General features: G+C 49.7%; 1 protein-coding gene, 1 long non-coding RNA gene and 1 pseudogene across 3 annotated transcripts in view; 1 reads left to right on the top strand and 2 right to left on the bottom strand.

The window, feature by feature from the left end:
* Positions 1 to 22,219: 22,219 nt before the first annotated feature.
* LOC139239109 (uncharacterized) lies at positions 22,220 to 37,669 on the bottom strand. Its single transcript, XR_011588604.1, has 3 exons — positions 37,641 to 37,669; positions 23,688 to 23,783; positions 22,220 to 22,252 (listed from the first exon to the last, which is right to left on the bottom strand). It is a non-coding gene; the product is annotated as an uncharacterized lncRNA (long non-coding RNA).
* On the top strand, positions 23,963 to 24,163 carry LOC139239267 (U2 spliceosomal RNA; annotated as a pseudogene).
* A 6,823-nt stretch (positions 37,670 to 44,492) lies between the features above and the next one.
* Positions 44,493 to 69,926, bottom strand: part of LOC139239216 (tyrosine-protein kinase receptor UFO) — a 187,489-nt gene continuing 162,055 nt past the window's right edge. The window contains exons 16-21 of one of the 2 annotated variants that reach the window (XR_011588615.1): positions 67,035 to 67,156; positions 62,697 to 62,806; positions 60,267 to 60,426; positions 58,915 to 59,051; positions 46,764 to 53,441; positions 44,493 to 46,621 (exon numbers count right to left, since the gene is read on the bottom strand). Coding sequence is in view for 1 of the 2 variants with exons in the window: in XM_070867893.1 (XP_070723994.1) it covers positions 53,030 to 53,441; positions 58,915 to 59,051; positions 60,267 to 60,426; positions 62,697 to 62,806; positions 67,035 to 67,156 (941 nt within the window). In the remaining variant the exon portion in view is untranslated. Of the gene's footprint in view, positions 53,442 to 58,914; positions 59,052 to 60,266; positions 60,427 to 62,696; positions 62,807 to 67,034; positions 67,157 to 69,926 lie in introns of both variants that reach the window. The other variant, XM_070867893.1, reaches the window with a different exon arrangement.

The raw sequence follows: 69,926 nt of genomic DNA, 5'->3' as shown, positions 1-69,926 counted from the left end.
TCATTCTAATACTGACCCTCACTCGAATACAGAACCCTCACTCTAATACCGACCCTCACTCTAATACTGAACCTCACTCGAATACAGAACCCTCACTCTAATACCGACCCTCACTCTAATACTGACCCTCACTCTAATACCGATCCCTCACTTTAATACTGACCCTCACTCTTATACCGACCCTCACTCTAATACTGATCCTGACTCTAATACTGACCCTCACTCTAATACCGATCCCTCACTCTAATCCTGATCCCTCACTCTAATCCTGATCCCTCACTCTAATCCTGATCCCTCACTCTAATCCTGATCCCTCACTCTAATACTGACCCCTCACTCTAATACTGATCCCTCACTCTAATACTGACCCTCACTCAAATACTGATTCTCACTCTAATAATGATCCTCACTCTAATACTGATCGCTCACTCTAATACTGGTCCCTCACTTTAATACTGACCCTCACTCTAATACTTTCCCTCACTCTCATACCGATCACTCACTCTAATATTGACCCTCACTCTAATACTGACCCTCACTCTAATACTGACCTTCACTCTAATACTGGTCCCTCACTTGAATACTGACCCTCACTCTAACACTGACCTCTCACTCGAATTCCAAACCTCACTCTAATACTGACCCTCACGCTAATACTGACGCCTCACTCTAACACTGACCTCTCACTCTAATACCGGCCCTCACTCTAATACTGACCCTCACTCGAATACTGACCTAACATTCTAATACTGACCCCCACTCCAATACTGATCCTCACTCTAATACTGACCCTCACTCTAATACTGATCCTCACTCTAGTACTGAACCTCACTCTAGTACTGACCCGCTCCCTAATACTGACCAGCGCTCGAATACTGACCCGTGCTCTAATACTGACCCGCTCTCTAATACTGACCCGCGCTCTAATACTGACCCGCGCTCTAATACTGACTCGCGCTCTAATACTGACCCGCGCTCTAATACTGACCCTCTCTCTAATACTGACCCGCGCTCTAATACTGACCCGTGCTCTAATACTGACGCCTCACATTAATACTGACCCTCACTCTAACACTGACATCTCACTCTAATACCAACCGGCACTCGAATACTGAGCCTCACTCTAATACTGATCCCTCACTCTAATACTGACCCCCACTCTAATACTGACCCTCACTCTAATACTGACCCCTCACTCCAATACTGATCCTCACTCCAATACTGATCCTCACTCCAATACTGATCGCTTACTCTAATACTGGTCCCTCACTTTAATACTGACCCTCACTCTAATACTTATCCTCATTCCAATACTGACCCTCACTCTAATACCGATCACTCACTCTAATACTGACCCTCACTCGAATACTAACCCTCACTCTAATACCGACCCTCACTCTAATACTGACCCTCACTCTAATACTGATCCCTCACTCTAATACTGACCCTCACTCTAATACTGACCCGCACTCTAATACTGACCCTCACTCTAATACTGATCCCTCACTCTAATACTTACCCTCACTCTAATACTTACCCTCACTCTAATACTTGCCCTCACTCTAATATTGACCCTCACTCGAATACTGACCCCTCACTCTAATACCGACCCTCACTCTAATACTGTCAACCACTCTAATACCAATCCCTCACTTTAATACTGACCCTCACTCTAATACTGATCCCTCACTCTAATACTGACCCTCACTCTAATACTGATCCTTACTCTAATACTGACCTTCACTCTAATACTGATCCTCACTATAGTACTGACCCTCACTCTAGTACTGACCCACTCTCTAGTACTGACCGTCACTCTAATACAGACCCGCACTCTAATACTGATCCCTCACTCTAATACTGATCCCTCACTCTAATATTGACCCTCACTCTTATACTGACCCCTCACTGATCCTCACTTTAATACTGACCCTCACTCTAATACTGATCCTTACCCTAATACTGACCCTTACTCTAACATCGATCTCTCACTCGAATACTGACCCTCACTCTAATACTTATCCTCACTCTAATACTGATCCCTCACTTGAATACTGATCGCTCAATCAAATACTGGTCCCTCAATTTAATACTGACCCTCACTCTAATACTGTCCCTCAATCTAATACTGGTCCCTCACTCTAACACTGACGTCTCACTCTAATACCGACCCTCACTCTAATACTGACGCCTCACTTTAATACTGACCTTCACACTAACACTGAGCCCCACTCTAATACTGACCTCCACTCTAATACTGACCCCCACTTAAATACTGACCCTCACTCTAATACTGACCCGCATTCTAATACTGACACTCACTCTAACACTGATCCTCACTCGAATACTGATCCTCACTCGAATACTGACCCTCACTCGAATACTGACCATAATTCTAATACTGACCCTCACTGTAATACTGACCCCTTACTCTAATACCGATCCCTCCCTCTAATGCAATCCCCACACTCTAATACCGACCCTCACTCGAATACTGACCCTCACTCTAATACTGACCCATCATTGTAATACAGACCAGCACTCCAATACTGACCCCTCACTCCAATACTGATCCTCACTCTAATGCTGATCGCTCACTCTAATACTGGTCCCTCACTTTAATACTGACCCTCACTCTAATACTGTCACTCACTCTAAAAGTGGTCCCTCACTCTAATACTGACCCTCACTCTAACACTGACTCTCACTCTAATACTGGTCCCTCACTCTAATACTTATCCTCATTCCAATCCTGACCCTCACTCTAATACCGATCACTCACTCTAATACTGGCCCTCACTCTAATACTTATCCTCATTCCAATACTGACCCTCACTCTTATACTGACCCCTCACTGATCCGCACTCTAATTCCGACCCGCACTCTAATTCCGACCCGCACTCTAATTCCGACCCGCACTCTAATTCCGACCCGCACTCTAATTCCGACCCGCACTCTAATTCCGACCCGCACTCTAATTCCGACCCGCACTCTAATTACGACCCGCACTCTAATTACGACCCGCACTCTAATTACGACCCGCACTCTAATTCTGACCCGCACTCTAATTCTGACCTCTGACTCTAATACCGACCCACACTCTAATACTGACCCTCACTCTTAAACTCACCCTCACTCTAGTACTGATCCCCACTCTAATACTGAACTCTCACTCTAATCCTGATCCCTCACTCTAATACTGAGCCTCCCTCTAATACTGATTCTCACTCGAATAATAATCCTCACTCTTATACTGATCGCTCACTCTAATACTAGTCCCTCACTTTAATACTGTCCCTCACTCTCATACTGGTCGCTCACTCAAATACTAACCCTCACTCCAACACTGATCTTCACTCTAATACTGCTCCCTCACTCTAATACTGGTCCCTCACTCTAATACTTGTCCCTCACTCTAATACTTGTCCCCATTCCAATACTGACTCTCACTCTTATACTGACCCGTCACTGATCCTCACTTTAATACTGACCCTCACTCTAATACTGATCCTTACTCTAATACTGACCCTCACTCGAATACCGATCCCTCACTCGAATACTGACCCCCACTTTAATACTGACCCTCACTCTAATACTGATCCCTCACTCTAATATTGACCCTCACTCTTATACTGACCCCTCACTGATCCTCACTTTAATACCGACCCTCACTCTAATACTGATCCTTACTCTAATACTGACCCCTCACTCTAACACCGATCTCTCACTCGAATAATGACCCCACACTCTAATACTGATCCCTCACTTGAATACTGATCGCTCAATCAAATACTGGTCCCTCAATTTAATACTGACCCTCACTCTAATACTATCCCTCAATCTAATACTGGTCCCTCACTCTAATACTGACCTCTCACTCTAATACCGACCCTCACTCTAATACTGATGCCTCACTCTAATACTGACCGTCACACTAACACTGAGCCCCACTCTAATACTGACCCCCACTTCTATACTGACCCTCACTCTAATGCTGAACCGCATTCTAATACTTACCCTCGCTCTAATACTGGCCATAATTCTAATACTGACCCTCACTGTAATACTGACCCCTTACTCTAATACCGATCCCTCCCTCTAATGCAATCCCCTCACTCTAATACCGACCCTCACTCAAATACTGACCTTCACTCTAATACTGAACCATCATTGTAATACAGACCCGCACTCCAATACTGATCCTCACTCTAATACTGACCGCCACTCTAATACTGACCCTCATTCTAATACTGATCCTCACTCTAGTACTGACCCTCGCTCTAGTGCTGACCCACACTCTAATACTGATCCCTCACTCTAATACTGACCCCCACTCTAATACTGACCCTCACTCTAATACTGACCTCTCACTCCAATACTGATCCTCACTCCAATACTGATCCTCACTCCAATACTGATCGCTTACTCTAATACTGGTCCCTCACTTTAATACTGACCCTCACTCTAATACTTATCCTCATTCCAATACTGACCCTCACTCTAATACCGATCACTCACTCTAATACTGACCCTCACTCGAATACTAACCCTCACTCTAATACCGACCCTCACTCTAATACTGACCCTCACTCTAATACTGATCCCTCACTCTAATACTGACCCTCACTCTAATACTGATCCCTCACTCTAATACTTACCCTCACTCTAATACTTGCCCTCACTCTAATATTGACCCTCACTCTAATACTGATCCTTACTCTAATACTGACCCTCACTCTAATACCGAACCCTCACTCTAATACTGACCCTCACTCGAATACTAACCCTCACTCTAATACCGACCCTCACTCTAATACTGACCCTCACTCTAATACTGATCCCTCACTCTAATACTGACCCTCACTCTAATACTGACCCTCACTCTAATACTGACCCTCACTCTAATACTGATCCCTCACTCTAATACTTACCCTCACTCTAATACTTGCCCTCACTCTAATATTGACCCTCACTCTAATACTGATCCTTACTCTAATACTGACCCTCACTCTAATACCGAACCCTCACTCGAATACTGACCCCTCACTCTAATACCGACCCTCACTCTAATACTGTCACCCACTCTAATACCAATCCCTCACTTTAATACTGACCCTCACTCTAATACTGATCCCTCACTCTAATACTGACCCTCACTCTAATACTGATCCTTACTCTAATACTGACCTTCACTCTAATACTGATCCTCACTATAGTACTGACCCTCACTCTAGTACTGACCCACTCTCTAGTACTGACCGTCACTCTAATACTGACCCGCACTCTAATACTGATCCCTCACTCTAATACTGACCCTCACACTAATACTGATCCTTACTATAGTACTGACCCTCACTCTAGTACTGACCCACTCTCTAGTACTGACCCTCACTCTAATACTGACACGCACTCTAATACTGACCCCTCACTCTAATACTGAGCCTCACTCTAATACTGGTCCCTCACTCTAATACTGACGCTCACTCTAATACTGATTCTTACTCTAATAATGATCCTCACTCTTATACTGATCGCTCACTCTAATACTGGTCCCTCACTCTAATACTTGTCACTCACTCTAATACTTATCCTCATTCCAATACTGACTCTCACTGTTATACTGACCCGTCACTGATCCTCACTTTAATACTGACCCCCACTCTAATATTGACCCTCACTCTAATACTGACCCTCACTCTAATACTGATCCCTCACTCTAATACTGATCCCTCACTCTAATACTGACCCTCACTCTAATACTGACCTTCACTCTAATACTGATCCTCACTATAGTACTGACCCTCACTCTAGTACTGACCCACTCTCTAGTACTGACCGTCACTCTAATACTGACCCGCACTCTAATACTGACCCCTCACTCGAATACTGAGCCTCACTCTAATACTGGTCCCTCACTCTAATACTGACGCTCACTCTAATACTGATTCTCACTCTAATAATGATCCTCACTCTTATACTGATCGCTCACTCTAATACTAGTCCCTCAGTCTAATACTTATCCTCATTCCAATACTGACACTCACTCTTATACTGACCCGTCACTGATCCTCACTTTAATACTGACCGTCACTCTAATACTGATCCTGACTCTAATACTGACCCTCACTCTAATACCGATCCCTCACTCTAATACTGACCCTCACTCTAATACTGACCCCTCACTCTAATACTGACCCCTCACTCTAATACTGATCCCTCACACTAATACTGACCCTCACTCTAATACTGATTCTCACTCTAATAATAATCCTCACTCTTATACTGATCGCTCACTCTAATACTAGTCCCTCACTTTAATACTGTCCCTCACTCTCATACTGGTCGCTCACTCAAATACTAACCCTCACTCCAACACTGATCTTCACTCTAATACTGCTCCCTCACTCTAATACTGGTCCCTCACTCTAATACTTGTCCCTCACTCTAATACTTATCCTCATTCCAATACTGACTCTCACTGTTATACTGACCCGTCACTGATCCTCACTTTAATACTGACCCCCACTCTAATATTGACCCTCACTCTAATACTGACCCTCACTCTAATACTGATCCCTCACTCTAATACTGATCCTTACTCTAATACTGACCTTCACTCTAATACTGATCCTCACTATAGTACTGACCCTCACTCTAGTACTGACCCACTCTCTAGTACTGACCGTCACTCTAATACTGACCCGCACTCTAATACTGACCCCTCACTCGAATACTGATCGCTCACTCTAATACTAGTCCCTCACTCTAATACTTATCCTCATTCCAATAATGACCCTCACTCTTATACTGACCCGTCACTGATCCTCACTTTAATACTGACCCTCACTCTAATACTGATCCTGACTCTAATACTGACCCTCACTCTAATACCGATCCCTCACTCTAATACTGACCCTCACTCTAATACTGACCCCTCACACTAATACTGATCCCTCACACTAATACTGACCCTCACTCTAATACTGATCGCTCACTCTAATACTGGTCCCTCACTTTAATACTGACCCTCACTCTAATACAGTCCCTCACTCTAAAACTTAACTTCACTCTAATACCGATCCCTCATTCTAATACTGACCCTCACTCGAATACAGAACCCTCACTCTAATACCGACCCTCACTCTAATACTGACCCTCACTCTAATACCGATCCCTCACTTTAATACTGACCCTCACTCTTATACCGACCCTCACTCTAATACTGACCCTCACTCTAATACTGACCCATCATTCTAGACTGACCCCCACTCCAATACTGACCCCCACTCCAATACTGACCCCCACTCTAATACTGACCCTCACTCTAATACTGATCCTCACTCTAGTACTGACCCTCACTCTAGTACTGACCCTCACTCGAATACTGACCCTCACTCGAATACTGACACCCACTCTCATACTGATCCTCACTCTTTTACTGATCCCTCACTCTAATACTGACCCTCACTCTAATACTGACCCTCACTCTAGGACTGAATCTCACTCTAGTACTGATCCTCACTCTAATACCGAACCCTCACTCTAATCCTGATCCCTCACTCTAATCCTGATCCCTCACTCTAATCCTGATCCCTCACTCTAATACTGACCCCTCACTCTAATACTGATCCCTCACTCTAATACTGACCCTCACTCAAATACTGATTCTCACTCTAATAATGATCCTCACTCTAATACTGATCGCTCACTCTACTACTGGTCCCTCACTTTAATACTGACCCTCACTCTAATACTTTCCCTCACTCTCATACTGATCCCTCACTCTAATACTGACCCTCACTCAAATACTGACCCTCACGCTAATACTGACGCCTCACTCTAACACTGACCTCTCACTCTAATACCGGCCCTCACTCTAATACTGACCCTCACTCTAATACTGACCTAACATTCTAATACTGACCCCCACTCCAATACTGATCCTCACTCTAATACTGACCCTCACTCTAATACTGATCCTCACTCTAGTACTGAACCTCACTATAGTACTGACCCGCTCCCTAATACTGACCAGCGCTCGAATACTGACCCGTGCTCTAATACTGACCCGCTCTCTAATACTGACCCGCTCTCTAATACTGACCCGCGCTCTAATACTGACCCGCGCTCTAATACTGACCCGCGCTCTAATCCTGACCCGCGCTCTAATACTGACCCTCTCTCTAATACTGACCCGCGCTCTAATACTGACCCGCGCTTTAATACCGACCCTCACTCTAATACTGACCCTCACTCTAATACTGACGCCTCACATTAATACTGACCCTCACTCTAACACTGACATCTCACTCTAATACCAACCGGCACTCGAATACTGAGCCTCACTCTAATACTGGTCCCTCACTCTAATACTGACCCTCACTCTAATACTGATTCTCACGCTAATAATGATCCTCACTCAAATACTAACCCTCACTCCAACACTGATCCTCACTCTAATACTGATCCCTCACTCTAATACTGGTCCCTCACTCTAATACTTATCCTCATTCCAATATTGACCCTCACTCTTATACTGACCCGTCACTGATCCTCACTTTAATACTGAACCTCACTCTAATACCGATCCCTCACTCGAATACTGACCACTGACTCTAATACTGATCCCTCACTCTAATACTGTCCCTCACTCTAATACTGACCCCTCACTCTAATACTGACCCCTCACTCTAATACTGACCCTCACTCTAATACTGACCCCTACTCTAATACTGATCCCTACTCTAATACTGATCCCTCACTCTAATACCGATCCCTCACTCTCATACTGACCCCTCATTCTAATACTGACCCTCACTCTAATACTGACCCCTACTCTAATACTGATCCCTCACTCTAATACCGATCCCTCACTCTCATACTGACCCCTCATTCTAATACTGACCCTCACTCTAATACTGACCCCTACTCTAATACTGATCCCTCACTCTAATACCGATCCCTCACTCTCATACTGACACTCACTCTAATATTGACCCGCGCTCTTATACAGACCCGTCACTGATCCTCACTTTAATACTGATCCTCACTTGAATACTGTCCCTCACTCGAATACTGAACCCTCATTCTAATACTGACCCCTCATTCTAATACTGACCCCCCACTCTAATATTGACACCTACTCTAAGACTGATCCCTCACTCTAATACCGATCCCTCACTGATCCTCACTTTAATACTGATCCTCACTTTAATACTGATCCTCACTTGAATACTGTCCCTCACTCGAATACTGACCCCTCATTCTAGTACTGACCCCCCACTCTAGTACCGACCCCGCACTCTAGTACCGACCCCGCACTCGAGTACCGACCCCGCACTCGAGTACCGACCCCGCATTCTAGTTCTGACCCGCACTCTAGTTCTGACCCGCACTCTAGTTCTGACCCGCACTCTAGTTCTGACCCGCACTCTAACACTGACCTCTGACTCTAATACTGACCCGCACTCTAACACTGACCTCTGACTCTAATACTGACCCGCACTCTAGTCCTGACCCGCACTCTAACACTGACCTCTGACTCTAATACTGACCCGCACTCTAGTTCTGACCCGCACTCTAACACTGACCCATCACTCTAATACTGACCCGCACTCTAATACTGATTCTCACTCTAATAATAATCCTCACTCTTATACTGATCGCTCACTCTAATACTAGTCCCTCACTTTAATACTGACCCTCACTTTAATACTGTCCCTCACTCTCATACTGGTCGCTCACTGAAATACTAATCCTCACTCCAACACTGATCTTCACTCTAATAGTGATCCCTCACTCTAATACTGGTCCCTCACTCTAATACTTATCCTCATTCCAATACTGACCCTCACTCTTATACTGACCCGTCACTGATCCTCACTTTAATACTGACCCTCACTCTAATACTGATCCTTACCCTAATACTGACCCTTACTCTAACACCGATCTCTCACTCGAATACTGACCCTCACTCTAATACTTATCCTCACTCTAATACTGATCCCTCACTTGAATACTGATCGCTCAATCAAATACTGGTCCCTCAATTTAATACTGACCCTCACTCTAATACTGTCCCTCAATCTAATACTGGTCCCTCACTCTAATACTGACCTCTCACTCTAATACCGACCCTCACTCTAATACTGACGCCTCACTCTAATACTGACCTTCACACTAACACTGAGCCCCACTCTAATACTGAACCCCACTCTAATACTGAACCCCACTCTAATACTGACCCCCACTTAAATACTGACCCTCACTCTAATACTGACCCGCATTCTAATACTGACACTCACTCTAACACTGATCCTCACTCGAATACTGATCCTCACTCGAATACTGACCATAATTCTAATACTGACCCTCACTGTAATACTGACCCCTTACTCTAATACCGATGCCTCCCTCTAATGCAATCCCCTCACTCTAATACCGACCCTCACTCGAATACTGACCCTCACTCAAATACTGACCCATCATTGTAATACAGACCAGCACTCCAATACTGACCCCCACTCTAATACTGATCCTCACTCTAATACTGACCGCCACTCTAATACTGATCCTCGCTCTAGTGCTGACCCACACTCTAATACTGATCCCTCACTCTAATACTGACCCCCACTCTAATACTGACCCTCACTCTAATACTGACCCCTCACTCTAATACTGACCCCTCACTCCAATACTGATCCTCACTCTAATACTGATCGCTCACTCTAATACTGGTCCCTCACTTTAATACTGACCCTCACTCTAATACTGTCACTCACTCTAATACTGGTCCCTCACTCTAATACTAACCCTAATTCTAATACTGCCCCCTCACTCAAATACTGATCCTCACTCTAATACTGACCCTCACTCTAATACTGACCCCTCACTCTAATACGGACCCACACTGTAATACTGATCCTCACTCTAATACTGACATCACTCTAATACTGACCCATCATTGTAATACAGACCCGCACTCCAATACTGACCCCCACCCTAATACTGATCCTCACTCTAATACTGACCGCCACTCTGATACTGATCCTCACTCTAATACTGGCCCTCACTCTAATACTTATCCTCATTCCAATACTGACCTTCACTCAAATTCCGATACCTCACTCTCATACTGACCCCCACTCTAGCACTGATCCTCACTCTAATACTAATCCTTAACTCTAATACTGGTCCCTCACTCTAATACTTATCCTCATTCCAATACTGTCCCTCACTCTAATACTGACCCATCATTGTAATACAGACCTGCACTCCAATACTGACCCCCACTCTAATACTGATCCTCACTCTAATACTGACCGCCACTCTAATACTGACCCTCACTCTGATACTGATCCTCACTCTAATACTGGCCCTCACTCTAATACTTATCCTCATTCCAATACTGACCCTCACTTTAATGCCGATCCCTCACTCTCATACTGACCCCCACTCTAACACTGATCCTCACTCTAATACTGGTCCCTCACTCTAATACTGGTCCCTCACTCTAATACCGATCCCTCACTCTAATACTGACCCTCACTCTAATACTGACCCCTCACACTAATACTGACCCCTCACACTAATACTGATCCGTCACTCTAATACTGACCCTCACTCTAATACCGATCCCTTACTCTAATACCGGCCCTCACTCTAATACTGGCCCTCACTCTAATACTGACGCCTCACTCTAATACTGACCCCCACTCTAATACTGACCCTCACTCTAATACTGACCCCTCACTCTAATACTGACCCACACTCTAATACTGATCCCTCACTCTAATACTGATCCTCACTCTCGTACTGACCCTCACTCTCATACTGACCCCCACTCTAATTCTGACCGTCACTCTAATACTGAACCCCACTCTAATACTGACCCTCACTCGAATACTCACCCTCACTCGAATACTGATCCCCACTCTAATACTGACCCTCACTCTAAGACTGATCCCTCACTCTAATATTGACCCTCACTCTTATACTGACCCCTCACTGATCCTCACTTTAATACTGACCCTCACTCTAATACTGACCCTCACTCTAATACTGATCCTCACTCTAATACTGATCCCTCACTCTAATACTGACCCTCACTCTAATGGTGACCCCTCACTCTAATACTGACCCCCACTCTAATACTGACCTTCACTCTAATACTGACCCTCACTCTAATACTGGCCTGTCACTCTAATACTGATCCCTCACTCTAATACTGACCCTCACTCTAGTCCTGACCCCCACTCTAATTCTGACCGTCACTCTAATACTGACCCCCACTCTAATACTGACCCTCACTCGAATACTCAACTTCACTCGAATACTGACCCCCACTCTAATACTGACCCTCACTCTAAGACTGATCCCTCACTCTAATATTGACCCTCACTCTTATACTGACCCCTCACTGATCCTCACTTTAATACTGACCCTCACTCTAATACTGACCCTTACTCTAATACCGATCTCTCACTTGAATACTGATGCCACACTCTAATACTGAACCCTCACTCGAATACTGACCCTCACTCGAATACTGACCCTCACTCTAATACTGATCGCTCACTCTAATACTGATCCCTCATTCTAATACTGACCCTCATTCTAATACTGACCTGCACTCGAATACTGACCCTCACTCTAATACGGACACCCACTCTAATACTGATCCTCACTCTAATACAGATCCCTCACACTAATACTGACCCTCACTCAATACTGATCCTCACTCTGATACTAATCCTCACTCTGATACTGATCCTCACTCTGATACTGATCCTCACTCTGATACTGATTCTCACTCTGATACTGACCCCCACTCTAATACTGACTCTCACTCCAATACTGATCCCTCACTCTAATACTGATCCCTCTCTCTAATACTGACCTCTCACTCTAATACCGACACTCACTCTAATACTGACGCCTCACTCTAATACTGACCCCCACTCTAATACTAACCCCCACTCTAATACTGATCCCTCACTCTAATACTGATCCCTCACTCTAATACTGAACCCACTCTAATACTGACCCTCACTCTAATACTGAACCAACTCTAATACTGACCCTCAAGCTAATACTAACCCTCACTCTAATACTGACCCTCACTCAAATACCGATACCTCACTCTCATACTGACCCCCACTCTAACACTGATCCTCACTCTAATACTAATCCTTAACTCTAATACTGGTCCCTCACTCTAATAATTATCCTCATTCCAATACTGTCCCTCACTCTAATACTGACCCATCATTGTAATACAGACCCGCACTCCAATACTGACCCCCACTCTAATACTGATCCTCACTCTAATACTGACCGCCACTCTAATACTGACCCTCACTCTGATACTGATCCTCACTCTAATACTGGCCCTCACTCTAATACTTATCCTCATTTCAATACTGACCCTCACTTTAATACCGATCCCTCACTCTCATACTGACCCCCACTCTAACACTGATCCTCACTCTAATACTGGTCCCTCACTCTAATACTGGTCCCTCACTCTAATACCGATCCCTCACTCTAATACTGACCCTCACTCTAATACTGACCCCTCACACTAATACTGACCCCTCACACTAATACTGATCCGTCACTCTAATACTGACCCTCACTCTAATACCGATCCCTCACTCTAATACCGGCCCTCACTCTGATACTGGCCCTCACTCTAATACTGACGCCTCACTCTAATACTGACCCCCACTCTAATACTGACCCTCACTCTAATACTGACCCCTCACTCTAATACTGACCCACACTCTAATACTGATCCCTCACTCTAATACTGATCCTTACTCTCGTACTGACCCTCACTCTCGTACTGACCCCCACTCTAATTCTGAGTCACTCTAATACTGAACCCCACTCTAATACTGACCCTCACTCGAATACTCAACCTCACTCGAATACTGATCCCCACTCTAATACTGACCCTCACTCTAAGACTGATCCCTCACTCTAATATTGACCCTCACTCTTATACTGACCCCTCACTGATCCTCACTTTAATACTGACCCTCACTCTAATACTGATCCTTACTCTAATACTGACCCTTACTCTAATACCGATCTCTCACTCGAATACTGATGCCTCACTCTAATACTGACCCTCACTCGAATACTGAACCCTCACTCGAATACTGACCCTCACTCGAATACTGACCCTCACTCTAATACTGACCCTCACTCTAATACTGACCCTCACTCTAATACTGACCCTCACTCTAATAATGACCCTCACTCTAATAATGACCCTCACTCTAATGCTGACACCCACTCTAATACTGATCCTCACTCTAATACAGATCCCTCACACTAATACTGATCCTCACTCGAATACTGGTCCTCAGTCTAATACTGGTCCCTCACTCTAATACTTATCCTCATTCCAATACTGACCCTCACTCTAATACCGATCCCTCACTCTAATGCTGACCCTCACTCTAATACTGACCCCTCACTCTAATACTGACCCCTCACTCTAATACTGATCCCTCACTCTAATACTGACCCCCACTCGAATACTGACCCTCACTCGAATACTGACCCTCACTCGAATACTGACCCTGACTCGAATACTGACCCTCACTCTAATGGTGACCCCTCACTCTAATACTGACCCCCACTCTAATACTGACCTTCACTCTAATACTGACCCTCACTCTAATACTGGCCCGTCACTCTAATACTGATCCCTCACTCTAATACTGATCCTCACTCTCGTACTGACCCTCACTCTAGTCCTGACCCCCACTCTAAATCTGACCGTCACTCTAATACTGACCCCCACTCTAATACTGACCCTCACTCGAATACTCAACCTCACTCGAATACTGACCCCCACTCTAATACTGACCCTCACTCTAAGACTGATCCCTCACTCTAATATTGACCCTCACTCTTATACTGACCCCTCACTGATCCTCACTTTAATACTGACCCTCACTCTAATACTGATCCTTACTCTAATACTGACCCTTACTCTAATACCGATCTCTCACTCGAATACTAATGCCACACTCTAATACTGAAACCTCACTCGAATACTGACCCTCACTCTGGTCCTGACCCCCACTCTAATTCTGACCGTCACCCTAATACTGACCCCCACTCTAATACTGACCCTCACTCGAATACTCAACCTCACTCGAATACTGACCCCCACTCTAATACTGACCCTCACTCTAAGACTGATCCCTCACTCTAATATTGACCCTCACTCTTATACTGACCCCTCACTGATCCTCACTTTAATACTGACCCTTACTCTAATACTGATCCTTACTCTAATACTGACCCTTACTCTAATACCGATCTCTCACTCGAATACTGATGCCACACTCTAATACTGAAACCTCACTCGAATACTGACCCTCACTCGAATATTGACCCTCACTCTAATACTGATCGCTCACTCTAATACTGGTCCCTCATTCTAATACTGACCCTCATTCTAATACTGATCCTCACTCCAATACTGATCCCTCACTCTAATACTGATCCCTCACTCTAATACTGATCCCTCTCTCTAATACTGACCTCTCACTCTAATACCGACACTCACTCTAATACTGACCCTCACTCTAATACTGAACCCACTCTAATACTGACCCTCAAGCTAATACTGACCCTCACTCTAATACTGACCCCCACTCTAATACTGACCCCCCACTCTAATACTGATTCCTCACTCTAATACTGATCCCTCTCTCTAATACTGACCTCTCACTCTAATACCGACACTCACTCTAATACTGATGCCTCACTCTAATACTGACCCCTCACTCTAATACTGAACCCACTCTAATACTGACCCTCACTCTAATACTGAACCCACTCTAATACTGACCATCAAGCTAATACTGACCCTCACTCTAATACTGACCCCCACTCTAATACTGACCCCCCACTCTAATACTGATTCCTCACTCTAATACTGACCCATAAGAACATAAGAACATAAGAATTAGGAACAGGAGTAGGCCATCTAGTCCCTCGAGCCTGCTCCGCCATTCAACAAGATCATGGCTGATCTGGCCGTGGACTCAGCTCCAATTACCCGCCCGCGCCCCATAACCTTAATTCCCTTATTGGTTAAAAATCTATCTATCTGTGACTTGAATACATTCAATGAGCTTCCTCGTGCAGAGAATTTCACAGAATCACAATCCTCTGGGAGAGGAAATTCCTTTTCAACTGGTTTTAAATTGGCTCCCCTGTATTTTGAGGCTGTGCCCCTTAGTTCTAGTCTCCCCGACCAGTGGAAACAACCTCTCTGCCTCTATCTTGACTATCCCTTTCATTATTTTAAATGTTACTATAAGATCACCCCTCATCCTTCTGAACTCCAACGAGTAAAGACCCAGTCTACTCAATCTATCATCATAAGGTAACCCCCTCATCTCCGGAATCAGTCCAGTGAATTGTCTCTGTACCCCCTCCAAAGCTACTATATCCTTCCTTAAGTAAGGTGACTAAAACTGCACGCAGTACTCCAGGTGCGGCCTCACCAATATCCTATACAGTTGCAGAAGGACCTCCCTGCTTTTGTACTCCATCCCTCTCGCAATGAAGGCCAACATTCCATTCGCCTTCCCGATTACCTGCTGCACCTGCAAACTAACTTTTTGGGATTCATGCACAATGACCCCCAGGTCCCTTTGCACCGCAGCTTGTTGTAATTTCTCCTCATTCAAGTAATATTCCCTTTTACTGTTTTTTTTCCCAAAGTGGATGATCTCACACTTTCCGACATTGTATTCCATCTGCCAAACCTTAGCCCATTCGCTTATCCTATCTAAATCTCTTTGCAGCCTCTCTGTGTTCTCTACACAACCCACTTTCCCACTAATCTTTGTGTCATCTGCAAATTTTGTTACACTACACTCTGTCCCCTCTTCCAGGTCATCGATGTATATTGTAAACAGTTGTAGTCCCAGCACTGATCCCTGTGGCACACCACTAACCACCGATTTCCAACCCGAAAAGGACCCATTTATCCTGACTCTCTGCTTTCTGTTAGCCAGCCAATTCTCTATCCATGCTAATACATTTCCTCTGACTCCGCGTACCTTTATCTTCTGCAGTAACCTTTTGTGTGGCACCTTATCAAATGCCTTTTGAAAATCTAAATACACCACATCCATCGGGACACCTCTATCCACCATGCTTGTTATATCCTCAAAGAATTCCAGGAAATTAGTTAAACATGATTTCCCCTTCATGAATCCATGTTGCGTCTGCTTGATTGCACTATTCCAATCTAGATGTCCTGCTATTTCTTCCTTAACGATCGTTTCAAACATTTTCCCTACTACAGATGTTAAACTAACCGGCCTATAGTTACTTGCCTTTTGTCTGCCCCCTTTTTTAAACAGAGGCGTTACATTAGCTGCTTTCCAATCTGCTGGTACCTCCCCAGAGTCCAGAGAATTTTGGTAGATTATAACGAATGCATCTGCTATAACTTCCGCCATCTCTTTTAATACCCTGGGATGCATTTCATCAGGACCAGGGGACTTGTCTACCTTGAGTCCCATTAGCCTGTCCAGCACTACACCCCGAGTGATCGTGATTGTCTCAAGATCCTCCCTTCCCACATTCGTGTGATCAGCAATTTTTGGCATGGTTTTTGTGTCTTCCACTGTGAAGACGGAAGCAAAATAATTGTTTAAGGTCTCAGCCATTTCCACATTTCCCATTATTAAATCCCCCTTCTCATCTTCTAAGGGATCAACATTTACTTTAGTCACACTTTTCCGTTTTATATATCTGTACAAGCTTTTACGATCTGTTTTTATGTTTTGCGCAAGTTTACCTTCGTAATTTATCTTTCCTTTCTTTATTGCTTTCTTAGTCATTCTTTGCTGTCGTTTAAAATTTTTCCAATCCTCTAGTTTCCCACTAATCTTGGCCACCTTATACGCATTGGTTTTTAATTTGATACTCTCCTTTATTTCCTTGGTTATCCACGGCTGGTTATCCCTTCTCTTACCGCCCTTCTTTTTCACTGGAATATATTTTTGTTGAGCACTATGAAAGAGCTCCTTAAAAGTCCTCCACTGTTCCTCAATTGTGCCACCGTTTAGTCTGTGTTTCCAGTCTACTTTAGCCAACTCTGTCCTCATCCCACTGTAGTCCCCTTTGTTTAAGCATAGTACGCTCGTTTGAGACACTACTTCCTCACCCTCAATCTGTATTACAAATTCAACCATACTGTGATCACTCATTCCGAGAGGATCTTTTACTAGGAGATCGTTTATTATTCCTGTCTCATTTCCCAGGACAGGATCAAAGATGGCTTGCTCCCTTGTAAGTTCTGTAACATACTGTTCTGAGAAACAATCCCATATACATTCGATGAATTCCTCCTCCAGGCTACCCCGTGCGATTTGATTTGACCAATTGATATGTAGGTTAAAATCCCCCATGATTACTGCCATTCCTTTTTCACATGCCTCCATTATTCCCTTGATTATTGCCCGCCCCACCGTGAAGTTATTATTTGGGGGCCTATAAACTACGACCACCAGTGACTTTTTCCCTTTACTATCTCTAATCTCCACCCACAATGAGTCAACATTTTGTTCATTAGAGCCAATATCATCTCTCACAACTGCCCTGATATCATCCTTTATTAACAGAGCTACCCCACCACCTTTCCCTTCTTGTCTATCTTTCCGAATCGTCAGATACCCCTGTATGTTTAATTCCCAGTCTAAGTCACCCTGCAACCACATTTCTGTAATGGCCACCAAATCATACCCATTTGTAATGATTTGAGCCGTCAACTCATTTACTTTATTTCGAATGTCCACACTCTAATACTGACCCCCACTCTAATACTGACCCCCACTCTAATACTGACCCTCACTCTAATACTGATCCTCACTCTAATACTGATCCCTCAATCTAATACTGACCCCCACTCTAATACTGAACCCCACTCTAATACTGAACCCCACTCTAATACTGACCCTCACTCTAATACTGACCCCCACTCTAATACTGACCCCCACTCTAATACTGACCCTCACGCTAATACTGACCCTCACGCTAATACTGATCCCTCACTCTAATACTGACCCCTCACTCTAATACGGACCCCTCACTCTAATACGGACCCTCACTCTAATACTGACCCCCACTCTAATACTGATCCCCCACTCTAATACTGACCCTCACTCTAATACTGATCCCCCAATCTAATACTGATCCCTCACTCTAATACTGACCCTCACTCTAATACTGGTCTCTCACTCTAATACTGATCCCTCACTCTAATACTGGTCCCTCACTCTAATACTGGGGTCCCTCACTCTAATACTGACCCTCACTCTGATACTGACCCTCACTCTGATACTGGTCCCTCCTCTAATATTGACCATCACTCTAATACCGACCCTCACTCTAATACTGATCCCTCACTCTAACCCTGACCCTCACTCTAATACTGATCCCTCAATCTAATACTGACCCTCACGCTAATACTGATCCCTCACTCTAATACTGACCCCTCACTCTAATACGGACCCCTCACTCTAATACGGACCCTCACTCTAATACTGACCCCCACTCTAATACTGATCCGCCACTCTAATACTGATCCCCCAATCTAATACTGACCCCTCCCTCTAATACTGACCCTCACTCTTATACTGACCCCTCACTCTTATACTGACCCCTCACTCTAATACTGATCCCTCACTCTAATACTGATCCCTCACTCTAATACTGGTCCCTCACTCTAATACTGACCCTCACTCTGATACTGACCCTCACTCTAATACTGATCCCTCACTCTAATACTGGTCCCTCACTCTAATACTGGTCCCTCACTCTAATACCGACCCTCACTCTGATACTGACCCTCACTCTGATACTGATCCCTCACTCTAATACTGGTCCCTCACTCTAATACTGATCTCTCACTCTAATACTGATCCCTCACTCTAATACTGGTCCCTCACTCTAATACTGGGGTCCCTCACTCTAATACTGACCCTCACTCTGATACTGACCCTCACTCTGATACTGGTCCCTCCTCTAATATTGACCATCACTCTAATACCGACCCTCACTCTAATACTGACCCCCACTCTAATACTGACCCTCACGCTAATACTAACCCCCACTCTAATACTGACCCCCACTCTAATACTGACCCTCACTCGAATACTGACCCTCACTCGAATACTGATCCTCACTCTAACACTGATCCCTCTCTCTAATACTGACCCCCCTCTAATATTGACCCCTGACTCTAATACTCATCCCTCACTCTAATACTGACCCCCCTCTAATATTGACCCCTGACTCTAATACTCATCCCTCACTCTAATACTGACCCTCACTCGAATACTGACCCCCACTCGAATACTGACCCCCACTGTAATACTGACCCCCACTGTAATACTGACCCCCACTCGAACACTGACCCTCACTCGAACACTGACCCCCACTCGGATACTGACCCCCACTCGGATACTGACCCCCACTCGGATACTGACCCCCACTGTGATACTGACCCCCACTCTGATACTGACCTCCACTCTGATACTGACCCCCACTGTAATACTGACCCCCACTCTAATACTGACTCTCACTGTAATACTGACCCCCACTCTAATACTGACCCTCACTCGAACACTGACCCTCACTCGAACACTGACCCCCACTCGGATACTGACCCCCACTCTGATACTGACCCCCACTCTGATACTGACCCCCACTCTGATACTGACCCCCACTCTGATACTGACCCCCACTCTGATACTGACCCCCACTCTAATACTGACCCCCACTCTAATACTGATCCCTCACTCTAATACTGGTCCCTCACTCTAATACCAACCCTCACTCTGATACCGACCCTCACTCTAATACTGATCCCTCACTCTAATACTGGTTCCTCACTCTAATACTGGTTCCTCACTCTAATACTGGTCCCTCACTCTAATACTGATCCCTCACTCTAATACTGGGGTCCCTCACTCTAATACTGGGGTCCCTCACTCTAATACTGACCCTCACTCTGATACTGACCCTCACTCTAATACTGGTCCCTCACTTTAATATTGACCATCACTCTAATACCGACCCTCACTCTAATACTGACCCCCACTCTAATACTGACCCCCACTCTAATACTGACCCCCACTCTAGTACTGACCCTCACTCGAATACTGACCCTCACTCGAATACTGATCCTCACTCTAACACTGATCCCTCTCTCTAATACTGACCCCCCTCTAATATTGACCCCTGACTCTAATACTCATCCCTCACTCTAATACTGACCCTCACTCGAATACTGACCCCCACTCGAATACTGACCCCCACTGTAATACTGACCCCCACTGTAATACTGACCCCCACTCTGATACTGACCCCCACTCTGATACTGACCCCCACTCTAATACTGACCCCCACTCTAATACTGACCCTCACGCTAATACTAACCCCCACTCTAATACTGACCCCCACTCTAATACTGACCCTCACTCGAATACTGAACCTCACTCGAATACTGATCCTCACTCTAACACTGATCCCTCTCTCTAATACTGACCCCCCTCTAATATTGACCCCTGACTCTAATACTCATCCCTCACTCTAATACTGACCCTCACTCGAATACTGACCCCCACTCGAATACTGACCCCCACTGTAATACTGACCCCCACTGTAATACTGACCCCCGCTGTAATACTGACCCCCACTCTAATACTGACCCTCACTCGAACACTGACCCTCACTCGAACACTGACCCCCACTCTGATACTGACCCTCACTCTAATATTGACCCCCACTCTAATACTGACCCCCACTCTAATACTGACCCCCACTCTAATACTGACCCCCACTCTAATACTGACCCCCACTCTAATACTGACCCCCACTCTAATACTGATCCCTCGCTCTAATACTGATCCCCCTCTAATACTGACCCTCACTCTAATACTGATCCTCACTCTAATACTGATCCCTCTCTCTAATACTGACCCCCCTCTAATACTCATCCCTCACTCTAATACTGACCCTCACTCTAATACTGACCCTCACTCTAATATGGACCCCTGACTCTAACACTGATCCCTCACTCTAATACTGATCCTCTAATACCGATGCTCCACCTGTCCTTGAGATGAATCCTCCTCTGGAGGTGTTGTATGGTGGACCGTTGCAAAGTGTTTCTCATCGTATCCGACAGTAAGATTTTACGATGCTGAAAGAGGAAGAAATTAAAAATGTGAATTTAATGCAGCACAAGGGAAACTACAACAAGAACTTGTATTTCTATAGTGCCTGTAACATTGTAACCATCTCAAGGCATAGTACAACACACCTCGGTGCCCCCCACCCCCCGCTCCCCCTGCTCCCGGGTTGGAAGTGGGTAACCGCCATTGCACTGCCCACTGTGGCTGAATTGCCCGTCACTATTCCTGTGTATTAGCGCAGACGTGTCAGCACATGTTTTACTGGGCAGTGCACAACAGGGTAACGGCTGTGGTACGCCAGCTGACACTTCCAGTGCAGTGCTGAGGGAGTGCCGCACTGTAGTAAGTGCCGTTCGGATGAGACGTTCAACTGGTGGACATAAAAGATCCCATGGCAATATTTCAAAAAAGAGCAGTGGAGTTATCCTCGGTGTCCTGACCAATCTTTGACCCTCAATCAACTTCACAAAAGAGATCCCAGGGTGACTGACAGACCGCGGTGTGATTGACAGACCCCGGTGTGATTGACAGACCCCGGTGTGACTGGCATACCCCGGTGTGATTGACAGACCCCGGTGTGATTGACAGACCGTGGTGTGACTGACAGACCGTGGTGTGACTGACAGACCGCGGTGTGACTGACAGACCCCGATGTGATTGACAGACAGCGGTGTGATTGACAGACAGCGGTGTGACTGACAGACCGCAGTGTGACTGACAGACCCCTGTGTGATTGACAGACCGCGGTGTGATTGACAGACCCCGGTGTGATTGACAGACCCCGGTGTGATTGACAGACCCTGATGTGATTGACAGACAGTGGTGTGATTGACAGACCCCGGTGTGATTGACAGACCCCGATGTGATTGACAGACCGTGGTGTGATTGACAGACCGCGGTGTGATTGACAGATCCCGGTGTGATTGACAGACCCCGGTGTGATTGACAGACCGCGGTGTGATTGACAGACCGCGGTGTGATTGACATACCCCGGTGTGATTGACAGACCCCGGGCCCTGGTGTGATTTACAGACCCCGGTGTGACTGACAGACCGCGGTGTGACTGACAGACCCCGGTGTGACTGACAGACCCCGGTGTGACTGACAGACCCCGGTGTGATTGACATACCCCAGTGTGACTGACATAACCCGGTGTGACTGACAGACCCCGGTGTGACTGACAGACCCCGGTGTGATTGACAGACCTCGGTGTGATTGACAGACCCCAGTGTGATTGACAGACCCCGGTGTGACTGACAGACCCCGGTGTGACTGACAGACCGCGGTGTGACTGACAGACCCCGGTGTGACTGACAGACCTCGGTGTGATTGACAGACCCCGGTGTGATTGACAGACCACAGTTGGTATTTTTTGCAGCTCAGATTGTGACGGATGGGTGAGATGGGGACAGGCTGGGCGAGCTGTGATCACTAACCACTTACCTGCAGCTCGCTGCTCTGAATGGCTATTTTTTCCTGTGTTAAAGTCACCATTTTACCGATGGACTTTCTAAAGTGGGAGAGGTGCGGACGTAAATGCTGCAGGGAAGAAGAGAACATAATTAATGGGAATGAACATCACATCACCAGGAAAGAAAAACATCTTTATACATTCACTCTGACACACTGTCCTGTGGGGGGAATAGATAGACAGACAGACAGATCGACAGACAGATAGATAGATATCATCATAGGCAGTCCCTTGGAATCGAGGAAGACTTGCTTCTTGGCCTTTTGGCTAAGATCATGCGTAACTGACCTGACAGGGGAGTAACCATGACCCCAACGTGGTTCTCCGTGGATCAGGAAGGTGATTCTCCTATGCTTTTTGGAAATAGGAGGTGGGTGGGGGGCTTGACCCATCCACCTCCATGGCACGAACCTGGTATTGCAGTACTTCCAGGAACGGTGCTTGGGCTCCAGGCCTTTTGGCTAAGAGCATTGGCGCAGGAGGATCCTTGATGTGTGCAAGGTGACCTCTGGCGTTTGTGATCTGACAAAGAATTGGAAAGATTGGCAACGAATAAAAAAAAAAAAAATTTTTTAATTTAAAAAAATAAAAAAAGACTTGCTTCCACTCTTAGCATGAGTCTTTAGGTGGCTGAACAATCCAATATGAGAACCACAGTCCCTGTCACAGGTGGGACAGACAGTGGTTGAGGGAAAGGGTGGGTGGGTGGGACAGATTTGCCGCACGCTCCTTCCGCTGCCTGCGCTTGGTTTCTGCATGCTCTCGGCGATGAGACTCGAGGAGCTCAGCGCCCTCCCGGATGCACTTCCTCCACTTAGGGCGGTCTTTGGCCAGGGTCTCCCAGGTGTCGGTGGGGATGTTGCACTTTATCAGGGAGGTTTTGAGGGTGTCCCTGTAACGTTTCCTCTGCCCACCTTTGGCTTGTTTGCCGTGAGGGACTTCCAAGTAGAGCGCTTGCTTTTGGAGTCTCGTGTCTGGCATACGAACAATGTGGCTTGCCCAGCGGAGCTGATCAAGTGTGGTCAGTGCTTCAATGCTGGGGATGTTGGCCTGGTCGAGGACACAAATGTTGGTGCGTCTGTCCTCCCAGGGGATTTGTAGGATCTTGCGGAGACTACAAAGATAGATAGATAGATAGATAGTGTCATGTATCTCACACTATTGTATATAACTGTATCTTACCATGCTATACATGACTGTAACTAGATATAACCTGTAACCACAAGCATACTTTACCACCAGGGGTGCACTTACAGGAGACACTGCATACCTGTCCCACACAGGTATATAAAGGCAAGTCTCAGGCAAGTGTGGCACGCGAGAGCTGTGAAATAAAGGTGCAGGTCCAGAGTGACCTTGACTTCAGCATGTGCCTCGTGTAAGTCTGTACTGCAGGGTCAGGACTTTACAGTGGCGACGAGTTACGGGATCACAGAATCCACAGAATGGCGAACAACGGCTCAGATGAGAAATACAATGCTGGAGACAATTGGGAGGACTTTATAGAAAGGCTCCAGCAAAGCTTTGTAACCAAAGACTGGTTGGGCGACGATAAGGCAGACAAGAGAAGAGCCCATCTCTTGATCAGCTGTGGCTCGAAAACATCCGCCTTAATGAAGGGCCTGCTGGCACCCGAGAAACCAGCGAGCAAGTCGTTTGAGGAGTTGAGCACACTGGTGAGAGACCACCTGAAGCCAATGAGCAGCCCACACAGGGCCAGACACAGGTTCTACAACTACAGACGCTGTGTGGGTCAGAGCATACCCGACTTTGTGGCGGAACTTCGGAGGCTGGCTAGTTTATGTGAGTTCTCCGATGAACTAAGGAGAGAAGTACTGAGAGACTTTTTTATTGAAGGAATAGGCAATGCAGGCACATTCAGAAAGCTTATAGAGACCAAGAACTTGACCCTAGAGGCAGCAGCACTGGTCGCACAGACATTCTTGGCAGGAGAAGAAGAAACGAGGTTGATCTATACTGCGGGTACGACAACTAACGAAACATCAGAACAAGGGGTTCACAGCGTGAAACGAACCGCTACCCCCACACACAGACAAAGGCAGGAGAGCAGGCCTTCAACAGCAGGCAGTGGCACCAGAAACCATCAAGGGCCACATGAACAGCCGTTCACACCTCATCAACCCACACTGCGAGCAATCAACTATAGACTGAGAGAAGCTCAAGAGAGATCAGCCAGACGCAGCTCATCCTTCAGAAAAATTGAAGCGGTCTGTGCTGGAGATGTGGGGGAAGGCACTCAACAAGGGGGTGTCGATTACAGAATGCTGTTTGCAGAAACTGCAACTATACAGGGCACCTGGCTCGCATGTGCAGAAAAACAGCAGCTCGGCTGGTATACGAATCGGAAGGGTCGGAAAGCGGACCAGAAGACGGTGGGGACAGTGCCCGGGACATCGAGGTACAGCGGGTCAACACGATCAATGTCCGCTGTTCTTACAACAAGACGCTTCCAATAATAATGAGGGCCCTACTCAACGGGATACCCGTCAACATGGAACTGGACACGGGAGCGAGTCAATCTCTCATAAGCGTCCAACAATTTGAACAGCTGTGGCCGCACAAAAGCAACAGACCAAAACTCACAAGGATCGACACCAAACTAAGGACCTATACCAAAGAAATCATCCCAGTCCTTGGCAGCGCCATGCTCTCAGTCACACAGAAAGGGACGGTGAACCGACTTCCCCTGTGGATTGTCCCCGGAGATCTCCCAGCACTGTTGGGGAGAAGCTGTCTGGCAAAACTAAATTGGAAATGGGATGATGTTCAGGCCATGTCATCAGAGGAACAGACCCCGTGCTCAACAGTACTAAGTCATTTTGAACATCTCTTTCAGCCAGGTGTGGGCACCTTCAAAGGGGCTAAAGTTAAAATCTATATCACACAGGATGCCAGACCGGTCCATCACAAGGCTAGAGCTGTGCCTTATGTGATGAGGGAAAAGATTGAACATGAACTGGACCGGCTTCTGCGGGAAGGCATTATCTCATCCGTGGAATTTAGCGACTGGGCAAGTCCCATCATCCCCGTCATGAAGCCTGATGGATCCGTACGAATCTGTGGGAATTACAAGTCTACCATAAATAGAGTCTCCCTACAGGACCAATACCCGCTGCCCAGAGCGGAGGACCTATTTGCCACGTTGGCTGGAGGAAAACTTTTCTCGAAACTAGATCTCACATCTGCGTATATGACGCAAGAACTGACCGAAGAGTCTAAGCTACTCACCACCATCAACACACATCGAGGCCTCTTTATGTACAATCGATGCCCATTCGGCATCAGGTCGACAGCTGCTATATTCCAGCGCAACATGGAGAGTCTGCTCAAGTCCATCCCGGGGACGGTTGTGTTTCAAGATGACATACTGATCACGGGCAGGGACACCGACTCCCATCTCCGCAATTTGGAGGAAGTACTAAGTCGATTGGATCTCATCGGCCTAAGAGTTAAGAAATCCAAGTGTCTGTTTCTCGCGCCCGAGGTTGAATTTTTGGGCAGAAGGATTGCCGCTGATGGAATCCGCCCAACAGAGTCCAAAACCGAAGCAATTCGCCTGGCACCCAGGCCCCGGAATGTCTCGGAACTGCGCGCCTTTCTCGGGCTACTCAATTACTTTGGGAACTTTATGCAGAACTTGAGCACGCTGCTGGAGCCTCTCCACATGCTACTCAGAAAGGGGTGCGATTGGTTTTGGGGGGACGCCCAAGAACGCGCCTTCAATAAGGCACGCAACCTTCTATGTTCCAACAGTGTTTTAGCCTTTTTTGACCCAGGTAAAAAGCTAGTTCTTACATGTGATGCGTCAGCGTACGGGGTCGGGTGTGTTTTACAGCACGTCAATGATGTGGGTAAATTACAACCCATTGCTTATGCCTCCAGGTCACTTTTGCGGGTGGAGTGTGGGTACGGTATGGTTGAGAAGGAGGCGCTCGCGTGCGTGTACGGTGTCAAAAAGATGCACCAATACCTTTTTGGGGCCAAGTTTGCGTTAGAAACCGACCACAAACCCTTCAAGTCCCTGCTATCTGAGTGCAAGGCAATAAACGCAAACGCCTCGGCGCACATTCAGTGGTGGGCACTCACGCTGGCGTCTTACGACTACACAATAAGGCACAGACCAGGCACAGACAACTGTGCCGACGCACTTAACAGGCTACCCCTGGTGACCACGGAAGGGTCCGACGAACAGGACTGTGAGATGGTCATGGCAATCAATGCCTTTGAATCCACAGGTTCGCCCATGACGGCTCGCCAAATCAGAGCCTGGACGACCAGCGACCCCACGTTATCCTTAGTCAAAAGATGTGTTTTAACTGGTGACTGGGCAGAGGCTCGCGATGCCTACCCTGAGGAGATCAAACCTTTCCATAGGTGCATGCATGAACTATCACGACAGGCAGACTGCCTGATGTGGGGCAGCTGAGGAGTTATGCCCTTACGAGGCAGAGAGGCGTTTGTCCGGGAGCTCCACCGCGAGCACCCGGGGATCGTTCTTATAAAGGCCATAGCCAGATGCCATGTCTGGTGGCCTGGTATTGACGCGGACTTGGAGCTCTGCGTCTGACGGTGCACCATTTGTGCCCAACTCAGTAATACCCCCAGGGAGGCCTCCCTGAGCCCCTGGCCCACCAAACCGTGGTCGCGGGTGCACGTAGACTATGCGGGCCCATTCATGGGCAAAATGTTCCTCGTAGTCGTCGATGCATTTTCAAAGTGGATCGAGTGCACCGTTTTAAACTCGAGCAACACCTCCACCACTGTGGAGAGCCTTAGAGCCATGTTTGCAACGCACGGCATTCCTGACATATTGGTCAGTGATAATGGTCCGTGCTTCACCAGCGCAGAATTTCAAGAATTTATAGTTGACCACGGCATAAATCACGTTAAGACGGCACCGTTCAAGCCGGCCTCCAATGGCCAGGTGGAGCGAGCAGTGCAAATCGTTAAGCAAGGCATTGCTAAAAATCCAAGGTCCCACGCTGCAGAGCCACCTGTCGCGACTGCTGCTGGCATACAGATCTCGTCTGCATTCATTGACTGGGTTCCCCCCACGCAACTATTGATGAAACGGACCTTAAAGACAAGGCTCTCGTTAATCCTCCCAGACATGCATGAAATCGTTGAGGCAAAGCGCCGGAAGCTAACTGAGTACCATGACCAAAATTCGAGGGGGAGGTGGAATGAGATAGGGGACAAAGTTTTTGTGCTAAACTATGGCAGGGGTCCGAAATGGCTTGCAGGGACAGTAACAGGCAAGGAAGGAAACAGGCTACTGGTTGTACAAATGGACAATGGCCAAACCTGCGGAGGCATGTAGACCAAGTCAAAAGTAGATTTACCAACAACACTGCAGAACCAGAGGCAGACTACAATGTGGAATTCACACCACACCTGGTGGACAGACAGAGGGAACAACCTGAGGAAAGGGCAGTCTCAACAGACAGCCCAGGTGAGATACCAGCAATCATACTGAACGAAACAGACAGCCCAGATGAAATACCAGCAATCACACCGAAAGAAAAACAGGCACCAAGGCAAACAACTGAACCACAACTAAGACGCTCCACACAAGAGCATAGACCACCTGAGAGACTGAATCTATAAAGACAATAAGACCTTGGGGGAGGGTGATGTCATGTATCTCACACTACTCTATATAACTGTATCTTACCATGCTATACATGACTGTCACTAGATATGACCTGTAACCACAAGCATACTTTACCACTAGGGGTGCACTTGCAGGAGACACTGCATACCTGTTCCACACAGGTATATAAAGGCAGGTCTCAGGCAAGTGGGGCACTCGAGAGCTATGAAATAAAGGTGCAGGTCCAGAGTGACCTTGACTTCAGCATGTGCCTCGTGTAAGTCTGTACTGCAGGGTCAGGACTTTACGGATGGATGGACGGACGGACGGATAAATATCTAAGTCTTCCATTAAGTACACAATGGTCACACTTCAATTATGTCAAAAGTAAAATAGAAAGCCAGTCATTTCCTGCTGATTTCTTCTGCCAGCAATCTGTGAATTTAAATTACCTCCCAATGTGCAAATTTCCCTCACCAACAGCAATTAACCTCTAATTGATCTCAGGATGTGCCTGTTTTCAGCATTTAGACTTTGTGGCCTTTGAGGGAATGGGGACAGTGGCAGGTTAGCAGCAGAATAATACCCGGGGCGTCACATGGTCTAGCACCTGCTCAGTGAGCAATGCCACGAGAGGCCCGCTAGTCTTAGCTTAAATGTCCATTTTTGAATCTCACTTTGGATGTTAAAGGCAAATCAGTATGTTCATTCTGTACGCTAAAGGCGCGATATTCAGCTGCAATAGTAAACATCACTCACTTCATCAAATGGGCTTCAGATTAGTTCTCACTCTATCCAAGGACACATTTCGTTCTGAAAAATGTCCCTCATGTTAACATGACCTGTTATCGAGTAGGATAGGAAGGGAGGATGGATCGGGCTACATTCCCAGCCCATGGTTACACAAGAACATAAGAAATAGGAGCAGGAGTTGGCCATTCGGCCCCTCGAGCCTGCTCCGCCATTCAATACGATCATGGCTGATCTGATCATGGACTCAGCTCCACTTCCCCGCCCGCTCCCCATAACCCTTGACTCTCTTATTCGCTCAAAAATCTGTCTATCTCCGCCTTAAATATATTCAATGACCCAACCTCCACAGCTCTCTGAGGTAGAGAATTCCAAAGATTCACAACCCTCTGAGAGAAGAAATTCCTCATTTCTGTTTTAAATGGCTGACCCCTCATTCTGAAACTATGCTCCCTAGTTCTAGATTCCCCCACAAGTCTCTGGAGTGGGACTTGAACCCACAACCTTCGGATGCAGAGGCAAGAGTGCTCCCCACTGAGCCACAGCTGACACCTCACGGTCTGCACTGCAAGAGAGTCTGTCGGAGGGAGCATCTCACCTGTGCATGAACTTTGTCCTCGGTGAAATTCCACTTCACGCTGTGGGGCATTTTAAGAATTCGGACTCTAGCAGAAGAAAGAGTTGTGAAATGAAAAAGTTGATGGAATATGCAATTAATTAAACAGGCCACCCCACTTGTAGTATAATTGAATCATTGAATGTTGGAGAAAATTCTATCTTATATACAATATCTAAATTAAAAATCTTACCTGTGCAAGCACTTCCTGTCTATACAACCTTACTTCCTGTCATGACATTTTTTGTCACAATTCTGTGACAACATTTTCATTGTACACTCCTGGGGCGAGAAATTCAATTCATTTGCACCTCCCGTTAGTACCCCTAGGGGGTGCTAACGGGGCGTAAACGTGTTTGTGACCGGGCGCGATGCTGTTAATGACTCCTGCCATATTGGGCGGGGTGGCGGCTTTGCACCCCGATCTCCTGCGCCCGGAGATCGCGATGTCATTGCCGCACCACCCCCCCCCCCCACCCCACCCCCCCCAAACAGGGCGATACTGAATTTTTCCCGCTAGGTCCCCATTTCTGATGGGAAATGCCGATGCAAACTTCACCTGTCGTAAATATAACCAACTACAAATTGCATTTATATAGCACCTACATACGGCAAAACGACCCAATAAGAAGGGGAGACTGAGCAAGGTGAAGAGCTCCACACTTTTCCGATCCAGGGAAAAGATGATTTCGAGGAGGAGTCCTGGGGGTTAAAGGTTCAGAGATTCCGCACCCAGCTTAGGGGTCTTGTGCGATGAGACAGCGGATTGCCGCGGAGATCAGCGAGAGAGGGGCCAGTAAGTCCAAGGGGGCTTCAGGTTGGCGAGCTGTGTTCTGGGTCACCGATCCATGCTCTGGGGGGAGCGAGGCATTGCCCCTGGAGTGGTGCCTCTGAAATTCTCTTCTCTCATAGCCCCAGCTGTGGCTCAGCGGGCAGCCCTCTCACCTCTCGAGTTACAAGAGCATGGGTTCATAATCCCACTCTACTGAAACTTGAGCACAAAGTCCAGTCAGACCCTCCCATGCAGTACGGAGGGAATGCTGCACTGTCAGAGGTGCTAACTTTTGGATGAGACATTAAGGTGATGCCCCATCTGCCCTCCCACGGAACTATTTTGAAGAAGAGGTCCTACGAGATGAATTTAGGGAGCTAGGAGCTAAATTTAAAAAGTAGGACCTCAAAAGTAGTAATCTCACGATTGCAACCAGTGCCACGTGCTAGTCAGTGTAGGAATCGCAGGATAACTCAGATGAATACATGGCTTGAGGAGTGGTGCAGCAGGGAGGGATTAAAATTCCTGGAACATTGGAACCGGTTCTGGGGGAGGTGGGACCAGTACAAACCGAACGGTCTGCACCTGGGCAGGACTGGAACCAATGTCCTAGGGGGAGTGTTTGCTAGTGCTGTTGGGGAGGAGTTAAACTAATATGGCAGGGAGATGGGAACCTATGCAGGGAGACAGAGGGAAGTAGAATGGGGGCAGAAGCAAAAGATAGAAAGAAGAAAAGTAAAAGTGGAGGGCAGAGAAACCTAAGGCAAAAAGCAAAAAGGGCCACATTACAGCAAAATTCTGAAGGGGCAAAGTGTGTTAGAAAGACAAGCCTGAAGGCTCTGTGCCTCAATGCGAGGAGTATACGGAATAAGGTGGACGAATTAACTGCGCAGACAGCAGTTAACGGTTATGATATAATTGGCATCATGGAGACATGGCTCCAGGGTGACCAAGGCTGGGAACTCAACATCCAGGGGTATTCAACATTTAGGAAGGATAGGCAGAAAGGAAAAGGAGGTGAGGTGGCACTGCTGGTTAAAGAGGAAATGAATGCAATAGTAAGGAAGGATATTAGCTTGGATGATGTGGAATCTGTATGGGTGGAGCTGCGGAATACCAAAGGGCAGAAAACGCTAGTGAGAGTTGTGTACAGACCACCAAACAGTAGTAGTGAGGTTGGGGACAGCATCAAACAAGAAATTAGGGATGCGTGCAATAAAGGTACAGCAGTTATCATGGGCGACTTTAATCTACATATTGATTGGGCTAACCAAACTGGTAGCAATGTGGTGGAGGAGGATTTTCTGGGGTGGTTTTCTAGACCAATATGTTGAAGAACCAACTAGAGAGCTGGCCATCCTAGACTGGGTGATGTGTAATGAGAAAGGACTAATTAGCAATCTTGTTGTGCGAGGCCCCTTGGGGAAGAGTGAACAAAATATGGTAGAATTATTTTTTAAGATGGAGAGTGACACAGTTAATTCAGAGACTAGGGTCCTGAACTTAAGGAAAGGTAACTTCAATGATATGAGGTGTGAATTGGCCAGAAATGACTGGCAAATGATACTTAAAGGGTGGACGGTGGATAGGCAATGGCAAACATTTAAAGATCACATGGATGAACTTCAACAATTGTACATTCCTGTCTGGTATAAAAATAAAATGGGGAAGGTGGCTCAACCATGGCTAACAAGGGAAATTAAGGATAGTGTTAAATCCAAGGAAGAGGCATATAAATTGGCCAGAAAAAGCAGCAAACCTGAGGACTGGGAGAAATTTAGAATTCAGCAGAGGAGGACAAAGGGTTTAATTAAGAGGGGGGAAATAGAGTACGAGAGGAAGCTTGCTGGGAACATAAAAACTGACTGCAAAAGCTTTTATAGATATGTGAAGAGAAAAAGATTAGTAAAGATAAACGTAGGTCCCTTGCAATCAGATTCAGGTGAATTTATAATGGCGAACAAAGAAATGGCAGCCCAATTAAACAAATACTTTGGTTCTGTCTTCACGAAGGAAGACACAAATAACCTTCCGGAAGTACTAGGGGACCGAGGGTCTGGTGAGAAGGGAGAACTGAAGGATATCCTTAATAGTCGGGAAATTGTGTTAGGGAAATTGATGGGATTGAAGGCCGATAAATCCCCGGGGCCTGATAGTCTGCATCCCAGAGTACTTAAGGAAGTGGCCCTAGAAATAAGTGGATGCATTGGTGATCATTTTCCAATCAGTCTATTGACTCCAGATCAGTTCCTATGGACTGAAGGGTAGCTAATGTAACACCACTTTTTAAAAAGGGAGAGAGAGAGAAAACGAGTAATTATAAACCAGTTAGCCTGACATCAGTAGTGAGGAAAATGTTGGAATCAATTATTAAGGATGAAATAGCAGCACATCTGGAAAGCAGTGATAGGATCGGTCCAAGTCAGCATGGATTTATGAAAGAGAAATCTTGCTTGACAAATCTTCTGGAATTTTTTGAGGATGTAACTAGTAGAGTGGACAAGAGAGAACCATTGGATGTAGTGTATTTGGACTTTCAAAAGGGGCTTTATATAGCCCCTTTCAGAACCTCAGGGCATCCTAAAGTGCTTTACAGCCAATGGAGTACGACTGAAGTGCAGTCACTGTTGTAATATAGGAAGTGAGGCGGCCAATTTGCGCACAGTAAGCTCCCACAAATGCGATAATGACCAGATCATTTGTTTCTGGTGACGTTGATTGAGGGATAAATATTGGCCAGGACATCGAGGATAACTCCCCTGCTCTTACATAGAAACATAGAAACATAGAAAATAGGTGCAGGAGTAGGCCATTCGGCCCTTCGAGCCTGCACCACCATTCAATAAGATCATGGCTGATCATTCCTTCAGTACCCCTTTCCTGCTTTCTCTCCATACCCCTTGATCCCTTTAACCGTAAGGGCCATATCTAACTCCCTTTTGAATATATCCAATGAACTGGCATCAACAACTCTCTGCGGTAGGGAATTCCACAGGTTAACAACTCTCAGAACGAAGAAGTTTCTCCTCATCTCAGTCCTAAATGGCCTACCCCATATCCTAAGACTATGTCCCCTGGTTCTGGACTTCCCCAACATCGGGAACATTGTTCCCGCATCTAACTTGTCCAGTCCCGTCAGAATCTTATATGTTTCTATGAGATCCCCTCTCATCCTTCTAAACTCCAGTGAATAAAGGCCAATCGATCCAGTCTCTCCTCATATGTCAGTCCAGCCATCCCTGGAATCAATCTGGTGAACCTTCGCTGCACTCCCTCAATAGCAAGAACGTCCTTCCTCAGATTAGGAGACCAAAACTGAACACAATATTCCAGGTGAGGCCTCACCAAGGCCCTGTACAACTGCAGTAAGACCTCCCTGCTCCTATACTCAAATCCCCTAGCTAAGACGGCCAACCTACCATTTGCCTTCTTCACCGCCTGCTGTACCTGCATGCCAATTTTCAATGACTGATGAACCATGACACCCAGGTCTCGTTGCACCTCCCCTTTTCCTAATCTGCCACCATTCAGATAATATTCTGCCTTCGTGTTTTTGCCCCCAAAGTGGATAACCTCACATTTATCCACATTATACTGCATCTGCCATGCATTTGCCCACTCACCTTATCTGTCCAAGTCACACTGCAGCCTCTTAGTGTCCTCCTCACAGCTCACACCGCCACCCAGTTTAGTGTCATCTGCAAACTTGGAGATATTACACTCAATTTCTTCATCTCAATCATTAATGTACATTGTAAATAGCTGGGGTCCCAGCACTGAGCCCTGCGGCACCCCACTAGTCACTGTCTGCCATTCTGAAAAGGACCCGTTTATCCAGACCCTCAGCTTCCTGCCTGCCAATCAGTTCTCTAGCCACGTCAGTACATTGCCCCCAATACCATGTGCTTTAATTTTGCACACCAATCTCTTCTTTCTTTCTTTCTTTCTTTCTCTTCCTTCCTTCCTTCCTTCCTCCCTTCCTTCCCTCTTCCTTCCTTTCTTTCTTTCTCTTCCTTCCTCCCTTCCTAATATTACTCTCTGTTGACCAGTCAGTTGAAACGAGGAACCCTGGGTTTAATTTTTCCTTCAGCTTGCCCTGTAATATGAGCAAGCCTTTCCTTTTCAACAACGTCAAGATTTCAGGGAGCGAAGGAGGGAGCAGTATGGTACAGAAGAACATAAGACTCAGGAGCAGGAGTCGGCCATTCGGCCCCTCGAGCCTGCTCTGCCATTCAATGATCTCATGGCTGATCTTCAATCTCAACTCCACCTTCCCGCACTATCCCCATATCACCTTAATTCCCTTAGTTCCTCTGTCTTGAATATACTCAATGACTGAGCCGCCACAGCCCTCTGGGGTAGAGAATTCCAAAGACTCACAATCCTTTGTGTGATGAAATTTCTTCTCATCTCATTCCTAAATGGCCGACCCCTTATTCTGAGACTGTGTCCCCTGGTTCTAGATTCCTCAGTCAGAGGAATTTTTCTCAGCATTAACTCTGTCAAGCCCTTTAAGAATTTTGTATGTTTTCAATGAGATCACCGTTCATTCTTCTCAACTCTAGGGAATATAGGCCTTGTCTACTCAATCTCTCCTCATAGGGCAATCCCCCCATCCCAAGAGCCAGTCGATTGAACCTTCGTTGCAAGTATGTCTTTCCTTTGGTAAGGAGACCAGAACTGTGCACAATACTCCGGGTGTGGCCTCACCAATGCCCTGTGCAATTGTAGTAAGACAGCTGTGGTTCAGTTGGTAGCACACTTGCCTCTGAGTCAGATGGTTGTGTGTTCAAATCTCGTTCCAGGGACTTGAGTGCAAAAAAATCTAGGCTGACACTCCGCGGGAGTGCTGCACTGTCTGGAGGCGCTGTCTTTCGGATGAAATGTTAAACCAAGGCCCTGTCTGCTTTCTCGGGTGGATGTAAAAAAATCCCATAGCCACTATTTCAAAGAAGAGCAATGAAATTATCCCTGGTGTCTGCTCTGGGAGTTTGCTGTGCATAAATTGGCTGCTGTGCTTCCCACAAGGCAATGACATTCAAAGAGTACTGTAAAGTGCTTTGAGACGGCTGGTGGAATGACAGGAGCTATATAAATGCAAGTCTTTACTATTATACTTTAATCCCTTTGTAACAACAGCTAACATACCATTTGCTCTCCGAAGCAGTGGGGGGGTGGGGGCAGTGTGACTAATTGGATAGTTCTTTGAACGGGGCTGAATGGCCACCTTCTGTGCTGCAAGATACGATGATGTTTTGGTACAGTAGGGGACACTGATCTGGAGTATTGCTGAGGGAAGAGCTTGACTCTTAGAGGCAGACTGCGGACAATTCAGCCGCCTGAGGAAAAGAGCGTTTGAAGACCAGGCCCTCAAATCTGCCACCAAGCTCATGGTCTACAGGGCTGTAGTAATACCCGCCCTCCTGTATGGCTCAGAGACCATGTACAGTAGACACCTCAAGTCGCTGGAAAAATACCACCAACGATGTCTCCGCAAGATCCTGAAATCCCCTGGGAGGACAGACGCACCAACGTTAGAGTCTTCGATCAGGCCAACATCCCCAGCATCGATGCACTGACCACACTCGATCAGCTCCGCTGGGCAGGCCACATTGTCTACATGCCAGACACGAGACTCCCAAAGCAAGCGCTCTACTCGGAACTCCTTCACGGCAAACGAGCCAAAGGTGGGCAGAGGAAACGTTACAAGGACACCCTCAAAGCCTCCCTGATAAAGTACAACATCCCCACCGACACCTGGGAGTCCCTGGCCAAAGACCAGTCTGCCCTAAGTGGAGGAAGTGCATCCGGGAGGGCGCTGAGCACCTCGAGTATCGTCGCCGAGAGCATGCAGAAATCAAGCGCAGGCAGCGGAAGGAGCGTGCGGCAAAACTGTCCCACCCACCCCTTCCCTCAACCACTGTCTGTCCCACCTGTGACAGGGACTGTGGCTCTCATATTGGACTGTTCAGCCACCTAAGGAGTGGAAGCAAGTCTGCCTCGATTCCGAGGGACTGCCTATGATGATGATGATGATGATGAAACAAGAGAGGAGACAATGACCATAAGAGTATCAACCAATTAGAGGAGAGGACAACTTGTGACACAGAGAGCAAGAGGGCGGCGGCAGAAGAACTGGGTCCTGTCTCCACCTCCTGCTCTCTCGCTGATACCTTTTCCGTTTATATTCCTGTAGTTTTCCTCTCGTTCCGGATGAACCTTCCTCTGAGCTCTCTTTCCCATTGGTCCGTTCCTCACCACTGCTCTTTCCTGCTGAGGAAACCGAACAAATTATTTACAACGTTCTCAGGAATCTAACTGGCGACCCGTCACTTTTCCCGCTTTGTTGCCCCCCATTTTTCCCAGCCCCCGTTATCGAGATGAGGGACGTTAGCGCCGGGAATCAGTGTCCCACAATCAACATCGAGTGCCTCCAGATCAGCTGAAGCCCAGTCCGCTTCAGGGTCAAGCTCTCCCTCCAGTCTGCCCAGCAACACTGTGGGCTAGACTTTGTACTTAGATCGCTAGAGCTCAAAAAGTGGTCGATGTTCCAGCCTTAGCGATGTTTCAGGCTTCATGATCTCTGGAAGATTGCCCATTTTTGGGATCGCGACTTTTGGCTTTTTTTTCTGGGCCGATAGCCCGGTGATGAAATGAGCCCTAGCGATGCGAAACAGGCTTCAGCGATGTGTAAGGCAAAGCTTCCCAAGCAACGGCCTTCTGCGCATTCGTTTTTTTTTACCTTACCTTTCTCCCTTACCCTAGAGCAGCGCCCCCTTACTGTATCATAGAATCACAGAATCTTTCAGCACAGGAGGAGGCCATTCAGCCCAGAGTAGTGCCCCCTACTGTACCAGGTGGGTGAGGCAGGTGGGCTTGGGGAGTGTTGGTGGGGGGGTGCGACTTGGGGTGGGGGGGGGGGTGAGGGAGCACTTTTATCTCACCCATCTCAACTGGGATCCTCCCACTTTTCCCGGAGGATCCAAGGCGAGGGAGATGGTGTGGAGTAATTATCCAGAGACACAAGTTCAAATCCCACCATGGCAGCTGGGGAATTTAAAGTCAAATAATCACATAAATCTGGAATAAAAAGCCAGTCTCGGTAATGGTGAGCATGAAACTACCTGATTGTTGTAAAAACCCATCTGGTTCACGAATGTCCTTTAGGGAAGGAAATCTGCCGCCCTTACCCGGTCTGGCCTATATGTGACTCCAGACCAATAATGTGGCTGACTCTTAACTGCCCTCTGAAATGACGGCTCACCACCACCTTCTCAAGAGCAATTAGGGATGGGCAATAAATGTCGGCCTTGCCAGCGACGCCCACATCCCAGGAACAGTTTTTTTGAAATAGGGTCTAGCTTGAAGATCAAATTGCTATCAATGCCGCTTCTTTATATTCTTGGCCATGAGATATGCTTGGCCAATATGGGTGTGACTCCCTCCCACACACACCCCTCCTAACCAGGCCTATGTTGCTTGGTAGATCCTGGTGGGGTGGGATGGGGTCGGAGGTCAAAGGGCACAATAATATTTTTGTGGGGTTTGCAGGCCTGTGAAAGAATGAGAGCCGAGGTGCATCATAACAGTGGTTGGCAGTGGGTTTAATGCAGCCGTGATGGCACTGCTACCATGAGCAGTGTCAGTCGTGGCTCAGTGGGCAGCACCCTCGCCTCCGAGTCAGAAGGTTGTAGTAGGTTCATGTCCCCCACCAGAGATTTGGGCCCATAAATCCCAGCTGACACTCCCAGTGTAGTGCCGAGCGAGTGCTGCACTGTCGGAGGTGCTGCCTTTCGGATGAGACGTTAAACCGAGGCCCTGTTGGCTCTCTCAGGTGGATGTAAAAGATCCCATGGCACTATTTCGAAGAAGAGCGGGGGAGATATCCCCGGTGTCCTGGCCAATATTTATCACTAAAAACAGATTATCTGGGTCATAATCACATCGCTGTGTGTGGGAGCTTGCTGTGCGCAAATTGGCTGCTGCGTTTCCCACATTACAACAGTGACTACACTCCAAAAGTACTTCATTGGCTGTAAAGCGCTTTGAGACGTCTGGTGGCTGTGAAAGGCGCTATATAAATGCAAGTTTCTCTTTCTGAGGAAGGATATATTGGCCTCGGAGGGGGAGCAGCACAGATTCACCAGAGTGATACCGGGGCGCAAAGAATTAAATTATGAGGACAGGACTGGAGTATAAAGGATTAAGGGGTGCTCTAAATGAGGTAGATGATTAAACAATTTGATCGGGTTGATAGGGTGAAGGAAGTCCAGAACAAAAGGGCATTACCTTAAAATTAGAGCCAGGCTGTTCAGGGGTGAACTGAGGAAGTGTTTCTTCACATACAGGGCTGTGGGAATCTGGAACTCTCTCCCCTAAAAAAAGCTGTTGAGGCTGGGGGGGTCAACTGGGGGTCAATTGAAAATGCCAAAACTGAAATTGGTGCATTTTTGTTTGGGTTTTAAGGGTTACCTAGAAACATAGAAAATAGGTGAAAGAATAGGCCATTCGGCCCTTCGAGCCTGCACCACCATTCAATAAGATCATGGCTGATCATTCCCTCAGTACCCCATTCCTGCTTTCTCTCCATACCCCTTGATCCCTTTAGCCGTAAGGGTCACATCTAACTCCCTTTTGAATATATCTAACAAACTGGCCTCAACAACTTTCTGTGGTAGAGAATTCCACAGGTTCACAATTCTCTGAGTGAAGAAGTTTCTCCTCATCTCGGTCCTAAATGGCTTACCCCTTATCCTTAGACTGTGTGACCCCTGCTTCTGGACTTCCCCAACATCGGGAACATTCTTCCTGCATCTACTCTACTCGTCCATCTCTAGCCTATTGCATGTTCCTCTTCCCTCCACTATACCTCAGGAAAACCGAACCATGAGCTGCACAGATGGATAAAGTCTTTCTCCCCACCCCCCCCATCCAATTCTATTTACGTATAATTTACAGCACAGACATAGGACATTCGACCTAACTGATCCACGCGAGCCTCCTCCCACCTTACTTCATGTAACCCCCCGCCCCCCCCCCCCCCCCGCATCAATGAATCCTATTCCTTTCCCTCTCATGTACCCATGTAGCTTCCCCTTAAATACATCCATGCTATTTACCTCAATCACTTCACTTCCACATTCGAACCACTCTCTGGGTAAAGACATTTGTCCTGAATACCCTATTGAATTTATTAATGACTATCTTATATTTCGGACTTTGCAGAAATGGAAACATCTTCTCTATGTCTACGCTATCGAGCCCCTTCATAAGACCTACTTTAGTTCACCCATCAGCCTTCTCTTTTCTGGAGAAAAGAGACAGCCTGATTTAGCATTTCAATGTAGCTGAGCATTCAATCCCTTCTCCTTGCCCTCTGGACCTCTTTCCTCAAGCCCCTCAGCCCTGCTTCACCCCACCTTCATAAGTCTCCTTAAAATACCTTTCCACCATTGTTCATTGTTCATGGGTTTATATGTAACCTTCAGGGCTGCTGACCGAGGGCCATGCAGCTCTTTGTCGGCCGGCGTGGACACGATGGGCCGAAATGGTCTCCTTCTGTGTTGTAAATTTCTGTGTTTCTATGGTTCTGTGTCTCTTTGGCCAGGTCCCCTCATCCCACCCCCATCGCCCATTTCTGCTTGGTGCAGTTCTGGATCATGAATTGCGATGTTATGCTGTGTTAAAAAGTACTGTACAAGTGTAAAGTGTTGCTGAAAGTACGAGGAGGAGAATAGGGGAGGGCAAGAAACAGGGCAAAGTCCTCAATTGTGAGCACTCTTGCCTCCGAGTCAATCGAAGGTGAGTTCTGGCTCTCGAACATAGGAACAGGAGGAGGCCATTCAGCTCCTCGGGCCCATTCCGCCATTTAATCAGATCGTGCCTGACCTGTGTATTAACTCCGTCTACCCGCCTTGGTTCCGGAACTAACAAAAACCGATCAATCTCAGTGTTGACATTTTTATTGATCCCCCCCAGCAGCAACAGATTTTCGGGGGAGAGACTTCCAGATTTCCATGGCCCTTTGTGTGAAGAAACGCTCCCTGACATCATGTCTGAATGGCCGTGCTCCAATTTTATGCTTATGCCTTGAGCACATAATCTAGGCTGATAATTCAGTGTGGTACTGCAGGAGTCCTGCATTAATAATAATAATAATAATAAATTTTATTTATATAGTGCCTTTAACGTAGTAAAACGTCCCAAAGCACTTCTTCACAACAGTGTTACAGACAAAGAGATACATTTGACATCGAGCCACAGAAGGAATTACAGCAGGTGAGGTAGGTTTTAAGGAGCGCCTTGAAGGAGGAAAGAGAGGTAGAGAGGCGGAGAGGTTTAGGGAGAGAGTTCCAGAGCTTGGGGCCCAGGCAACAGAAGGCACAACCACCAATGGTTGAGCGATTATAATCAGGGATGCTCAAGAGGCCAGAATTTGAGGAGCGCAGACATCTTGTGGGGTTGTGAGGCTGAAAAAGATTACAGAGATAGGGAGGGGGCGAGGGCCATGGAGCGATTTGTAAATCAGGATGTGAATTTTGAAATCGAGACGTTGCTTAATCGGGAGCCAATGTAGGTCAGAAAGCACAGTGGGTGATGGGTGATCATGACTTGGTGCGAGTTTGGACACGGGCTCCTGAGTTTTGTATGACCTCAAGTTTACGTGGTGTAGCATGTGGCAGGCCGGCCAGGAGTGAGTTGGAATAGTCAAGTCTAAAGATAACAAAGGCATGGATGAAGGTTTCAGCAGCAGAAGAGCTGAGGCAGGAGTGGAGACAGGCAATGTTACGGAGGTGGAAAAAGGCGGTTTTAGTTATGCTGCAAGTGATAAGCTGTTGGATGAGATGTTGGACTGAGCTCCCATCTGCCCACTCAGGTAGATGTCAATAATCCCATGGCAATATCCGGTGTCTGGACCAACAGTGCTCCCTCAACTAGCAACGCCAAAAAACAGATTAATGAGGACCACCTCCTTAGGGGCTACAGCTTTCATGATCCACCTGTTTATTTATCCAACTGATGTCGGTGGGATCTTGTTGTGTGTGAGTTGGCTGTTGCGTTTGCCCATGTAACCAAAGCAGCAACTGCAAGTTCATTCATTGCAGGTGAAGTGCTGTGGGACTATTCCTGAGCGACGTGATAAAGCGTTGCAACAAGGCAGGGTCCTTCCTTCCGAGAGTGTGAGAAACAGGACGAGCGGACACGAGAAGTAGAGTGGAGAGTGAGAGACAGGGGATAGGTGGGTGAATATCTGTGTGTGTGAGTGACAGAGAGAACTGAGGAAGAGAAAGCAGAGTCAACAAACACAAGAATGCGTGAGAGAGAAAGAAAACACAGAACCAAAAGAGGCAGAGAAGAGAGGGAGAATTATAAAGATGAGATAGGCAGAAATTGAGAGCAGCAGAAGAGATCAAGCATAAACCTCGAGCTTGTCTTAATAAGAGCATAAGAATTAGGAGCAGGAGTAGGCCATACGGCCCCTCGAGCCTGCTCCGCCATTCAATAAGATCATTGGCTGATCATCGGCCTCAACTCCACTTTCCCGCTCGATCCCCATATCCCTTGATTCCCCTCAACTCCAAAAATCTATCGACCTCTGCCTTGAATATACTCAGACACTCAGCATCCACAGCCCTCTAGGGCAGAGAATTCCAACGATTCACAAGCCTCTGAGTGAAGAAATTCCTCCTCATCTCGGTCTTAAATGGCCGACCCCTTATCCTGAGACTGTGCCCCCTGGTTCTAGACTCCCCAGCCAGAGGAAACAACCTCTCAGTATCTACCCTGTCAATCCCCTTCAGAATCTTGTATGTTTCAATGAGATCACCTCTCATTCTTCTAAACTCCAGAGAGTATCAGCCCATTCTACACAACCTTGATTTGATGGAACGGTCATTTCGGAAAGCAGAGTTGCAGCACCCTTGTTAAACTCCTACACCCGTTGATAGTCTCTGCTTGAGGTAGCGCAATGGTTTGAAAGGTTTGTAACGGCCCAGATCCTCAAGACAGGAATCTCCTACCTGACATGTGACTGATCTACATGGCAACCCGCGGGGGAAGTGGCTGTGCAGCGTTCCTCCAAATGGCGGCGCTCCACAAGTCAACGGAGTGGACGGGCGCACGAGCCAGTTGGTAAGGAGCGGGCCTCGCTGAGGTGGCGGGGCGGGTTATCGGGCACCGTGCGGGCACACCAAGTCAGCTGCTCCGATCTCACGTGTGTCGGACGGTCACTGGAGAGTTTGGAACCGCATGGCGGTGAGCGATGGTCACTTGATACCCCCTAACGCGCGCAATATAGCCCACAGCTAAACATATTCGACAACGCACAAACCACACTCGCGGTCCACGATGAGGTTAACCTGCTCTGTGATGTGGTGAGGAGGCTCTTGTGACATCATAGTCGATGTGTGGTCAGAAAGAAGATTCTGCTAAATGGGGCTATATGACACAAGGTGCAATGATATCGTTGGTATTCCCTACCCCAGAGGGCTGTGGAGGCTCAGTCGTTGAGTATAATCAAGACAGAGATCGATAGATTTTTGGATACTAAGGGAGTCAAGGATATGGGGATAGTGCAGGAAAGTGGAGTTGAGGTGGAAGATCAGCCATGATCTCATTGGCTGTAAAGCGCTTTGAGACATCCGGTGGTCGCGAAAGGCGCCTTGAGTCTCGTCGCCGAGAGCATTCAGAAACCAAGCGCAGGCAGCGGAAGGAGCGTGCGGTAAACCAGTCCCACCCACCCTTTCCTTCAACCACTGTCTGTCCCACCTGTGACAGGGACTGTGGTTCTCGTATTGGACTGTTCAGCCACCTGAGAACTCATTTTTTGAGTGGAAGCAAGTCTTCCTCGATTCCGAGGGACTGCCTGTGATGACGATTGATTGATTGGTCGCGAAAGGCGCTATAGAAATGCAAGTCTTTCTTTTATTGAACGGCGGAGCAGGCTTGAATTTTGGTAAAAATTGCAATGTCTGTCTTTTCAATTCCAGTGACAAGAGTTTGCACATCACAGACTGACTCTACAATCAGGCTTATAAACAGGATTTATTTTATCAACAGCATGTACAACGACGCTTAGCTAAGATGCAGCTGAGCCCGAGCAGCAGGAAGTGACTGAAATTAATTTGTACAGTTTGTATCAAAGTATATACATTTATATAAAAAAAAACTTTATAAAACTTCTGTAAGAAAATGACCTTCTGTAAAACTTTAACAAATAATTAAAAAAGAAAGTTTTTTTTGCGTAGAGTTAATGAGGCGCCAGGCTGGGACTATGGACGGGTGACAGGCGGGCGAGCACCCTGTGGGGGTTCGGATTAGAGCCAACTTACCCAAGGGTGGCACATCCAGCGGGGGCACCCGCGCCAGCCTGAACCCGAAGTACCGTGCCCCGTCTCTGCAGGATTGGCGCAAAGCAAATCGAGCTTGGTGTGAAGGCTGAGGTGACCATGAAGATGGAACGAACCGGCGGGGGTTAATGGTACAGAATTACAGGGAGACGTCCTGCGGGCGATGCCCAGCATGGTTTATAACGGGGCGATTCTCAGAGTGAAACTTAAATCGATGCAAAAGCACTTAGCCCTCTCGGCCATTTAACGCACTCCCTCGGAATGCTGCCAATCCATAATATTCAACTGCCGTGTGCCAGCAAAGTAGGAATTTCCCCAGTGCAATGTATACCCCTGTCAGCATGCTTAGGTTTGTAGCGCTGTTGCACTGGGAGTGGCTTAGCCAGTCACGTGATGTTCACAAGACTCAATAAAACCCCAGCCAATTGGGTCTGGGCTGTCCACAATGAGGTATGCAGTCGTGAGCCTAGTGGATGAACTGGTAATGTGTTGTGATTGTTTAACCGTTGTTAATAAACCAACTAGTTCTTAATAGCAACGTGTTGCTACGAATTCTTAAGCAGAGAACCCGTGAAGCAATATGTTACATCCCATTACCAAGGCTTGAGAGTGGAACGAACACGCATTTCATAAAACTGCCAGGCGCTGAGCTACTTGTTGAAGGGCACTGCGCACTTTGAACCCGCCCCGCCAGTCAGGTCGAGACCTCACGTTGCTCCCAGTCGTAAAAATCAGCCCTTATTTTTTTTCGGGTGAAGTTTGTGCTGACCGAGGCGAGGGGTCTTGGTCCCGGGGAGCAGCATACTTTCCCATTTCCAACGCCCACTGTCAGCGTCAAGCGCTCCCTGGTCAGGTATTAGCGCAGTTTCGGTGCTGAGTGAAGCTCTCCAGCCCCCCCCCCACCCCCCAACTCCGGCTTGCCAAGGTGTCCCAGCCTCAGCCTCGAGAGTGCCCCCTACTGCACAGGTGTGGCATTTCCCCACTTCCGCCGGCTGACAATGTTCCCTTTAAGTTGCACGACCACGCAAGGCTCTCTGGCTCCCACAGAGCCAGCACACCGGCGGCAGAAAACGTCAATAATTGGGTCATCAGATAAAACCGCTGGAAGTCAATGAATGTCTATAATGAAAAGAACCTTCCCACATTTCTGCAAAGGTCACGTCGCTGGCCTGTGCCTTCTTACCGTGGGAGGGGGAGGCACGATCATTCTACAAGCACTGCGGGGGGCTGACAATATGACAATACATATTTGCAGGGCTGCCACATCCTTGTGGTGATGTCTTTGCCTGATTGCATTGTATACGCTGAGTCTCCGGGTCCATTATATCCGACAATGCTGTATTATTGACAAACATTCCCCAACCCCTCAACATTTAAACTCAGTGTGGCTGATATTTCGTCACTACACAGCGAGACTTAAAGTGTCCACCAACATCTTATAAACATGTTCTGCCAAGTTTAGCATAATTCTGGTCAGTTACTGATCAATACTACAATCCTCGTACCCTACTTAAAAGAATTTCTTATGGAGTAAAGGGATTTGCACTCTTTTACACGGTCATCGGTGGGTACATGCCATTTCCTCAAATCAATTCACACTCATACCAACATCCACTCACACTCACTCACAACACTCACACCAACATACACTCACACTCACTCACACCAACACACACACCAACACACACTCATACACACACTTACACCAATACATGCTCACACACACTTACACCAACACACGCTCACACACCCACCAACACACACGCTCCAACACACTCACACCAATACACACACACACACTCACACTCACAACACTCACACCAACACACACCCACGCCAACACACACACACTCACACACTTACACCAACACACGCTCACACACACACACACCAACACACTCGCACCGACACACACTTACACCAACACACACTCACGCCAACACACACACACTTACACCAACACACACTCATACACATACACTTACACCAATACACGCTCACACACACACCAACACACTCACACACACACACACCAACACACTCACACCGACACACACACTTACACCAACACATACTCACGCCAACACACACTCACACACACCAACACACACACACTTACACCAACACACACTCATACACACACACTTACACCAATACACGCTCACACACCAACACACACACCAACACACACTCACGCTCTAACACACTCACCAACACACACACACACTCACGCCAACACACTCACACACACTTACACCAACACACACTTACACCAACACACACTCACACCAACACACACTCACACCAACACACACTTACACCAACACACACACACACACACTAACACACATTTACACCAACACACACTCACACCAACACACACTCACACTAACACACACTAACTGAGCTATGATGGGTGGTTTGAACCCAGAACCCGATACCACTGCCCACAAGCCCCCATTCCTGGTTCTACGATTATTTTCAAAGGGTGCAATAAATCCGGGCCCGAATGCACAGCTTCCCCTGCACAGACAGGAGGGGCAGAGAGATGCTTCCACATGGAGTGACTCGAGACAAAAAACATTTGCATCAGTCCAGATGCAGAAACTCTGGAGTTGACCCGGTTTAAGTCATCGAGGGCAGCAGCCAATTGAGAGGGACCGAGGTGTCTGCCTCCTGCCAGCTGGATAGTTTGTGTTGCTAGAAAATAAAAAAGGGAGATTTCTTCCCAACCTCTCTCTACACCTCGGGAACCTGCACTCCCTCACTAGGCTCGCCAACCCTCCGGGATTGTCCCGCAATCTCCAGGAAATCAGGATTAAACTCTTGGGACTCCGCTGGGAGGAAACCAGCATTGGGGCCTTAAAGAAATATAGGGCCTTGGTTGGGCCCGTCCAGGCACGTGTGCATCTTGGGTGCCTGGATGGGCCGCGCAAAACGCACACGCGAAAACCCCGACCCTGCGATCTGTCAAGGATTTTCCCAACGGATCGCACGCATCCGCGGGAAAAGGGCCTCCGTGGGCGGATGGCTGGGGCTATTTACCCGACTGCTGACCAGCGAATGCCTGTGATATTCTTACGCCTGGTAAAAGTGTACGGCCTGCTTCTACCGGCATAAACATTTTTTTTTTTTTTTAAACTAAAAAATACATTTTTATCAATCAGTTATACATTTAAAAAAAGCTGCACAATAAGGTAAGTTTATTTTTAGCCCCTTTAAAACATTTACATTTAGTTTTCAAATAATTTGTGCTTTAAATATTTAATTAATTTTAATGATGTAATTTTTAAACCATGTATTTGATGTGTGGATGTATTTTTTTAGGGGTATTCCCATTCATACTTATAGGGTTTCTATACATATGGAATGCCCCAGAAGCATGAATGGGGATCCCCTTCTGTCTGCTCGCGATCCGCCTGTACCCCTGAGATACGCGGGGCTCATCCCGCGGGTTCCCGGAGAGGCCCAGGACCGCGAGCCTCCGTACTTCCCGGACCACCCGGTATGCGGGTGCTTTATTGGCGGACCGGTGGCATTTCCCCGGCGGGAAGCCTCATTTTGGTCAACACTTTTTGCATATTGATTGTCCAATCGGGTAATGAAGAGTCTGCGTGCTTTCCCAATTGGCCGCGGGAAGGCGGGGCCACCGCCAGGGTGGCCACGTTGGGTGGCCAATGGCAGGGGAGAGCGTGGGGTGGGGCAGTTGGTGGGAGGAGGTCATGTGATCAAACCTCCAGGAATACAGCCAGCCAGAGTTGGCGACCCGACCTCGGGCGTTAAGTTGCTAACTTTTCACTTTAATGGACGGAGCCTCTCACAGGCTGGGCGCGCAAGGTGTCTGGTCACGCTCTCCGGGAGCACTCAAAGAAAACAGGCCTTTTGCTATGGCTGCTTGAACATTACAACAGCGACTGGGATCTAAAAGTACTTCATTGGCTGTAAAGCACTTTTGAGACGTCCGCTGGTCGTGAAAGGTGCTATATAAATGCAAGCCTTTCTTTCCCTTCATTTAACCAGAATAAAGAAAAAAAAATCGCCAGTGTGAACACTGACAAAATGATGGAATTAACCCCAGGGGTAAATCTAGTCGCGGGAAACACATTTTTAACTTTAGCGAGCTCAAGTGAATTGCTATGGTTACATGGTTCTCTTCCTTGCTTATTGATCCGCTCATTAAACCTCCTGCAACTTCCTCCTCCCTCGCCCTGTGTGGGTTAGGGATTTTGTTTTACGTACATTCTTGGGCGTGTTTACCCATCCCATTGGCAGGTTTCCCTTCCCTGAAGGACATTAGTGAACCAGTTGGGTTTCTGGAGTCAGTCCATCAATGACCAGATGAATTAACCCAAGATCACAACTAGGGGGGGGGCCCTTGGGCGATGAAACCTCACACGCTCTGGTTTGCTTGTCCCAGTACGACCGACACTGGGCTGCTACACCTGCTGGAACAGCCCGTCTGATGTGTGCGACAGGAGGCAGTCACAGGACGGCTAGGACCCCCATAACCACCACGAGCTCCCGATGACGAGAATGGAGAGGCTCAGAGCCCCGACCCGGGAATCACCACGGCAACTCTTCCTACGATCAGGGCCGATGGGCACGCGCAAATTGCTCCCGATATCCTTTGTTTCAAGCCAAGCGGAGTTCCCCGCGACGGCTAACTATTGACAACGGCATTGAACCTTGGGCTTTACCCGCAATCTTTTACACAGAATAATTTGAAGCCGTTTTCCGGAGAGGGTAAAGATATTTCCGATGCGGTGGCGGCTGGCAAGGCAGTTGTGTCATTGGCTTTGGCCAGTCCAGCGGGGATCACAGGCTAGTCTGCTGCCCAACTCCCCCAGCTCATGCCCCTCCTGAAGGCTCGGCCTTGCTTTGGGCCGTGGAGCATTAGGAGTGAGAGGTGAGTCCCGAGTGTTGATGGCTGCGGATCTTTCCCAGAATGCTTTGAGGAGGCGCTGGTGGCGGGCGGTCATTTTCCCTCGCGTGCCGTTCATTCCCCCATAAACCCTTGTGGTCTCCGTGGCATCGAGTTGATTACTCGAAGACTAAAAATGTCAATGGAGGGGGGCCCCATTCATCTGCTATAATCAACGGCAGCCAAGACCAAGTTCATTCACAAAAATTCAGCTTCTGATTGGTCGCCCACTCCCGTTTGGAGACAATTGAACAGCACTGGTATCCCAGAGTCCTTCAGTGCAGCATCACCCCGACACAAAGCTAGTCGCTGAAAACAAGGTCCTCCCTCACTGTTGCCCCGTGAGTGACTGCTGGCTCTTCCAATTTCAGCTCATGCCAGAAGTTGCCAGAAGATAGGAACATAAGAACATAAGAAATAGGAACAGGAGTAGGCCATACGGCCCCTCGAGCCTGCTCCGCCATTCCACTGATCCGATCATGAACTCAGCTCCACTTTCACGCCCGCTCCCCATAACCCCTTATCGTTTAAGAAACCGATGTTGTACCTTGGCTTGAAGTTTCACAAAATATTGTAAAGAATTCTATTTGACTGCTGGTTGAGACGAAAGGGTCGAGGTGCTTTGCCCTTGACGGCCTACGGGTTTTTGGACTGGGCGGCTCAAACAGTTCTTCCGCCAAGATGCCCCGTTGGAAGCAGCTGTCATTGCATTCGCTTTACCCCAACCCTAGAGTCAGGTCCTAAAGGTCAGAACCGCACAGGTCTCCCCAAGTAGCAGCATCTCCATCACCAGCCGGCCGGCAGTGCCGTGAGGCAAAGCTGCCAAACCTTCGGCTGATGTCCTTGCCAAGTCACCGTGCCACCCAGACTGGATTATTGGTCACCTGCCTGTGAAGGGGCTCACACCGTCTCAAAACCCCACAGAGCGCGCAAGATCGCAAAGGCGGCAACTGTGCAGAAAGCTGATTAACACTGAAGAAGTATCTGCTGGCTAAAGTCATGCCCCAAAGTCTCGACCCACCACACACGGCTATCGGCCGTCTCGAATGGCCAAATAGTGGGAAAGAGGGCCACACTAATCTTTGGCATTGGGGCTCAATTTTCCCCGGTGATTTGTGCCGTTATTTTTGGCCTAAGTTAAAAAGTACAAATTTCCCCAATCAATTTGCACCGTTGTAACTCAGTTAGTTATAATTTTTTTAGGCTAGTTTCTTTTTCAGTCAAAGGAGGCGTAACATGCCACCCGCCAATTCTGGCCATTTAGGCAAGTTTGACCAGCTCAGAGTTACTCCAGTTCTCTTAGGCCACCGTATGTGGCCTCTGCAGGTAAACCTTCTGGTGAGGTAAGTAAATCGGCACAGGTAAGTTAATCGGCGCAGGTAAGTTAATCGGCACAGGTAAGTTAATTGGCACAGCAGATGCCCGGACAGCAGCAGGAGGAGAGGTGGGAGAGATCGGGGGTGGAGAGGGAGCCTTTCGTGTATAGTTAGGGGCGGGGATCAGGACCAGGAGGCCATTCGGCCTGGGATAGGTGCCGGGATCGGGAGAGAGTAGGCCATTCAGCCTGGGATAGGTGCAGGGATCGGGAGAGAGTAGGCCATTCAGCCTGGGATAGGTGCAGGGATCGGGAGGGGGGAGGCCATTCAGCCTGGGATAGGTGCGTGGATCGGGATCAGGACCGGCACCGGGAGCGGGGGGACTTTAATAATTTAATGGCAGTAAGTTGCTGTAATGTGTAAGGTGCGTGCGCAGGTTGCAGTGAGTTGGCTGTAAGTGTCACTTTCCAGCCTCAGCCCGCGTTGTGTCCCTGGTTACCGTGGCAACCCGATCTTTTTGGCGCAGATCAAGGCTCCGCCCCCAAAACTAAAGGACAGGCTAGGCGGCGCCAAAATGAAGAAATCAAACGGGAAAACTTGGGAAGACTTTTTTTTGGCGTGCTTGGGCCCCAAAATAAACGGGCTTAACTCTTCAAATACGCCAAAAAAATGGGAAAATTGAGCCAAATTTGTACCAGAACTTAATCCCAGAAGCAAAGTATCTAGTAATTGGAGCAGCGCTCCAGTACTGGTGCTAGGATGTACTTTAGGGTCTCTTCCCAAGCCGTGTGGTGTCTAAAGTCCGTGTGCTGAACAGGGCTAGGAGTCACAGTGTCGAAACCTTGCTCCCCGGAAACCCACCCGAAGTGCTGACTCAACATGGTCAATTCACCACTCCTCGGTGTCTAATCGTACATCGTGCCTGAGAAAGTGCCTCCCATTAAAGGGACGGCCTTCTTAAACCATGTCCCCGTTATGGGCCGGGGATATCTGTATTTAGCTTTGTTAGCGAGCGGCAGTAATAGGTGGACCAAGGTCAACCACGGCTTGGTAAGTTCGCTGGTGTCTGCGGTAACCACGGTAGCAATCATACACACCTTGCGTTTGCTACCATTCACCCATGGATTAGAACAAACTGGCTGGGGATGAACTTGCAAATGATTTTGCTGTCAGAATACCTGAGCTACAGGCGCTCTGATTTCCCCGCTCTTCTGATCGAGAGTTTTTTTCCCTGCCGCTCCATTGTTATCTGATAAATACTGAAGAAAAATGTTTTTTTTTTGAAGTGAACTTCTCATCTTTAATATGTCCCGCTGCCTATAATCCTTCCATTGTCCATTTCCCCAAATAGTCCAGATTCCCTAGCTCTCTTAGTGCCATACAGGAGAGTTTAGAAATGAGGGTCAGAGGTCATACGGCTTAATTGGAGGCCACATTCCCCTGAACCCCTGACCTTTCACCTCTGGTGCTTTATTTCCCACAGGGAACCTGGGTGAACGCGTACGCATCCCAGCATGCTTAGCTTCACAACGGCTACCTTCCCGAAATCCCTGACAGAACCGGGTTAAAAAGTCCAAAGAGTCTATTGCCAATTCCTGCCGACTGAGGCACTGCGATATAAATCATGGACACCGCGCCCCTCCAGCGCTGTTTTACGAGGGATGAAAAAGTGTGTTATGGGGGCTGAAAAGCGCCAGGCATAAGATAAGCAAGAGAGGTTTCAAAATTCATGGAATGCGAGAGATTTGCACCCAACACAGCGGGGGTTGGGAATGGTTAAATTGGTCAGCTGTCTGTACTTTACGGTCCCAATTGTTGACATCCCTTTGCCGACAGACTGTCCTTGTACGGTCAAAGTGGCGCTGTACGTTCTTGCGACAAAAACATGCCCTTGTTTGGAGATCGAGCGAGAGACTGTTCGAGGCAGGGCGCCTGTAAACATGAGGAGCAGAAAAAAACGTGCGCGCGGCTTTCCCTCATTTGCATTCCCGCCCGCACATTTCCTCCAGCGGGAGTTCCCCGGCCGTCGGACACTGGGGCCCGTTGTCACCGAAGGGCACGGCCGCCAGGAGCCGGGCGGTCTCGTGAGGCGGGCACAGGACGTAGCGGTTGACTGCGTCCAAGTGGTGGACGTCGGCTGACGTCACGGTGGCCCCCTTGGAGCACGCTTCCTTCAGACACTCCTCAAGGTCTCCGCCGCCCGCTGCTCCCTGCTCGCTGCGACTGTCGCGCCGCCGGCACGTGTCCTCCATGTTGACGTACAGGATCTCCTCCGGGTCCGAGGCGAGCGGCAGGTCTTCTAGAATCTTCTCCAGCTGGCAGCAGATGATCTGAAACGTCGGCCGTTCTCGGGGATTCAGCTGCCAGCAATAGTACATCAGCTCGTACCTGCCAAAAGGAATTGGAAGAAGCTCAAGGAAAGGGTCTGTCTGTGCATCAAACTCCTTACAAACCAATCATATCATTGTAACAGAGCTCCCCTTAGTGGACAACCGATGTAGTGCAACTACTGAAGTAAATACAATAAAACGGTCATGTGGCAAAGTCACGTGATGGCCGTTTCCGTATCGGAGCCACCTTGTGTAGTGTGCTGCTTAGTGATGTCATAAGGATATATCATAATAAGCAATGAATTTTACAGCACAGAAGGAGGTAATTCGGCCCATTGTGCCCAAAGAAACTATCCACTTAATCGCAATTCCCCAACCTTCTGTGTCAGCTGTGGCTCAGTGGGTAGCACCCTTGCCTCTGAGTCAGAAGGTTGTGGGTTCAAGACCCACTCCAGGGACTTGAACACAAAAAAGTCTAGGCTGACACTCCCAGTGCAGTGCTGACAGAGTGCTGCACTGTTGGAGATGCTGTCTTTTGGATGAGACGTTTATCTGAGGCCCCATCTGCTCTCTCAAGTGAACGTAAAAGATCCCGGGGAGCTATCCCCGGTATCCTGGCCAATATTTATCCCTCAATCAACATAACAAAAAAACAGATTATCTGATCATTATCACATTGCTGTTTGTGGGAGCTTGCTGTGCACAAATTGGCTGTCACGTTTCCCACATTACAACAGTGACTACACTCCAAAAGTACTTTATTGGCTGTAAAGCGCTTTGAGACGTGTGGTGGTCGTAAAAGGCACTATATAAATGCAAATCTTTATTGTTTCTAAGTTTTTCTTTTCTCAAACATTCCCCCTTTAAATGCTTCATTGCCTTCTCACTGCCCGTCCTGGTGGGACATTCCAGGTCCTCACAACCGTCTGCACCAAGAATTGCTCCTGACCTCCCAAGATTGAATTGTTAAAGTCGTCCTGATTAATGCCCCGTCCAAAATAATATACTTGCTGCTTCATTACGTTCCCGATCCGGTGCAATATACCTTGTACCCTCGTCAGTACACCGTTCAGTCTGCTTTAGTGGGAGAGTCACCGACTGACTGAGCGGTTCACAGTAACCCTTAGACAGAGAGTGGGGATAATGGGCATGGACTCTCATTGGCAGCATGTGACTGGTGACTAGCAGGGATCTGTGATGGGGCCTCAACTATTCACAATATTTATCAATGACTTAGATGATGGCATAGAAAGTCATAGACCCAAATTTGCTGATGACACAAAGACAGGCGGCATTGGAGGCAGGGTAGATGAAAGCATGAAATTACAGAGGGATATTGATAGATTAAGTGACTGGGCAAAAAATGGGGCAAATAGATTTCAATGTAAGCAAATGTGAGGGCATCCACTTTGGACCTATAAAACAGGGTACTTTCTAAATGGTGACTAGCTATAAACAGGTCCAAAGAGACTTGGAGTTCCAGGTACATAGATCATTAAAATGTCATGTACAGTTCAGAAAATAATCAGAAAGGCTAATGGATGCTGGCCTTTATATCTAGAGGATAGAATACAAGGGGGTAGAAGTTATGCTGCAGCTGTACAAAGCCCTGGTTAGACCCCACCTGGAGCACTGTGAGCAGTTCTGGGCACCACACCTGAGGGAGGATATATTGGCCTTGGAGGGAGTGCAGCGTAGGTTTGCCAGAATGATACCCGGACTGCAAGTGTTAAGTTACGAGGAGAGATTACACAAACTAGGGCTGTATTCCCTGGAATTTAGAAGGTTAAGGCGTGATCTGATCGAAGTTTTCAGGATATTAAGGGGAACGGATAGGGTAGAGAGAGAGAGAAACTATTCCCGCTGGTTGGGGAGTCTAGGACTAGGGGGCAGAGTTGAGAAATTAGAGCCAGACCTTTCAGGAGTGAGATTAGGAAGCACTTCTACACACAAAGGGTAGAAGTTTGGAACTCGCTTCCGCAAACGGCAATTGATGTGAGATCAATTGTTAATTTTAAATTGGAGATCGATAGATTTTTGTTAACCAAAGGTATTACGGGATATGGGGCAAAGGCGGGTATATGGAGTTAGGGCACAGATCAGCCACGATCTCATTGAATGGCGGAACAGGCTAGAGGGGCTGAATGGCCTCCTCCTGCTCCTATGTTCACTGCGGGGAGACATTAATGGACTTCCTGTTGTTTTGTATGAGGGGAAAGGCTTACAATGGGATGTCTGGTTTAGCTCTGCATCCGATGGGGTCCCGAGATGCCGAATGGGGAAATGAGGGGCCTCCCACAACAGGTCTCAGTGGGCGGTTTGATGTGACGTGTTCCAGGGTCTGGGACTCGGGGCCACAGGCGCACTTCGGGTCCCTTGCCCTCCACGTGTGGAGCGGGTGTCTGTGCCCTGCGCAGAGTGGGCTGAGCGCTGCCCACTGTCCTCGAGGAAGCTCGAAGCCAGGGACCCCCGCTGCTGGGTCAGTGAGGGGGTGTCGGTTCTTTATGTCGCCTGCATGCCCTGATTCCCACCACCTGGAGAGTGGGCCGACACCGGCTGCGTGAACAGTGGCTGCCGGTTCCCAGAAAGGCCGGCGCCATTTTACGCCCTTTCGTGGCGGGATTAATGGACGGAGTGGTACAGAGTGACCTTCATGTGAGAGAGTCGCTGAAGACTGAGGTTAGCTCCATGTATTCCATTCTCAGTCAGAAGGAACGTTATGGGGGATAGTGTTAGCCCCGGATGCCGGGCGGGAATCCCACGGGATCGGGTGGAGCAACCCGCCCAATATCGCTGACCCGTAAAATCGGGCCTGCTGTACAACCAGCGTTACCCCCAATCCCGTTTGTATCCTGACAGATGGGTTCGGCTAAAATTACTTCCATGATTTATGAACACATTTTGGACTTTGTCAGGAAGGGTTAATGCGGTGAAGAATCCACTCACCGGCCCCGTTAACGCCCCACGGTGACACCGCCTGGTGGACCGCGAGGCTGGCGAGTTTCCGCTCGTGGGAGGGCGACCTGCAACTTCCCGGGCCGCCGTCTTTTATTGTCGGCTGACTCGAGAGTCGGTCCGACCATGGCGGCCTGAGCGTGGTCCGGGCGACCATCGTGACACCCGGCGCACTGTCTCGTGTGCCAGGCTGCAGGCCCAGTCTCACGCTGCCCCGGTGGTCCACCAAGGGGCCATGCAGAGAGCGCAGCAGCCCTCCCCGTTAATGGAAGGGGAGCGGCATTGTAGCGCGGCTATAAGTGAGCATCAACGTCGCGCTGAAGCCCCCCAGTCCCGCCCACAGCCCCGCCTCCAGACCCGCCCACAGCCCCGCCCCCAGTTCCGCCCACAGCCCCGCCCCCCCAGCACCACCCCCAGCAGCGCCCGCAGCACCACCTCCAGCACCGCCCCCAGTCCCGCCCACAGCCCCGCCCCAAACACCACGCTACTGCCCCCAGCCCCGCCCCCCAGCCACGTCCCCAGCCCCGCCCACAGCCCCGCCCCCAGCCCCACCTCAAGACCCGCCGACAGCCCCGCCCCCAACATCACGCTACTGCCCCCAGCACCGCCCCCAGTCCCGCCCACAGCCCCGCCCCCAGCACCGCCCCCAGTCCCGCCCACAGCCCCGCCCCAAACACCACGCTACTGCCCCCAGCCCCGCCCCCCAGCCACGTCCCCAGCCCCGCCCACAGACCCGCCCACAGCCCCGCCCCCAGACCCACCTCCAGACCCGCCCACAGCCCCGCCCCCAACACCACGGTACCGCCCCCAGCACCACCCCCAGTCCCGCCCCCAGTCCCGCCCACAGCCCCGACTCCAGACCCACCCCCAGCACCACCCCCAGTCCCGCCCCCAGTCCCGCCCACAGCCCCGACTCCAGACCCACCCCCAGCACCACCCCCAGTCCCGCCCCCAGCACCAGCCCCAGCAGCGCCCGCAGCACCACCCTCAGTCCCACCCACAGCCCCGCCCACAGACCCGCCTCCAGACCCGCCCACAGCCCCACCCCCAGCCCCTCCCACAGCTCCGCCTCCAGACCCGCCCACAGCCCCACCCCCAGCACCGCCCCAAACACCACACTACTGCCCCCAGCCCCGCCCCCAGCCACGTCCCCAGCACCACCCCAGTCCCGCCCACAGCCCCGCCCCCAGCCACGTCCCCAGCACCACCCCAGCACCACCCCAGTCCCGCCCACAGCCCCGCCCCCAGCACCACCACCAGCAGCGCCCGCAGCAGCGCCCCCAGCCCCACCTCCAGACCCACCCTCGGCCTCGCCCCCAACACCACGCTACTGCCCCCAGCCCCGCCCACAGCCCCGACTCCAGACCCACCCCCAGCACCACCCCCAGTCCCGCCCCCAGTCCCGCCCACAGCCCCGACTCCAGACCCGCCCCCAGCACCACCCCCAGTCCCGCCCCCAGCACCAGCCCCAGCAGCGCCCGCAGCACCACCCTCAGTCCCACCCACAGCCCCGCCCACAGACCCGCCCACAGCCCCACCCCCAGCCCCTCCCACAGCTCCGCCCACAGCCCCACCCCCAGCACCGCCCCAAACACCACACTACTGCCCCCAGCCCCGCCCCCAGCCACGTCCCCAGCACCACCCCAGTCCCGCCCACAGCCCCGCCCCCAGCGCCTCCACCAGCCCCGCCCCCAGCACCACCACCAGCAGCGCCCGCAGCAGCGCCCCCAGCCCCACCTCCAGACCCACCCTCAGCCTCGCCCCCAACACCACGCTACTGCCCCCAGCCCCGCCCACAGACCCACCCCCAACACCACGCTACCGCCCCCAGTCCCCACCCCCAGCCCCGCCCCCAAGGAGCGTCAGACCCAATTCTGCGTCAGGGGCGGGAGTTCCGCGGTGGCCGATAAAAGTCCCGCCCCAGAAGTCCCGCCTCAGGGCGCGGGGCAATTTTGCCCCCTAGAAATTTACAGCACCAAAGGAGGCCATGCGGCCCATCGTGTCCATGCCGGCCGACCAAGACCAACCCAGCCTAATCCCACTTTCCAGCACTCGGTCTGTAGCCCTGTAGGTTACAGCTCTTTAACTATACATCCAAGTACTTTTTAAAAGTGGTGAGGGTTTCTGCCTCTACCACCCTTTCAGGCAGCGAGTTCCAGACCCCCACCACCCTCTGGGTGAAGAAATTTCCCCTCAAATCCCCTCTAAACCTCCCCCCAATTACTTTAAATCTAAGCCCCCTGGTCATTGACTCCTCTGCCAAGGGAAACAGGTCCTTCCTATCCACTCTATCCAGGTCCCTCATAATTTATGCACCTCAATCAGGTCTCCCCTCAGCCTCCTCTGTTCCAAGGAAAACAACCTCAGCCTGTCCAACCTTTCCGCATAGCACTCAACCGTTTGAGAAAAATGCTAGTCCCAGAAATTAATCCAAAAAACCATCTAAAGACGGACTTGACGGGCAAACTTCAACAAGAGCACTTTAAAAAGGATTCGGCAAACCTCAATTTTAGAGGAAAAAAAAATACTTTTTGATCAATAATATTTTAAAATGGGAAATTCCAGGGCCTCCTTACAGTGCGTCGAGACAGTCTGGGGGCTGCTTCAGTCTGTTGCCCTGTCGGAGGTAGTCGTAGATCTCGCTGTTTTCCACGCCGGGGTACGGGGTTTGACCGCGAGTGGCAATCTCCCACATGGTGACACCACAAGACCACTGAAAGCAGAGAGAACAAACCAGGATCAGAGTTATACCCACTGTAGCAGCTCGCCAAGGGCTTCTTCGGTAGTGCCTCCCTGACCCGCGACCTCTACCACCGCTTCGGCCAGAGACAGTCCCTCGAAATCGAGGAAGACTTGCTTCCACTCTAAAAATGAGTCCTGAGGTGACTGCAGTCAAGGCCACTAAGGCCCAAACACTCAAGGCCCCACCTAGAAGGACAAGGGCAGCACGCGCATGGGAACACCATCACCTCCACATTATGAGCTGTGACTCAGTGGGCAGTACACTCGCCTCCGAGTCAGAAGGTTGTGAGTTCGAGTCCCACTCCAGGGACTTGAGCAGGTAAATCCAGGCTGACGCTCCCAGTGCAGTGCTGAGGGAGTGCTGCACTGTCGGAGGTGCCTTCTTTCGGATGAGACGTTAAACTGAGGCCTCGTCTGCTCTCTTAGTTGGACGGATCCAGGGCTAATATTTATCCCTCAATCAACATCACTAAAACAGATTATCTGCTCATTATCACATTGCTGCTTGCTGTGCGCAAATTGGCTGCCGCGTTTCCCACATTACAACAGTGACCACACTCCAAAAGTACTTCATTGGCTGTAAAGCGCTTTGGGACCTTTGGTGGTCGTGAAAGGCGCTATATAAATGCAAGTCTTTCTTTCTTTTCTCTTCAAGACTCTCCAGCTCCCAGTCACACACCATCCTGACTTGGAAATATATCGGCCGTTCCTTCATCGTCGCTGGGTCAAAATCCTGGAACTCCCTCCCTCACAGCACTGTGGGAGCACCTTCACCACACGGACTGCAGCGGTTCAAGAAGGCGGCTCACCACCACCTTCTCAAGGGGCAATTAGGGATGGGCAATAAATGCCGGCCTTGCCAGCGACGCCCACAGCCTGAGAACATATAGAAAAAAGACTGTTTCTGTCTCCCTTCACAATTGGGAATGAATTAAAAAAAAAATGAAAATAGCCCCAATTGAGACGTTAACATCGCAGGCCACGGATAGACAGAGCCTGGGGCTTGCTGTCTGATCGCACCTGTTAAGCTATCGGGGAAGCCCAATAAGAAATGCCTGAGGATGAGCCTATTTTAGGGGCCTAGTCGGAAATGTTTATTTCGGAGGAGTAGTCGGACCCCGGTGTTTGGGATTAAAGTTCGTGGGCCCCCAAACTATGCCCGGAGTTGGGACAAAAGATCACGTACCACGTCGCTCTTGGTTGTGTAAACTCTGTCCGCCAGGCTTTCAATCGCAATCCACTTCACCGGCATCTTGGAGATTCGGCCTTGCCGGTAGTAATCCCCGTTGTAGATTTTCTTGGAGAGCCCGAAATCAGCCACGCAGACGTTCATGTTTTCATTCAGCCTGGGATACGAGGGAGCAGGGAGCGGTTTAAAACAATAGCAAACTAGTCCAATCTCATTCAGCTCTTACACTCCACAAAGTTACAATGCTGCTCCTCCCTCAGCCCTTGCGGGGCATCGAACGCCCCTCACCTCTGGCCCCGGGATAGGCTCAGGATATATGCAGGGCAGAGGGTAAAGGCTCATGGCCAGCCTCCCAGCTTCCGCCCTCCGTAAACTTCCACTCATCCAAAACTCGGCGGCCCCGTGTCCTAACTCACACCGAGTCCCACTCACCCATAACCCCCTGTGCTCGCTGGCCCGTGTCCTAACTCGCACCGAGTCCCGCTCACCCATCACCCTCTGTGCTCACTGCCCCGTGTCCTAACTCGCACCGAGTCCCACTCACCCATCACACCGGAGCTCGCTGCCCCGTGTCCTAACTCGCACCGAGTCTCGCTCACCCATCACCCTCTGTGCTCACTGCCCCGTGTCCTAACTCGCACCGAGTCCCACTCACCCATAACCCCCTGTGCTCGCTGGCCCGTGTCCTAACTCGCACCGAGTCTCGCTCACCCATCACCCTCTGTGCTCACTGCCCCGTGTCCTAACTCGCACCGAGTCCCACTCACTCATCACCCCGGAGCTCGCTGCCCCGTGTCCTAACTCGCACCGAGTCCCGCTCACCCATCACCCCGGAGCTCGCTTTGTGTCGAACTGACATTTGCGATGTTTCCCAACACTGCTGACAGAAGCAGAATGTTCGGACTGGGAGCAGACAGTTGCCGATCGGACCCGATCGTTGAGTTCGGAGCTCAGAGTCCTGATGCCTCGATCTCCACGATTGAATCCACACACAGCAGCCTGCTCTTGCTCCTGCTTTGTCGGGAGTCGGATTCCCCAATCCCATTGGCACAAGCGGTGTGGGTACTCAGGGCATTGACCCTGTGAGTCACGGTGACCAGCCAGGGCCAGGTTCGGTCCCGGGCTGAGTTAGCCGACCTGGGCTGGTGCAGTGTTGGGAGTGTTAGAGTTCCCCGGGCAAAGCTCCTGGGGAAATCAGCCTTGGTTCCTGTAATATATGCGTTTGTGAGTAGGCTCACAGGTTTGTCGAGCTGTCGAATTTTAATTTTGACTTAAGTTTACTGTCTAAAGTTTGATTTATTTAATTGTGTCGGTTTTAGTGCCCCACCCTTTAATCAGGGGGCACTTGTATAAATGTTTCAACAAAATAGTTGTAGAGCTGTTGCATTGTGAGTGGCTTAGCCGGTCACGTGATGTTCACAAGACTCAATAAAACCCCAGGCAGTTGGGTTCAGGGGATCCACAATGGGGCAGGTGGTTGTGAGCCTGGTGGATGAACTGGTAATGTGTAGTGTGATTGTTAAACCTTCCGCTAATAAACCAACTAGTTCTTAATAGCAATGTGTTGCTATGATTTCTTAAGCAAAGAACCCATGAAGCAAATACATTGCAGTTCCCAATCCGGTCCCCATTACGGGATAATGTGCGGACATAGAGCGTGAGGAACAGGCACTCCCACAGTCATAGAGCCTGCCAGTGCCGACAAGGTTAAGGGGTAAGCCATTTAGGACCGAGATGGAGGAGAAACTTCTTCACCCAGAGAGTGGTGAACCTGTGGAATTCTCTACCACAGAAAGTTGTTGAGGCCAATTCACTAAATATATTCAAAAAGGAGTTAGATGAAGTCCTTACTACTAGGGGGATCAAGGGGTATGGCGAGAAAGCAGGAATGGGGTACTGAAGTTGCATGTTCAGCCATGAACTCATTGAATGGCGGTGCAGGCTCGAAGGGCCGAATGGCCTACTCCTGCACCTATTTTCTATGTTTCTATGTCCACAGATACCGGAGGGTGGGCGAGGGCTGGGTGAGACACCGGAGGGTGGGTCAGAGCTGGGTGAGATATCAGAGGGTGGGAGAGGGCTGGGTGGGATACCAGAGGGTGGGAGAGGGCTGGATGAGGTACCGGAGGGTGGGAGAGAGCTGGGTGGGATACCAGAGGGTGGGAGAGAGCTGGGTGGGATACCAGAGGGTGGGATAGAGCTGCATGAGGTACCGGAGGGTGGGAGAGGGCTGCATGTGATAGTGGAGGGTGGGAGAGAGCTGGGTGAGTGGGTGGGAGAGGGCTGTGTGAGATAGCAGATGGTGGGCGAGGGCTGGGTGGGATACCAGAGGGTGGGATAGAACTGCATGAGGTACCGGAGGGTGGGAGGGGGCTGGGTGAGATAGCAGAGGGTGGGCGAGGGCTGGGCAGGTCCCACTAGACTCACATGCAGTTGCGAGCGGCCAGATCCCTGTGGATGAAGTTCTTGTTGCTGAGATACTCCATCCCCCTTGCAATGTCCGTCATGAACTTTATCAGAGTCTGCATCGGGAGGTACTGCAAGAGAAAAGGGACCATCAGCATTTCACAGAGACACCAGCATCAGAGAGAGATCAGCTTCACACAGAGAGATCAGGACGTCCCAAAGTGCTTCACAGCTAATTAACTAATGCAGGAAACGCGGCAGCCAATTTGCGCACAGCAAGCTCCCACAGACAGCAAATGAGATCATGACCCAGATAATCTGTTTTTCAGTGATGTTGATTGAGGGATAAATATTGGCCAGGACACTGGGGAGAACTTGAATAAAAACAGAAAGTGCAGGAAATCTCAGCGGGTCAGGCAGCATCTGTGGAGAGGAAGCAGAGTTAACGTTTCGGGTCAATGACCCTTTGTCAGAACTGGAGAGTGTTCGGAATGAACACATTCTTAACCAGCACTGAAAGGGGGAGGGGAGGAAAGAACAAAAGGGAAGGTCTGTGATAGGGTGGAAGTTAGGAGAGATTAGAGAGACAAAAGGGATGGTGGGCCAAATTGAAATGGTAATGGCAGGAGTGAGAAAAACATTAGTCAAGATAGGGTATGACTGGTGGGATTCTGATCAGCTGCCATTAGAGACAAGGAGCAAAAAAGAAACAGGCTCGGGGAGGGGAGGGGGGCGCGGGGGGGGTGTGGGTGAAGGAGCCAAAGACGGGCAACAGTTATGGTCTGAAATTGTTGAACTCGATGTTGAGTCCAGAAGGCTGTAAAGTGCCTAAACAAAAGATGAGGTGCTGTTCCTCGAGCTTACATTGAGCTTCGTTGGAACAGTGCAGGAGGCCGAGGACGGAGAGGTCAGAGTGGGACTGGAGTGGGGAATTAAAGTGACAGGCGACTGGAAGCTCAGGGTCACACTTGCGGACTGAACGGAGGTGTTCCGCAAAGCGGTCACCCAATCTACGCTTGGTCTCCCCTGTGTAGAGGAGACCACATCGTGAGCAGCGAGTACAGTATACTACATAGAAAGAAGTACAAGTAAATCGCCGTTTCACCTGGAAGGAGTATTTGGGGCCCTGGTCAGTGGGAAGGGAGGAGGTCAAAGGGCAGGTGTTGCATATCCTGAGCTTGCATGGGAAGGTACCGTGGGAAGGGGAGGGGGTGCTGGGGGTGACTGTGGAATGGACCAGGGTGTCGCAGAGGGAGCGGTCCCTTCGGAATGCTGAGAGGGGAGGGGAGGGGAGGGGAAGATGTGATTGGTGGTGGGATCACGCTGGAGGTGACGGAAATGGCGGAGGATGATCCGTTGAACGTGGAGGCTGGTGGGGTGAAAGGTGAGGACAAGGGGAACCCTGTCGTGGTTCTGAGAGGGAGGGGAAGGGGTGAGAGCAGAGGTGTGGGACGGACACGGTCGAGGGCCATGTTAACCACGGCGGAGGGGAATCCTCGGTTGAGGAAAAAGGAAGACTAGTGTGAAAGGTGGCGTCGTCAGAGCAGATGTGACGGAGACGGAGAAACTGGGAGAATGGAATGGAGTCCTTGCAGGATGTGGGGTGAGAGGAAGTGTAGTCCAGGTAGCTGTGAGAGTTAGTGGGCCGATAGTGGATACTGGTTGAAAGCCTATCCCCAGAGATGGAGACGGAGAAGTCAAGGAAGGGAAGGGAAGAGTCGGAGATGGACCATGTGAAGGTGAGGGAAGGGTGGAAATTGGATGCAAAGTGAATGAAATTTTCTAGTTCAGGGCGAGAGCAGGAAACGGCACCGATACAGGCATCAATGTACCGGAAAAAGAGGTGAGGGAGGGGACCCAAGTAGGACTGGAACAAAGAACGTTCCACATATCCCACGAAAAGGCAAGCATAGCTCGACCCATGCGGGTTCCCATAGCAACACCTTTAACTTGGAGGAAGTGAGTGGAGTTAAAGGAGAAGTTGTTCAATGTGAGAACAAGTTCAGCCAGGCGGAGGAGTGTTGTGGGGGATGGGGACTGGTTGGGCCTCTGCTCGAGGAAGAAGCGGAGCGCCCTCAGGCCGTCCTGGTGGGGGATGGAAGTGTAGAGGGTTTGGACGGCCATGGTGAAAAGGAGACGTTTGGGGCCGGGAAACTGGAAACTGTTAAAGTGACGGAGGGCATCGGAGGAGTCACGGATGTAGGTGGGAAGAGAGTGGACAAGGGGAGAAAAAATAAAGTCGAGATAGGAAGTAATAAGTTCTGTGGGGCGAGAACAGGCTGAAATGAATGGGTCTACCGGGACAGTCCTGTCTGTGGACCTTCTTAACAAGCACTGAAAGGGGGAGGGGAAGAATGAACAATAGGGAAGGTCTGTGATAGGTTGGAAGACAGGAGAACTCCCCTGCCCTTTTTCAAAATAGTGGCCATGGGATCTTTTACATCCACCTGAGAGAGCAGGCGGGGCCTCGGTTTAACGTCTCATCCGAAAGACGGCACCTCCGACAGTGCAGCACTCCCTCAGCACTGCACTGGAGTGTCAGCCTAGGTTTTTGTGCTCAAGTCTCTGGAGTGGGACTTGAACCCACAACCTTCTGACTCAGGAGACAGTGCTGCCCACTGAGTTATCCGATTGTGTAGTGTGATTGTTGACACACTCTTAATGATCTCACAGGGATGGGCGGGGTATGGGGTGAGGGGGGGGGGGGGGGGTGGAGGCATGTGGGAGGTGGGAGGTCCAGGCATAAATTAATTTATGGACCAGACATAAATTAAAGTTGAAATGTCTGATGTGACTGAGGAAGCTTTGGCTGTTGGATGCAGGGACTGTGACTGGGCAGTTTTGTCCCTGAGGGTGCACAGATCAGCCACCAGGTGGCAGTGCTGTCCTTCACAGGGCACAGTCTAAAGCTGCTTCAGGAAAATCCCACGGGAACCTGGGAGCGTGCACGTGGGAGAGTGGCACCTAACTGCAACCCTGTTTGTATGAATTATTACTGTTCTTTCTGCCACCATCCCCTGACAGCAACGTGTTTCCTGTTAACTATCTCCGCTGCACCAAGTGTTGGCTAAATGGCCCTGATTTACTGCAATCCCGATTTCCTGAGGACTAAAACTAATCAGCAGAAAGATCAGGAGCAGCACCAGTTTGCCCGATCTGTGCCCCCATCTGAGGAGACATTTCACCCCCCCCCCCCCCCCCCCGGGAGAGGGCAATGATCGAGACTGCTCGTGTCTGCCCTCTGGTGGTGGCTAATTGCATCATCATCAACATCACAGGCAGTCCCTCGGAATCGAGGAAGACTTGCTTCCACTCGAAAAGTGAGTTCTCAGGTGACTGAACAGTCCAATATGTCACAGGTGGGACAGACAGTGGTTGAAGGAAAGGGTGGGTGGGACAGTTTTGCCGCACGCTCCTTCCGCTGCCTGCGTTTGATTCCTGCATGCTCTCGGCGACGAGACTCGAGGTGCTCAGCGCCCTCCCGGATGCACTTCCTCCGCTTAGGGCGGTCTTTGGCCAGGCACTCCCAGGGGCAGGTGGGGATGTCGCACTTTATCAGAGAGGCTTTGAGGGTGTCCTTGAAACGTTTCCTCTGCCCACCTGGGGCTCGCTTGGCCTGTCGAAGCCCCGCGTAGAGAGAGCGCTTGCTTTGGGAGTCTCATGTCGGGCATGCGGATGACATGCAGCACCAGCTCCTATTCTCTTGCATTTCTATAGCACCTTTTCACAACCTCAGGACATCCCCAAGCCAATCAAGCACTTTTGGAGTGTCGTCACTGATGTAATGTAGGAAACGCAGCAGCCAATTTGCGCACAGCAAGCTCCCGCAAACAGCAATGTGATCGGTCGTTTTTTTTTTTTTAGTGACGTTGATTGAGGGATAAATATTGACCAAGACACCGGGGGATAACTCCCCTGCTCTTTTTCGAAATAGTGCCGCGGGATCTTTTACATCCACCCGAGAGAGCAGACTGAGCCTCAATTTAACGTCTCATCCGAAAGACGGCACCTCCAACAGTGCGGCGCTCCCTCAGCACTGCACCGGGAGCGTCAGCCTGGATTTATGCGCTCAAGTGCCTGGAGTGGGATTTGAGCCCACAACCTTCGGACTCAGAGACAAGGACACTGCCCACTGAGCCACGGCTGACACTGAAGGAGCAGAGAGGAGAGCGCGTGACAGCAATGAGTGCCGTGATGAAGCAGGTAAGAGTCGTGGAGCCCTGGACGAACCCCAGCACAAGTCGGATGGCCCTTTAACGGAACCAGTTACCCCGCCTCCCCCGCATCTCTCCCCTGCCCCCCTCCCCTGCCTCCGCCCACCCCCACCCCCCCCCCCACCGTGACCGAGGCGTGTCTTACCACCGGGCTCTCCCCCAGGCGGGAGTAGAGCAGGAAGCTGTGGAGGTCTCCGTGCTTCATGAAGGGGAGGATGACAACGGGCGATGGGAAGCCTTCATTCTCGTGGTTCTGCAGACAGACCCCTGCGTCCGGAAACAACAAGGAAATGTGTAAAGAAAAGCTTGACCATTAACTCTTCGGTGACGTGACCGAGAGGGGCAGGGGGGGGGGTGAGGGGCACCAGCTTTGCCCCGCGAACTCCCTCACTCCCCCCACCCCCCCTCACTCCCCCCCCCCCTTCACTCCACCCTGCGGGTACGGCTGTTGGGCGGAGGGTAGGAACAACCTCGACTGCGAGTCCCATCACTCACTGAGAGAGCCCGCTTATTCATCCGAGAATAATACAGGACGGAGAGAGGGGAAGTTCGGCCCGTCGTGCCTGTGCTGGCTCTTTGAAAGAGCCACGAATTAGTCCCACTCCATCATAATCAGACATGTTGCAGGCAATGTTCCTTTTAGTGTATTTTGAGTGCGGGGCCCCTTTAAGGGGCTTGTGAGGCCCACTTAACACTCCGCGCATGCCCGGTTTCCCCTTTAAACGCCGGCGAGTTGCTGCACAGGAGCCCTGGGCAGCCAGGCAACTTCGGGCAACATCGATTGTAGGATCTCACCCACTGCGATAGATCTCGGGCACCAACCCAGAGCGAGGATCAGTCACAGACATCAGGTAGCGGATTGGCGAAATCAGCGGTGTTTAATTACTTCCACCAATTATTCAATAAACAGTTAGCGACATTACTACGTTAAGATGCTCAAATTGAAGGCTAGATCGCACTTCCATCGGACATGTTGTATTACAGCGGAACAACTCAGGGGACAGGAGGCAGATGGAGGGGGGGGGGGTGCCGGGAGGCGCGTTGTACCAATACTGCGGCGGGGTGGGGGGGGATCCGAGATCATGGTCGGGAGAGTCTGGCTCAATAGCCAAAGCAAAGCAGGAAACTACAGGCGAGCCTGTGGGTGTACTTGGGAAAGAACAGACAGCCTGAGGAGGTGCCCTGTGGTGGTGTCATGTGTTGGTGCCCTGCAGTGGGTGGGGGGGGGGGGGGTGCTGCAATGATATCATGCGGTGCATGTGAGCTGCAGTGGTGCGCTGCGGGCGTGCCCTGCGATGGTATGCTGTAATGGTACGCTGCGGGGGTGGGCTGCAGTGGTGGGTTGCGATGGTGGGTTGTGATGGCGGACTGCAGTGGTGGGCTGCAGTGGTGGGCTGTGATGGTGGGCTGTGATGGTGGGCTGCGATGGTGGGCTGCGATGGTGGGTTGCAATGGTGGGTTGCGATGGTGGGTTGCGATGGTGGGCTGTGATGGTGGGCTGCAGTGGTGGGTTGCGATGGTGGGCTGCGGGGGTGGGCTGCGATGGTGGGCTGCAGTGGTGGGTTGCGATGGTGGGTTGCGATGGTGGGCTGTGATGGTGGGCTGCAGTGGTGGGTTGCGATGGTGGGGCTGCGGGGGTGGGCTGCGATGGTGGGCTGCAGTGATGGGTTGCGATGGTGGGTTGCGATGGTGGGTTGCGATGGTGGGTTGCGATGGTGGGTTGCGATGGTGGGTTGCGATGGTGGGCTGTGATGGTGCGCTGCGGGCGTGCCCTGCAATGGTACGCTGTACCCCCACCCCCGTCTTCTAAAGTTTCCTCAGAAAGAAGGTTAATGTTAAACACTATTTGAGGCAGTTGGTGCTGATGACACAAGCAGCTCGCTATTGCAGCGCGGACTCTCCGAGTCTGACAGCAGTGAGTAATGAGTTACTGGGGCTCCAGGGATCTCACCCCCAGGCTCAGTAAACATCACACAATGATGTCATCGCCACTCACTGCTTTGCTTAATTTTTCCTACAAATATGTTTACTTCTTTCTACCAGCGTTGTGCCACTCCCCCTCTCACCCCTCCCCCACCCCGCTTTCCCTCTCACCCCTCCACACCCCACTCCCCTCTCACCCCTTCCCCACCCCACTCCCTCTCACCCCTCCCCCACCCTCTCCCCCTCTCACCCCTCCCCACCCACTCCCCCTCTCACACCACCCCACCCTGCTCCCCCTCTCACCCCTCCCCCACCCCGCTTTCCCTCTCACCCCTCCACACCCCACTCCCCCTCTCACCCCTCCCCCACCCCGCTTTCCCTCTCACCCCTCCCCACCCACTCCCTCTCTCACCCCTTCCCCACCCCGCTCTCCCTCATACCCCTCCCCCACCCCACTCCCCTCTCACCCCTCCCCGCTCCCCTCTCACCCCTCCCCCACCCTCTCCCCTCTCACCCCTCCCACCACACTCCCCCGCTCACCCCTCCCCACCCCACTCCCCCTCTCACACCACCCCCACCCTGCTCCCCTTCTCACCCCTCCCCACCCTCCCCCTCTCACCCTTTCCCCCCGTTCTGCTCTCCAACTCTCCCTTTCCACTCCACCCCACACCCCCTCCCCAATCGTCCGTCCCCCTCCCCCCGCTCCACCTCTCACCCGTCCCCCCGCCCCCTGCTTCATCCCCCACTCCGTCCTCACCCCGTCACCGACCCATGCCCCCCCACCTTCCCCCCACTACACCCCTCACCCACTCTCCCACGCGGGGGTGTGGGGGGAGGAGGGAAGTGGGGGTGAGGGGAGTGGGTGTGAGGGGTGTGGGGTTGAGGGGAGTGGGGAGGAGGGGAGTGAGGGAGTGGGGAGGAGGGGAGTGGGGGTGAGGGGGAGTGGGGAGGAGGGGAGTGGGAGGAGGGGAGTGGGGGTGAGGGAGTGGGGAGGAGGTGAGTGGGGATGAGGGGAGTGAGGAAGAGGGGAGGTGGGGAGGAGGGGAGTGGGGTGAGGGGAATGGGGGAGAAACGGGAGTAGGGGTGAGGGGAGTGGGGGGAGTGGGGAGGAGGT

This window comes from Pristiophorus japonicus, chromosome 26 (genome assembly GCF_044704955.1).
Source record: "Pristiophorus japonicus isolate sPriJap1 chromosome 26, sPriJap1.hap1, whole genome shotgun sequence".
Lineage (NCBI taxonomy): Eukaryota > Metazoa > Chordata > Chondrichthyes > Pristiophoridae > Pristiophorus > Pristiophorus japonicus.
Note: the sequence above shows the minus strand (reverse complement) of the source record. Positions and strands in the feature narration are given on the sequence as shown.